This window comes from Micromys minutus, assembly GCF_963924665.1.
Source record: "Micromys minutus genome assembly, chromosome: 3".
Taxonomy (NCBI): Eukaryota; Metazoa; Chordata; class Mammalia; order Rodentia; family Muridae; genus Micromys; species Micromys minutus.
Genome location: NC_137972.1, coordinates 7,039,000 through 7,099,947, shown reverse-complemented (window position 1 = coordinate 7,099,947; position 60,948 = coordinate 7,039,000). Strand labels below are relative to the sequence as shown.

General features: G+C 36.4%; 1 protein-coding gene across 1 annotated transcript; it reads left to right on the top strand.

Annotated features, from left to right (window-relative positions):
- Positions 1-3,472: 3,472 nt before the first annotated feature.
- Positions 3,473-56,336, top strand: SLCO1B3 (solute carrier organic anion transporter family member 1B3; the record flags this gene model as incomplete). Its single annotated transcript, XM_080914181.1, has 14 exons — positions 3,473-3,556; positions 22,188-22,329; positions 25,375-25,507; positions 28,304-28,416; positions 30,372-30,518; positions 31,265-31,363; positions 33,734-33,976; positions 37,147-37,311; positions 38,217-38,412; positions 39,306-39,477; positions 45,215-45,396; positions 49,539-49,603; positions 54,055-54,172; positions 56,120-56,336. The coding sequence occupies 14 exons, from the start codon at positions 3,473-3,475 to the stop codon at positions 56,334-56,336; spliced, it is 2,076 nt and encodes a 691-aa protein (XP_080770307.1).
- Positions 56,337-60,948: the final 4,612 nt, after the last annotated feature.

Sequence of the window (60,948 nt, the reverse complement as noted above, 5' to 3'; positions counted from 1 at the left end):
ACATGAACTCATTCCACAGAACTCTTATCTTAAAAGATCTGGGTGTGGTGGTATGTTTGTAATCTCAGTACTTCCTGAGTGAGACAGGTGAGATCTCTGGGGCTCTCTAGCCAGCTACCCTAGTTTACTTAGTGACTTTCAGATGGCTAAAAGTCTCCTTTAAAAAAGAAATTTAAAAAGAAACCAAAAAACAACAGCTGAGATTGTCCTCTGACTTCCAAATGCATTCATGCACATGCTTGTGTGCACACATGCATATGTATATACACACACACACAAACACATGCACTTGCACACCCACATACATCTGCATATACTTGAACATGTACACAAACATACCTGTGTAAATATACACTTGCACATAGATGGATAGGCATGCACACATACACAAGAAAAGAAAAATAAACATAGTGTCTGATGTACTCAGGCAACCTTCTTTATTCATAGATTGTGTTTAAACACATTTCTTACGCGTGTTATTCATGCCACCAAGATTTCTGGTGCTTTGTGGCTGATAGCCACCATGGGCCAAATGCCAGAAAGCTTTGGAGGTCAGTGGAGGGCATAGGTGAATTCTCTCTGAAGGTTATAGGAGATGAGGCCATAATGTGTCACTGGAGTGTCAACATATGACCTGCTCTCGGTTGTTTTGTAAGTAGTCTGCACTTTCGTGGCCTTGTTGTTACCAAGATCACTCCTTAAAATATCCAAAGTCCAATTCAGGTTTTTTCATACAAAAATACCTAAGACCAAAACTGTGTGGTTGTGTGTGTGTGTGTGGTTGTGTGTGTGTGTGTGTGTGTGTGTGTGTGAGAGAGAGAGAGAGAAAGAGAGAGAGAGAGAGAGAGAGAAGAGTTTATGTATTTGAGTGTATGTATTAAATAACCATCAGGCTGTCTTGACTTAGTATCTTATATTCTTTCTTCTATGTTAAAGATGTGAACATATATTCAATAAGGTACTTTTCAACAGAAATATATCTGAAAGGTCACATATGTTTGTTAAACTGTTGTGACAGAAAGTGCCCAGGAATCTGCCCTGATGGCTTCTCTAGACGTGGTGTTTAGAAATTTACCAATTCTATGTTCTAATGAAATTTACAGATTGTCACTAGCATCCAACTGTATGTTTACTATATAGGAAACATACCATATCATAGGCACATCTAAAAGTCATGTTTCTCCATGTCTATAGATAATTTAGATGCACAAATATACTTCATGTTTACATGTCTAAATAACTGTGTGTTTTCTAAATTTTATGAAAAAATAAACTAAAGAAAAAAACTTGCTTGATTTCTTTTCTTTCTTTTTTTTTTTTTTTTTTTTTTTTAAGAATGGGGACTCAAGCTGGGCAGTGGTGGCACACACCTTATTTTTTGTTGTTTGCTTTTTGTTTTTTAAACTAGGATGTTTTAACTGTGTTATTAGATATTGGAGATGTATACTTGTGGTTGTTTCTTCTGATGGTGGACATACCGTGACCAAGCTTCTTCCAGTTCCCACTGCTAGGATTTCCAAGGCATTCCAAGCCTTTCTCCACAGTATCTGCATTTCACAGTAGATGCCTTAGCTCTATTTTTTCAATGTTTAATGTGTTCTTTTTCTGTATTCTTGTTCATTTCTTTATTACATATTAAGTACACTAGTTATACAGCAATAAGACAAATAAGTCAGGACTTCATTCATACGTCACGATATAGCACGTGAACTGACACATAATGCTACTGTGCAGGGGGTAGTGTGATGGAATTAAAGAATGGAGAAAGATGTGCCAACTCGGAACACTCTCCATTGTTGATGAGATTGCAAGCTGGTACAACCACTGTGGAAATCAGTCTGGAAGTTACTCAAAAAATTGGACATAGTACTATCTGAGGATGTAGCTCTACCATTCCAGGACATATATATCTTAAAGATGGTCCTACATATAACAAGGACACATGCTCCACTATGTTCATAGCAGCCTTCTTTATAGTAGCCAGAAACTGGAAAGAGCCCATCTGTCCTTTAACAGAGGAATGGATACATAAAATTCGGTACATTTACACAATGGAGTACTACTCAGCTATTAAAAACAAAGATGTTATAAAATTCTTAGGCAAATGGATGGAACTAGAAGCTCGCATCCTGAGTCAGGTAACTCAGTCACGAAAGAACACACATGGTATGCACTCATTCATAAGTGGATATCGGCCCCAAAGCTCGGAATACCCCAGATACAATCCACAGACCACATGAAGCTCAAAGAGAAGGAAGACCAAAATGTGGATGCTTCAGTCCTTCTTAGAAGGGGGAACACAATACTCAAGGGATGAAACACAGAGACAAAAGGCAGAGCAGAGACTGAAGCAAAGGTTGTCCAGACACTGCCCCACCTGGGGATCCATTCCATATACAGACCCCGAACCCAGATGCATACCTTAAAATTCCAGCATTCAGAGTTCAGAGGCAGGCAGATCTCTGAGTTTTAGGCTGACCTGGTCTACATAGCTAATTTTAGGATAATCAGGGATACACAAAGAAACCCTGTTTTGAAAAAAAAAATAAAAAAAACCACCAAATAAACCAAAAATAGGGATTGAGACACTTACCACATAGTTTCTCTTTATACAGATGACATGCAATACATGTATCAGGTAGAAGAGTATAGGTCCATGTAAATGCCATAGCGCTATTTGTATCATAAATGAAAATACCATATATTTTTAGTTATTGGGGAATATAATGATAAAGCATAGGGAAAGTTTCTGATTGTTTTTAATCTGTTGTGTTTTCAATCATATTTTATCTTGGAGAATAAATGACTTCTCAATGTAAGTCAAACGTGGCCAGTGTCTCTGAGGTGCCTGGAACATACTTTTCCAAACTTTCACTAAACATTAATACTATTGTCTTTTGCCTCAGATCTACCCCTCTCTGAAACCATTTTATACAGTTCTTGTTGTAAGTTATAGAATGTTTCTCTATTTTCTGTTAATTTTGAGTATCTCTTATATATAAGGTTCATTTTGGAACTTTATAAAATTAAAAAAAAATTAATGCACAGTTTCCTTTCTTAGGCCACATAGCCTAGACATGCAGAGTGATATCAAAATCCTAGTTCCTATCACTTAATTCTATTGTTCATTTCTAATACAAGTAACTGTTATTTAACTTACTGGTTTTACATCTCCTCTAATAAATTTACCAGTTTCAATTTAAAAATCTCCCCAAGGATGTTTAAAAAACATTGTGTTTTCTTTTTCAGTTTTGCGTACAGCATTTACCTAGTTCAGTGGTTGAGACCTAAGCCCTTAATAAATATCGGTGACAGAATGGTTGGGGTTGACATTGATATAGCTTTTCTCTTTTCTACTTTATATTATTAATGTAAAATAAATGGCACCTTTTCTCCCAGGGTAGGCATTCATTTCAAAGGAAGTATTTATCAACAGTGATTGCAGACCTTCCTATCACAACCAGTGTCAATCATGGACCAAAGTCAGCATTCAAGGAAAGCTGCAGAGGCCCAATCTTCAAGACCAGAAAGAACAAGGCACTGCAATGGATTCAGGGTAGGATGAGAGTCACGTTTCTGAACTAAAATAAGTAAAGAGGGAATTCAGTTAATTAAAACTGCATTGTGTTTCTGATTAAAATTTTCATGGAAGTATAAAACTTTAACAACATCGTCTGTATCTTGATTTAAGTGTTTTAAAATTTGGGTAAATTTCTTCTTTTGTGGTATTTCTGGTGCTCCAGCATTTATTGACATCGAAAAATTAGAAATAATTTGATATCTATAATGATGGTTGATGGCCCAATAGATAATTCTAAATGTTTAAAATAGATGTATGTGCTATGTAAAATATTCTTGGAATCAAACTAAAAATATAGGTTAGTTTCTAAAAGCCATTTTATAATCTCAAACTGTTATTTTTTCCTTAACATTTTCTTAGTGATTTAAAAAAATTCTGATAACAAACGAACATTGTCTGAGAGGAAATTGTCATTAATAAAAACACCTGGGAGAACAGCATAGTCAAAATTTTAATTCAGCCATTCCCTTCTTTTCTCATCTGAAAACACAATATTTTCCTTTGTACTGTCATAAAACTTATGGGTAGTTGATGGCACAGGCAACTCCATACACAGGAGAAAGGACCATAGTGACTTGAAGAATTCAAGTCAACAAAATGGAAACAACCTGATCCAAAACACCTTCCGCATAAATGAAAAACACTTGCACACAAGACAAAGCTTCAACACCTTGTAAAGGACAAGACATCAACTACAGTTGCCTTTCTCTAGCATTTTAAATTCTTTATCTAGAATGCAGACAGCACAGCTAATACTCAGAGGCAAGAATGTTGTAATAAAAACAGTCCCTTTTAACTTTGTCCAGAGAACATGAAATGTGTTTGTTTTTAGTGACTTCTGGCAAAGTCTGTTATGATGAAATATCTGAATAATGTTTAAACACAAAGGAAGCACAGAAAAAGTACTGGTCAACACAATGTAAAGTGAATTTATCTCTGGGCTATTATTCAGTGTTACAATGTATCTCTGTGCCATCATGCTGAGTTACAGTGTATCTCTGGGATATTATGCTTATTTATAATGTGTCTCTGGGGAATTATTCTATGTAATGGTAATTTCATTCCCATGTCTTATTGTGAAGTGATGTCTTTTGCAGAACTTTTGGAGAGCAGAGTCAGAGTAGGAGCTAAATATTTATGCAAAGCATGTTATCTAATCAGGAAGACAGAGGAAACACTAGAAATAATGATTAATGTTTGTTGTACACTTACCACATACCAGGTTCTACTCTACTATTTTATTTCTGCTTAGTAGACTTGATCCTTAGTAAAATTTTACCAGCCACATAGTATTATTTCCATTTTATAGATGAGGAAAGAAGCCTTATGTGCACCAAGAGAAAATCGGATTTCCTTACATCTTTTTAACTTGGGTTTCTATTGCTATTATAAAGACCAGGGCCAAAGAAAGTTGGGGAGGGAAAGGTTTATTTTATTTTATACTTCTTATTCTAGCACTGAGGCAGAATTTAGCAAGGCAAGAGCCTGGAGTTATAACTGAAGCAGAAACCATGGAAGAGTGTTACAGGCTTGCTTCCCATGTCTGGCACTAAGTCTCTCATTAATCAAAGGAATGTTCTACAGACTTTCTTATAAGTAATCTCATAGAAGCACTTTAGCAAATGAGGTTTCTATTTCTAGTCACTCTAAGTTTTGCCAAGTTGGTAAAAAATAAAAAAAATGTCATCTTAAGTCTCAAAAATTTTAATTGTCATGTTAGTTACTTTTCTGCTACTGTGAAGAGACACCATGATCAAGGCAACTCTTATGAAAGAAAGCATTTACTTGGAATCTTTCATCCAGTTTTATGAAGTTAGTTCATGGCCACCATAGAGGGAAAAAGACAGGCACAACACTGTAGTAGCATATGAAAACTTTATAGGCAACAGGCAGAGAGAAACACACACACACACACACACACACACACACACACACACACACACACACACACAGTGAGAGAGAGAGAGAGAGACAGAGACAGAGAGAAACAGAGACAAAGACAGACAGACAGAGAGAGAGAGTAACAGAGAGAGAGAGAGAGACAGAGAGAGAGAGAGAGAGAGAGAGAGAAAGAGAGAGAGAGAGAGAGAGAGAGAGAGAGAGAGAGAGAGAGAGAGAGAGAGAGAGAGAGAGAGAGAGAGAATACCTGACATGGGAATTTTAAACATCAAAACTCACTCCAAGTGACAAATCTACTCCAGCAAGGCCAAACCTACTCCAGCTGGGCTATACCTCCTAATCTCTCCCAAGCAGTGTCACTGACTAGTGTCCAAGCATTCAAATATAGGAGGCTATGGGGAACATTCTCATCTTAACAACCAGAGTTGGGGATCAAAGTCTGGTCTGAGGCAGTCTTATTCTACAGCCCAGCCTCTCAATTTTGCCCCATATTACAAAAGTAACTGGATTTACATAATTTTAATACCTAAGAGATTTTATAGAAAGTAAGACTTTATCAATGGACCATTTACTGTCATTTTCTCTATATATCTAAAATAATGTATCTTCATAGCAAGTCACTCAGCATGAATGACTCCTCAGGTTTGCACACAAGCCTATGCACATGGCCTACACTCGTGACTGTTGTCCAGACATCAAGTGAGTTCGAATGTCTAAGAATGAAGTATATAATGAAGTCACACAACAATATTCTTTGAGACACAGAAAGGACACATTTTTGCAAACCTTTGCCTTGAGCTAACTAGGTTGCAGAGAGCTTACCACTTGCTATCTCTGCTCTTGAGCTTTGTGTATGACTATACTATAATAGGCATTCTTCAATCTTACAAAAGTATTATATTGTCACCTCAAAACAACACAAGACAAAGGTGAAATCCTTTTTCTGGCTTTATTCCACAATTCATTTCTAGCATGAGTGAAGACTGAAAATATTGCCATGTTCTCTCCACAGCAATATGAAGTCTTCTCCCCTTTAGAAAAAAAAAGTAGTATTTCTTTTAAAAACTGATGCATGCCTTCGTGGAGAAAAGTTGAGGGGATGGGGGATGGGAATGTGGGGGAGAGGAAGGGGATAACATTTGAAATGTAAATACAGAGAGTACCCAATAAAATAATTAAAGAGAAGAAAGTATAAGGTTGCAGTACATAAAGTTGAGGAAATAAAAAAAGATCGATTATTGGCTAAACAACAGCAACAACAAAAAACCCAAAAATCTGTTTCAAGCACATGGACGTGATATGACTGATATGAATTGCTAGTTGATATCTGTGGTCTCTAAGGGAAGTGAGCCTTCTGTAAAATTAAACACACATATAATGGCATCAATAATTCTTCATATCTAAAAATTCTATTTGCTCTGCCACATTATCCGTTCTCCCAAACAAACTCAGTAGTCCTTCTGAGAGAATGTCATCTGACTGAATTCAGCCTTATCAGACGGCCTATTGTCAAAGAACCTGGACTGAGCTCAGGTTCTTTGGAGCATTCTTTTTAAAATTGATTTTATAGCACATTTGTTTGTAGTAGCTATTAGCAGTCTATTGATATTCCATTTAGCTATATGTGTATTAGGAGACGCCACAGTTGCTCTCACATATTAGAAATTATGAATAAAATTGCTGTTCATATTTGGACACAAAGTTTTGTATAGGTGCAGATTTTAATGCCCTTGACCAAATGTCAAAATGTAATTCTATGGTGAGAATATTTTATGAGAAATTGTCTAGCCACCTTCTAAAGTAGCTGCAATCATTTCTGTAATGTGATCCTATTCTCAGCAGGATGTGAACAAAATATCTATTTATCCCAGGTAGGGAACCAACATGCCAAAGTGCAGATACTTTCAAAGTCCCACTTGATGAGCCATGAGTTTTAATGAGGCTACTTACAGGAACATGGGTGAGGATTTACAGGATCGGAAGACAGCTGTACCACCCGGGCCCACTCCAGCGTGGGAGCTGGGAACACAGAGCAAACCTCACAGCCTGAAGGAAGCTCAGCTGGCTAAGGTACTTTCCAGGTAGTTGAGTGGGTCTGAGCCTTCTCCAGGTTGCTCAGTTGCTCTCTGCTTCTTACACTTTCAAATGATTGTGTCCTTAATATTCAGTCTGGAAGTCAGGTGCTGTCGGTTCCCTAAATATTCTTTCCTTTTACACTAGATTCTTCATTCTGTGTCTTCCGTCTCTCATATAAACTTTAAAATTATGTTGGTAATGTCTGTTGAATTCTTTGCTGGGTTCAATGGGCAGTTTACTAACTGTGCTTGTGGAGCGGAGAGGAACCGGAATGTTGACACTCAGTTTCTCTTGTACACGTACACAGAATAGCTACTGCAAGTCTTGTAAATGTTCTTCCATTTGAAGTTTGTCTTTTTCATCAGCCTTCACTAAATTTACATAAATCATTTAATCTTCAGGGATGATAATAAGAATAGTACATTGTTTTTGCTTTGTTTATCTCAACTGTCACTGTTGAGTGTGGATATTGTAGTAAAAACTAATTACTTGTGTATAAACTCTTCTTATGACTTCTTCCTGGTTACATTTATTTCTTTAGCAACCCTTTGAGATGTTTTGTAAGGATTATCATATAATCTGAATGTCATCTTCTTTCTCCTTCCTATTCTTGTAAATATTATTTCTTTTCTTGTTTTATTGCATTAGCCAGGATGTCCAGTTAATGGTTGACAGGGAGTAGTAAGAATGATCTCCTAGTTTTTATACTGGTGAAGCTTCTACTGTTTCATTTTAATGGGCATACAATTTTTTGGTGCATAATCTTTATCAAGTTAAATAATTTAGCTTTTATAACACTTTATTATTACATGTCTATGTGTGTGTGTGTGTGTGTGTGTGTGTGTGTGTGTGTGTGTGTGTGTATGTTTTATAGCCTGCTGATTGGAAGCGTTCATAGAGTCATCTCTCACAGCTGAGATAGTCTTTCATAATGGAGTTTAATTATTTTCCATAGCCTATTACATTTGCTATATTGAAATATTTTTGCATTATATCCATGATATTATGGTCTACCCTTCTTTATCTTACAATGCCTTTGTCAATTTTGGAAATGTGGGTAATGATGGCCTCATAGGATAAGAGGTGAGGTATTCCTAGAGTTTCTAAACTCATGAAGACTAGAAGGAATTAATACAATATTTTCCTTAACTATTCAGACAATTTAATGAAATCATCTGTACCTGTTTTTTTCTATGTGTCAAGTATATTAACAAGTAAATCCATTCTTTCACAGATATAGGCCTGTTCAGATTCCTGCTTTGTCTCATGTTCTGTGAAGACTGCATTCTTCAAAGAATAGGTTCATGTCACCTACATCTTTAAAATTGTAGGCAGAGTGTTCATAGTTTTGCATAGTATTTCTTTTAGTACTTTGAATGGCCATATAAATGTAGTAATAGCCCTTTTTTTCCAACATTAAATTGTATCCTATTCTTTAATTCACTGTTGACTCAGCTAGATTCTTACAAATTCTTACAAATCAGAATTTCAACAGAACTGGCTCCTGATTTTGTTGGTTTCTTCTATTAACCTCTTTATTTCCATTTCATTGATTTCTTTTTCAAGGTTGATTCTCATCTGCCATACTGGCTGGTTTTGTGTGTCAACTTGACACAAACTATAGTCATCAGAAAGAAAGGAGACTTGGTTGAGGAAATGTCTCCATGAGATCCAGCTGTAAAGCATTTTCTCAATTAGAAATCAGTGGGGAAAGACCCAGTTTTTGTGCCATTCTTGGGCTGGTGGTTCTGGTTTATTTATTTATTTATTTATTTTAATAAGGTAGGCTGAGAAATCCATGAGAACAAGCCAGGAAGCAGCACCCCTCTATGGTTTATGGATTAGCTCTGCCTTAAGGATCCTGTCCTGTTTGAGTTCCTATCCTGACTTCCTTTAATAATGAACAAATATGGAAGTACAAGTCAAATAAACCCTTTCCTCCCCTAGTTGTCCTTTGATCATGGTTTTTCATTGAAGAAATAGAAACTCTAACTAAGATAAACCCCTAGTTATATATAGGCAAAGGCGTTAAATAGGAGATCCTCCCTAAAAGTTTACTTAGAGGACAGAGTTTGTCTTACTGACTATATATCCAAACTAGCCTAAGTTTGTTTTTTCTCTTTTCTTTTCCTACACAGAAAAAGATTAAGGATACAAACAATTTGTCTAGGTGTGATAATTTTTGTGGGGAGGATAACTGCATTATTCTTTGGGGAGTATGCTGCTCTTTGCAGGTGGGGGTCCTGGGTTGCTAACAGGTTACTTGGTGCACTGTTCAGAGAGAAGCCTCTACACAGGTAAGTTTACTAGACTAGAAATGTGGTGTGCGTATAGCCCCAGCCAATAGCCTTAGATTATTAAGATGCTACCTATGCCAGTGCCAGGAAAACAGGATCTCTGTATGTATAACAATGGAACTGTTTCCCTAAACATAATAACCCCATCTTCTTTACGGTAACTCAGGATGAATTGAAAAACTTAATATGAAACATGAAGGTTTGGAATTTCTAGAGAAATGTGAGGAAATCCATCCAGAGATTGACATAGACAAGAACTTTCTGAAGAGTACTTCAGTAGCTGAGGTAGTAAGAACCAAAGACAATATTGGTATATGAGATTGCATGGATTGAAAAGGGTTCTGAATAGCAAAGGAATGAGTGAAGAAAAGCATATGTAACAAAAGAATAATAGTCCCATTATATTAAAAACTCAAAAAAATTAAACACCATAAACCAAAATCACTCAGAAAATAGGCAAACAAATTGAATGTCTCTCAGTAGAAGATATAAAAATAGCCATTAAATATATGAAAAAATACTTAATCTTCTACCTGAAAGGGAAAATTAGAATTTTATTAGATTCTACTTCACTCCAATCATAACAACAATCATCAAATAAAAGTGTGTGTGTGTGTGTGTGTGTGTGTGTGTGTGTGTGATGGTACACATGTAGAGGTGAGAGGAATACATGCAACAGTTGATTTTCTTTTCCCATCATGTAGATCCAAGAGATTGAACTCAGATCATCAGGTTTAACAGCAAGCATCTTTCCATGCTAAGCCATATTATCTGCCCCTATTTCTCACATCTTTGTGCTATATTTAAAATGTGTCTTGGCCTCCTGACACTGGGCTTGTTTGTGCCTTCCCGGGCACTCCCCACTTCACTGTTTTTTTCAAAGGCCCGATGATCAGCAGCAGCTTAACAGCCTTCAGGTAATATTAGTCATTCTGAGATTTCTGTCATTGTTGAAGATTGGTAGCCTCTTAGCCGGACCAGCTGTTTGGCATTAAGAAAGTTAATATAGATCTCAAAAGGTGATTTTCAGATGATATACAATCTAATACCGAGATATAAATCAGATATAAAATTATAGTCTTTAAAGATAGATAAAAAGGTGCTTTATTTGATAGACAAAATTGGAAGACTAGATGTTAAGGCTGTCTTACACTTTATAAATTGTAAAATATTAATAGCTGTATTTATCTTACAGTTGAGGGAAGAAACCTTTTTAGCTGGACAAAAAGGAGGAAATGTAGATTGTCCTGAAGCAATTTGTATTTTAATGTTAATTCCACTTCCCCAAGAAAGGCTGGCTTGTGTGACTCCAACTGAACCTTCCCATTTTAATTAGTAAAATAATGGAAATCCAGTGACTGGGTGGGGTAAGGGAGATGGAGAGGGCTGAGAGGTCTGAGGAGGTCAGAGGATGGAGGGTGAAGATCATGGCAACATGGAGTTTCCCAAGGACCAGCTAGACCCAAGTGATATTAATTGGCGTTAATTAGCTATGAACATTAAGGATTTTATAGGTCTAGTATCTATTATAGAAGGGCAGTTTATATCTTTGTCTACTTGATGTAATCTTGTTGTGTAGAGAGTTTGTGGATTGAGAGTTAAATAAATAAACCTGAATGAAAAGCTAACACAAAACGAAAGAAAGAAAGAAAGAAAGAAAGAAAGAAAAAAAGGAAGAAAGAAAGAAAGAAAGAAAAGCCTTCACCTGCTGCAGGTTCTAGTCCACGTGCTGTTTCTTTTTAGGGAAGAATTCTTTGAGCTCCTAAAGATGTACCTCAGATATTAAGGACTGCATCTATAAAAAATTCACAGGTGTGGGGCCTCAGTCACTTTTTTTCCTGGTTATTACATTACATTGACTTAGGTGGTGACAGGGCTCAGTCCCCATTGCACTGTTAGCCTCTGATTTTTTGCCCTCAGATGATTCTCTGATGAGTTTTCATGGTTTGGATTATTGTCCATGACCTTTTGAATCATTCTCAACAGTGAAGCTCAGCAGAGCAGCCATCTTATTGTAAGTATTGCTAATGTTTGTTGAGTAAATCAGTTGCAATCCAGATATAGCAATGGAGTCAATTAAAACTGCACAGGGAACTCAGGGAACGTGCAGTTGTCATTGGACTTCAAGCTCAGATCTTGGGCCAAGGTAAATAAATAAACCCTTTCCACAACTGCAGGTAAACATAGACTTTACCTTTTCTCTGTCCTTCCAGCCCTAGTTTAAGATCTAATGGACTGGAAAAGCAGAAAGGCGGAAAAGTGGTTAAGGACACGTGCTTCTCTTCCACTGGACCCAGGTTCAGTTCCAAGCATCTAGAAGTCTGTTTTCAACCATATGTAACTACTCATTCTAGAGGATCTATGGCCTCTTCTGGCCCTCATGGCCACTGCATGCATTTGGTGCCCAGACATGTGCAGGCAAAACACATAGGGTAAAATAAATGTTCAAAATTTGTTTTAAATCTAAAAGCAAAAACCTTTTTACTTCCGTTTAAGACCTCACACACAAAAATGTACCTCTGCTGCCTCCAATATATTTTTTTAAATTGGAGATTTCAATTATTTTTCTTTGCTACTTTGTAAACTTTTACCATTGTTTTTGAAAACTTAAGTTCCACATTATGAAAAGGGCTATAGTAACCATTTCAGAATGATATAATGGGCAGAATAGAACATATATCATTAATCTAAAGAAATTTATATCTATATAAATGTATCATATACCCTCATAATATCCTGGGCTATTGGGGATCTCTGTGCCCAGTAGGATTATATCTGTCATCTATTTCTTCTCATAAAATGAATTTAGTGTTTGACTGTGAAATTTGGGGTGTTGAATGCTTCTTTTAAGATGAAAATAATGGAAAATAAAAACAAAACCTTTTTTTTTCCTCTTAACTTTTAAATGCTTCCTATAAGTGGACCAAGACTTGTCTTTGGTTATAGCTCTTTCTACATTACTAAGATGCTTTCTGGATTCCTGGTAATATGCCCCAGTACTTACCAAGCAGACCTCTCATAGTCAGGGTTTAGATGAGAATGTTCTACCTTTAGTTAATAATCAGAAAATCATTCTGTCAACACACTAATCACTGATTAATGTGGATTGCTTTTATGGAACCTTGCTTGACTAAATTGACAGAATAGTTGTGTCTTTATGTCAGTGAACTTAAGGAGAGATTTTACATGTATGGGAGAAAAGATAAGTGTTGGGGAAAGATCAAACCTTTAAAACTGATGTAACAATTATTTCTTGGGTCACCAAGGATCATTTAAATATAAGTTTTCTTTTGTTAAGTTCTGAGAATGACATTTTTATATCATTCTTTTCCAGAACTCAAGTCCTATCTTTTCTGGACAGATGAGTTTAATACACATTTAAAGAAACACTTTTTTTTAAATGTGTGTACCTACAGAGGCCAGACTCTAGTCTCTTGGAACTAGAGGTCTGGTTGTTTTAAGTAGCCATGGGCATGCTGGAAACCAAATCTCATTCATTAGAAAGAGCAGCCAATGCTCTTCCGAGCAATTGCCTGAGTCCACGTGAATAATTTTGAACAGTGTGTTATTTACAATGAGTTACAATGGAGATTCAAGCAGTGGTGTTCAGTTAAAATATACTACAGAGGAATAATAAATGCCACAAACACAAACCTACATGAATATATGCATGATAAAGATGATGACATAATGAGAATAATTTGGAGGAAGCATTATCAGATGAACTCAGGGTGAAATAATCTTGGAGGAAAAGTAGATTGTGGAAGCAGACAAGAAAAGGAAATGTGGGGTTATATTTTAAAGAAAGTCACAGATAATGTATATATCAACAGGAGGTCCAATAAATGTGAAGCCAGATGAATTAAAAGTGTATAGTTTTAATTAAGAAAGCAGTTTGGATCCACTGATAAATGTAGTGCATCATTTATTTTAGAGAATGAAGAATAGTGAAAACTAAGACACAGACACTATCATTTTAAAGTAGGACAAATGGTGCTGGACATGATAGCACAAGTGTCTGGTCCCCCTGTATATATATACAGGGCAATTACTGGAGCCTAGTGATTTGGGGCTAGTGGATAACATAGGAAGATCTTGTTGGGGGAGGGGGAGGGGTTGAGGGCTCCATCCAAAGGGGGTAGAAACTCCACAGGAAGATCAACAGAGTCAACTAACTTGGACCCTTGGGATTCTCAGAGACTGAACCACTAACCAAAAACCATATACATCTGGACCTAGGCCTCCCTGCACATATGTAGCAGATCTGCATGTTGGTGTTCATATGGGTCCTGAACAACTGGAACAGGGGCTATCCCAAAAACTGTTGCTTGTATGTGGGATATGTTCTTTAGCTGGGCTGCCTTGACTGGATGTGCATAGCCTTTTGGGGACTTGCTGTACCAGGATGGAAGCGATATTCAGGGGGACCATTCACTTGCTCAAAGGAAACAGGGAAAGTGTATTGCTGAAGGACTTAGAGAGGGGGTGGCCAGGAGAAGGGCAGTGTTCAGGATGGAAAGTGAATAAGTAAAAATAAATAAATCAATAAAAATGTTTTTAAAAGAAAGAAAGAAAAACAAAAGAAAGGGAAAGATTATGCAAATGATCCTAAAGGAATAAGAAATAATCACATTTATGTCTGTAAAGAAATGATATAAAAATCCATGCAGTGTTTATTTACTGTTTATCAATATTAAAGGACAGAATAATGGCCTGGGATTGATAAATGGTCCTCTGTAAGAAAGAGTGCACCTAGCCACTGAACAGTATCTCCAGGCAGATTTTGTTTTATTTCCTTTTCTTTTCTTTTATTTTTTCGGCATTCATAAACATGTTTACTGAGTCTGGGGTATTTTAACTCTCCACTTGCCTCTCTCTGTCCCTCCCTTTCCAGTCTCCCTTATTCCATATGTACCTGCTAGAGATACTTCCCAAGGAAGGACTCTGTATCTATTCTTGGTTGATTCGCTTATTGAGCTTAGCACAGTGACCGCAAGGTTCAGCCACAAGATAGGATGTGGTAAGAGTTCCTTTCTTAAAACATATACAATAGTCTTATATATATATATATAGTTTTATGTAATATATGTACTTATGTATGCATGCATATATATAGGCATGTATATGTGTACACACACACACACACACACACACACACACACACACACACACACACATATATATATATATATATATATGCCCAATTTCTATATTCATCTTGAGCGTTCCCCATTTTTATTCTTCTGGTTATTTTCCAGTTTGGCTACTATAAATGATGGTGCAACAAACATGAGTTTTCCCTTTAAGACCTTGATTTATAAGATTTTAAAATACATACTGGAAAAGATTATTGGGCTGTCATTCTGTTTCTTTCTAGAGGACCTGCTGTAAGGTTTTCCTGAATGACATCACCATTATATATTCCTAACATCCAGCATCAATGTCTGTACATCTTTGGCAACAATTATCACTTCATGTTATGTATTCCACAATAAATTCCTAGAACAATATAGTCTATATAGTCTATTAAAAACAGAATCACAACCCGCAGATATAACTGGTGAGGAATGGGGCAATAACAAGAACATTTTAGAAAAACCAGAACCAGTTAGCTTCAGTGAAGAATTCTAGCAAACATGTAGTGGGGTAATTGAACACTTATTTCCAAACTTTATGAAACAATTCAAGACAAAGGAATACTTCCACACTCACTGTCACCAGCACTCCTCTGATACCAACATGAAATAATAACTCATGAGATTATGATCCAAAAGTCCTGAAGCCAAAGTGATTGCTGAAATGTAAGGAGGTAGAACTCATCAGCACACTGAGAGAACATGACAGAGCAACCAAGTTTCTATGAAAATTACTATAAAACACTGTGTAAAGTACACATGGAGGGACCCATGATTCCAGCCACATATGTAGTAGAGGGTGGTATTGTCTGGCATCTATAGGAGAAGCCCTTGGTCTTGTGAAAGCTCATTTCCCCAGTGTAGGAGAATTCCAGGGCAGTGAGGTGAGAGTGGGTGGGTGTGAGTGGGAGCATCCTCATAGAAACCAAGGGATGGGGAATGAGAGAGCAGGGAACTGGGAAAGGAAATAACATTGGAATGTAAATACATAAAATATCCAATAAGAATGTAAAAAAAATCAAAAGATAAATACAAGACTATAAAATGTTTAACAAAATTTTTTTTAAAAAGAGAGAAAGAAATACCTGCTCCCCCCCCCCAAAAAAAGTAAAACAACCAAGCAATTTATATAACGTAGGAAAGATAGAACCAACTCAACAAAATTGTTCTTTGACCTCTGCATGTGTTGTGATGCAAATGTCTCTGGGGTAAATGCCCAGAAGTGGAATGACTGGGTCTTCAGGTATTACTATGTCCATTTTTCTGAGGAACTGCCAGACTGATTTCCAGAGTGGTTGTTCCAGTTTACAACCCCACCAACAGTGGAGAAGTGTTCCTCTTTCTTCGCATCCTTGCCAGCATCTGCTGTCATCTGAATTTTTGATCTTAGCCATTCTGACTGGTGTGAGGTGGAATCTCAGGTTTGTTTTGATTTGCATTTCCCTGATGGCTAAGGATGTCGAGCACTTCCTTAGATGCTTCTCAGTCATTTGATATTCCTCAATTGAGAACTTTTTGTTTAGCTCTGTACCCCATTTTTAATAGGGTTGTTTGATTCTCTTGTGTCTAACTTCTTGAGTTCTTTGTATACCTTGGATATTAGGCCTCTATCAGATGTGGGGTTGGTAAAAATCTTTTCCCAATCTGTTGGCTGCCGTTTTGTTTTCTTGACAGTGTCCTTAGCCTTACAGAAACTTTGCAATCTCATTGAATTCTCTTTGTTGATATTTGACCTTAGAGCACGAGCCATTGGTGTTCTGTTCAGAAACTTTTCTCCTGTACCTATGTGTTCTAAGGTTTTCCCTACTTTCTCATCTAATAGTTTCAGTGTACCTGGTTTAATGTGAAGATCTTTGATCCACTTGTACTTTGTATAAGGAAATAAGAAAGGGTCCATTTTCATTCTTCAGCATGCTGAGTGCCAGTTGGAACAACACCATTTGTTGAAGAGTCTGTCCTTTTTCCATTGAATGTTTACAGCTCATTTGTCAAAAATCAAGTTACCATATATGTGAGGGCTCGTTTCAGGATCTTCTATTTTATTCTATTGATCCACATACCTATATCTTTACCAGTACCATGCAGTTTTTAACACAATTGCCTTGTAATATATCTTGAGGTCAGAGATGGTGATTCCCACAGATGTTTTCTTGTTGAGGATGGATTTCGATATTCTAGGCCTTTTGTTAGTCCAGATGAAATTGTACATTGCTCTTTCCAACTCAATGAAGAACTGTGTTGGAATATTGATGGGGATTGCATTGAATCTGTAGATTGCTTTTGGTAAGATGGCCATTTTTACAATATTGACCCTTCTAATCCATGAGCATGGGAGATCTTTCCATTTTCTGAGATCCTCCTCAATTTCCTTCTTTAGAGGTTAGAAGTTCTTGTTGTACAGGTCCTTCACTTCCTTAGTTAGAGTCACACCAAGGTATTTCATATTGTTTGTGACTATTGTGATGGGTATCTTTTCCTTAATTTCTTTCTCCGAATGTTTGTCCTTTGAGTAGAGGATGACTACTGATTTGTTTGAGTTAATTTTATATCCAGCCACTTTGCTAAACTTGTTCATATCATGTCTGTCTATATGTCTCTTTGTCTATCAATCTGTTTTTCTATCATCTGTCTATCTATCTATCTATCTATCTATCTATCTATCTATCTATCTATCTATCATCTATCTATCTATCTATCTATCTATCATCTATCTCTATCTCTTCTTTATTGAGTACATAATGGTTCTTGTACTCACAGGAAACACTAAGAGAACTGAAAATATAAATCATTCAGGTGTCTCTCCTCAGTGAAGGAAAAACAAATCAAATACCTGAATTACACTGATAAAACAGAGAACGGATTTTGTTAATGACATTATCTGTGGAAGTATAGTGGATGTGACTGACCTTTGTTGTAGAGGCAGACCTCACTGAAATTATGCAAAATAATTATCACAGACTCTTATATCTCTAGACTGTTGCTGATCTTTTGGAGAAATGCACTTTATAGCCTCCTGCCCTCTATGCTATGGATGAGAACACATCAGATTCTTGGCCTTTTAGATGAAGATCCTATGCTTATGGCACAAGTTCATTGTAAAATAGTTTCTATGTAGTCACATAGTAAGCTTTACTGAGCACCCAGAGTTGGAATGATTAGACTAATTATGGCTTAGAAATCTTTTCTCAGATTGTGTTGTGTTTCAAGGATGCTAACAATGGACCACTTGGCATTAGACTCCGTTAAGTCTGATTCAACTTAATATGAATGATCTGCACTGGGTTTTTATCTTATCCCTTATTTACACAAGGGAAAACAAGAAAGAAATAAAAACATTCTAATGTGAAAAGCACTAGATGTAGAGAAAGACAGAAAATAACATGAGGGAAAAAACCCACAACACAGAAATATTAGCAAAGTTGCAACAATCTGAGGTGATTCAAAGAGGTTTTAGAAAACATGTCAGCTTGCTTAGTAATTATTATCATATATCTATGAAAACAATTCTATATTAACACTTAAAAGAGGCTACTACACCACTACTTTGTAGATATATAGTGAATCTCTTAGTTATTATTTTTTAATTATCATGTTGTTATTATACATGTATGAGAAGATATACCCTCAAGTGTAAATTTTGACAGTGTTTTAACCACTGAGCCACCTCTCTAGCCTAAATTACTTTATATTAAAGTAAATACTGAGAGGAAATACTTTTTGTTGCAACATTGCTAATATTTCTGTGTTGTGGAGTTTTTTTTTTTTCCTTCATGTTATTTTCGGTCTTTCTCTACGTCCAGTGCTTTTTACATTGGAATGTCTTTATTTCTTTCTTGTTTCCCTTTGTGTAAATCACATACATTCTTAGGAATTAGCATTTTTATTTATATTACAATTTCATATCAAATGTATTTTAATGTGATAATAGGCTCAACTGTAAGTAAATTTCTGTTATTGCTGACACAAATCAATGGGTGGAGAAGGAGGAGGGAGTCAGTCTACATTTATAGGGCAGAGACAGGCCCCCACTTAGAGAAGGCACTCATTGATTTATCTGTAATTAAAACCATTTAAAAAATAAATAGCATTTATTAACATGTAACCATGAGATGGCACTTATGACAGTGGCACTCCATACACTGACTAAAAACAGAAGGATGTTCTGTACCTTTTGGTGTGTATATAGTGAGAAAAATGGAATAAAAACATACAGAAATTGACTTTGGGTAGCAGCTTATGACCCTTTGTACATTGTGGATGTCGTTTCTTATAGGTAAGTTCTCATTTTCTAAAACTAAAATCATTGCACAATCTCAGACATGTGGAATACCACAAGGCTTGAGGGCACCAAGTGTGAAGATGCACCTGGAACACACTCTTGTAAAATGTGTTCTCTCACTTTGGCTTCTTCAGAACAATCCACCGTAGATTCACTGTGACAAGCTCTGTCTCTTGAATTCAGTTCATTAGAGGGCACAATGAGGCCATCCTACTTTCTCTAGAACTGTCCCAAAGGAGGGGGTTCATGAAGTCATCCCTCATGAGCATGATTGATAATATCCTGAATCATGCAAATTGCTGACTGTCCAGTCCACCTGGTCAAGGTCTGGTCCAGGGTCTAGACTTTTTGAGAAGAACAGGCTCCAAGTTCAAAACAGAAAATATTTTTCTTCCATGAGCTTATTAAATTAGGCAGTGCCCAGCTCTTTTCTTTCCTGACCACTAAGAGGTACTCAAAAAGATGGGAAACAGGGAAGATAACAAGGCTTCTTTATCATTAGTAGTGGAAGGGGGTGTCACTGAACACACAGTACAACATCATGATGGAAGCTTTGAGGACAGACAAACATCAAAGAAATCTTCACGGTAACAATTCATTTATTTTTACACTGAGACATTTATAACTCAGGATTAAAACATAAAACTCTGTTCCAGGATTAGTAATTGACTTACTTGGAATAATACATGTTTCTATGTGGCTGCATTTGACTTTGTATGGATTTGTCATCCACACACAGTTTTATGTATCTCCCTCTTGTTTCTATCCATCAGACTTTGCATCTACCCACCATTCTCTCATTGTGCAAGTTTTGTAATAAGCTCCCATAAATTTTATTCATTTGAGGAAAATACTGATTTTTCTTTGACATTTGAAGGACAGTTTTGTGACTAGAGATTGTAATCAGCAGGTTTTATTACTTTTTCCTCTCACAACTTTAAATTTACTATTCTACCTATTTTAACCTGCATGCTCTGTTGAGAACTGTGAAAACCATGCAACTTATACAATAGCAGTTGATTTTGCCAACCAACAAGAGCTCAAGGCACAAATCATGGTCCCAACAAAGCCAGGGTCAGATGATGGTTCTTTTTCTGGATGTACGACTGGAGTTCCTCTTACAGCATCCTTCCATGACAGGACAAAGGGATCATGCGATGTGCTTTCTCTTATCATCAGGCTAGTCACCCCAATGTGAAGGTTTAACTCTGATGAACCAAGAACCTCTCATTAGCCCCTGTACTATGTGTGAGTATAGTTTCAACACAAGTATTTGGGGAGACACAAACTCACATTCCATAATGGGGCCTCATTTTAATATTAGAACAAATGGAATTTGCTTATTGTTGTGGATATGGGCTAGATAAGATAAATCAAAGGGGGGAAAAAGATGAATCAACAGTTTTTTTTTAAAGAATAAATCACTCAATATGATGATAACCTGTTCATCTGTGGAGATTAACTGAGAATGACACCCCATCACTTAACATATTCACCAGCTGTTGAAACTGTTTGGGAAGCAAAAGGAGTTGTGGCCTTGTTGGAGGAGGTGTGTCATTGGGAATGAGCTTTGAGGTTTCAGAAGGCCCATGGCATTCCCAGGGTTATTCTTTCTTTCTTTCTTTCTTTCTTTCTTTCTTTCTTTCTTTCTTTCTTTCTTTCTTCCTTCCTTCCTTCTCTCTCTCTCTCTTTCTTTCTTTCTTTCTTTCTTCCTTCCTTCCTTCCTTCTCTCTCTCTTCTTTTTTTCTTTCTTTCTTTCTTCCTTTCCTCCCTCCCTCCTTCCTTCTTCTTTTTTTCTTCCTTCCTTCTTCCTTCTTTTCTTCCTCCCTCACTCCTTTTCTTCCTTCCTTCCTTCCTCCCTCCCTCCCTCCCTCCCCCTCTCTTTCTCTCTCTCTCCCTTTCTTTCTCCCTGTCTTTTATTTTTTAGACCTCCTGGTTGTATGAACATATACACACTCAAGTCTAGGTCTTGCACCATACCTGCTTACCTCAGGCCAGGCATCCCACCATGATGGTGTTGGCTTAACCTCTAAAATTTTAAACAAGGCGCCAATTAAATCTTCTTCCTTATAACATGGTTTGGTCATGGTATCTCCTCATGGTAATACAAAAGTAGCTAAGACAAAACTTTAGATCAAAAATTAGTCATTTTGTTGATATCAAAAGCTGATTACAGTCTCTGAAACAACCCATGATGTTATTCCTTTGGTAACAAGGGCCCTCTTGTGACTGCTGCCATGGCAATGGGCACATTCCCAACATGCAACTACCTGACTTTACCTGCACACCTCACCTGTGCGTGTTGGTGTGCATGATTATGTCACTGCTCAAATAAAAGGCAGAAAGAGACCCCAACCCTCTCACCCTTCCTTCTTTCCTTCTTCTTCTTCATCTACTCTTCCCTGCTTCCCCCCAATAAACCTATTCTCATGTAGCTGTGCTGATCTGTCCAGATACATGCTGCCTTCTAAAACAACACATTTATATTGTTGTATTGTGTATGACACCTCCATAAACTTCTCAGATTTAAACTTTAATCTGGGTTTTCAAAAACATTGCCTCTGAAAATATCCTGCCAATTCCTAGAGTTGAATATTGCTGAACCAAAAGTTAGGGTAAAGCAATTGCCAGATGAACTTATCCACATAGAAATAAATTCATAATCTAATTGTGTTAACTTTACTGCTTTAATGATTACCGAGTTAGAAAGTTATACTTTATCTGTACAACCAGAACATTAAAGGTTAGGTAATATCTATTGCTACAGGGGAAAGACTCATATTCTGATAATTCAAAACAACAGCAACAACAACAACCAAACTCCAACAAATAGTATCTTGTAGAAAAGCAGTTGAATTTTATAAATAGTATACACTTCATTGGCTAACATTCTCCTCCTGCCTTTGTTTGCTTTTTCTTAGATATTTTTGGTAGCTCTCTCATTCAGCTACATATGCAAGTCACTGGGTGGAGTCATTATGAAAAGTTCCATCACTCAAATAGAAAGAAGATTTGACATACCATCTTCCATTTCTGGGTTGATTGATGGAGGCTTTGAAATTGGTAAGGTTTCTTTTTATTTTAACCACCAGACTTACAGAGAAAAGACAGTCAGTCAAATACTGTACCCATGCTTCTCACCCAGAGGTAACTGTCCTTTCTGAGAAATAAGCAATATCATTTTATTGTCCCATCTTGGGAAGCAGTGTTGCTGATGCCTAGGAGTTAAAGTCAGTGACATTACTGAATATGCTACAAAGTGGTCACTAGCCACTCTGCAAAGAGGGTTTTGAAAGATTGGTTTTACACACATGCATTGCTTCAAACTAACCTTTTGGAGACTCATCTCTCCTGCTCTCAAAACCAGAAGTGAAGAAAAGTTAAGGAGCTCTAGTACCTTTGATTTAAGGAGTAATGAAGAGCTTTGGAATGACCTTGGCTGGATCACTGCTCTATAACTCCGTAAGAGATTGCTCTACAACACTGCAGATGTTACTCTGTTGCCTTCACTTCTGTTTTCACAACTTCTTCCATGATACCCAAGCTCCATTAGGGATTCTCTTCTACCCTCACGAAGCAAAAAAAATTATTGCATTTGCTTCTTCTTTATTTTTCCCTTTAATATTTTGGAAACTCTCACAACCATGTCTATCATATGGATTTTAAACATTTCTTAAAATTTGAGGGTTATTTTCCTTAAAACTTAATTTAGGACATATTTAAGCCAGTATTTTTTTATAAATAATTACATAAGTATTATCAATTTGTCCTCCTTCATGAATTCTAAAACTCTTTCTGATGCAATTTTACATCATATATATGTATGTGTATGTCTGTGTGTGTGTGTGTGTGTGTGTGTGTGTATTACACTTTCCTGTCTCAAAACAAACAAACAAACAAACAAACAATCAAACAAAGGGAATTTATAATTTATATGTGTCTAGGTTGTGAGGCTAGAAGTGGATACCCTAGAGTTGCAGTTACAGGCAGTAGTGAACTTCCCAGTATAAATTACAGGATCCCAAACACAGGCCCTGCACATGAACACCAAATGCTCTTGGGAACTCAGATATCTCTCCAGCCACAACTTCATTTTCCCCATAGAAGCATCTACAGTTTCACATTTATAATGATATTGATTTTCAATGTGCCTTTAAAACATGTTTCTTTGCCTACATGATTCTTAAATTCATGATTCCAAATTTATTTTTATTTTTTTAGTATACTTCCAACAATTATTCATTTATAAGAAGTGAATGAGTCCCTGATTGTTGAAGAGTATTTCTAGATGCTTATGGCTTGAGGATTTAAAGGCTTGAGGCTTTTATCTCTGAGCCTTGATAACTAAAGTCTCATTGCTGAAATCTCTGTAACTATCTCTATCTATCCATCCATCCATCTGTCTGTCTGTCATTCTATCTATCTATCTATCTATCTATCTATCTATCTATCTATCTATCTATCTATCTATCTATCTATCATCTATCATCTATCATGTCTATCTATGCATCTATCCATCTGTATGATAGAGGCTCATTGTTCTCAGCTATGAGCACTGAAAAACCAGCAATAGACAGGTTGGCTTCACACTGCAAACTATTGGCACCAACACCCTTGGGAGGCTCTTTATGTCTTCTTTCCCACCTGTTCCTTGTTTTATCTATGACTGCTGCAATCTTATATAATTAAGTTGTATACATTTTTTTGATCGTATACTTTGAAAGACTCTGTTTCCCCAAATCTCTCCTCTTTCCAGTTAATTCTTCTTTAACTTTTACTTCATTTTAAATTTTTTGGCTAGTCCTTCTTTGTAATTCTGTGTCATATCATCCCTTTTAATGTTCAGCAACTCTTTATAACTATCTGTTTGTTGTGTAAGAGATGAGAATTGACACCTCTATATGGAGTTTTCCCTTTCCCTGGATAACTTACAACCAATGTGATTTATAAGTAGTTGTTTCATTGAAAATTTACCAATGCTCTTACTTAATTGACTTTCTCCTGAGCTGTAATAGCATCTCTGTCCCCCTACTTGTTCTTATTTCTAATGTGTTTTAACGCTTGTTATAATCTCATTTGTATTTGTATTTTAGGATACTTTTGGCTGGGAATACCATAACAAGTACATATTGCAGATTTTTTTAAAGACAGAAATGTCTAAAGACTGCATTAATTGATCAATGACTTTTATTCCTATTAGGAAGTGTTTTCTCTAATTTTCTCATCTCAGTACAATCTACTCAACTTGAAATTTCCCAAAAAATGTGCTTCAACCATATTGTCTAACAATTATTTACAAAACATATTTTATAGACTGGTGCAAAAATTAATACATTTTTCTTTTGCAGCCAAAAATGCTGAGGTTGGTTCCACAAGTAAAAGTTGATACTAAGAACAAAACAAGGGATTGGGAAAATTTCCCAATGATTAAGTGTGTTTATTGCTGTTTATGAGGACCTAAGTTTGATTTCAAGCACCTAAACGGCTCACAACCACTTGTAATTCCAGGTCCAAAGGATCCCACTGACTCTTTAGCTCCCATACTATATATATGTGTGTGTCTGTGTGTGTGTGTGTGTGTGTGTGTGTGTGTGTGTGTATGTGTGTATGTGTGTTGTGTGCGTGTGTGTTTGTGTGTGTGTGTGTGTTGTGTGTGTGTGTGTGTGCGTGTCTATGTGGGTGTGTGTGTGGATGTGTGTGTTTAAGAAAGAAAACTCAATAAACCTACTATATAAAATAAAAGAAAATAATAATGCTTTTACATATTTTTTGGTTTGGTTTGGTATTTGGTGTTTGGTTTTTTGAGACTGAATTTCCCTGTATAATAGCTCTGGCCATCCTGGACTTGCTTTGTAGACCAGGCTCACCTTGAACAGATGGAGATCTACCTACCTCTGCTTCCAGAGGGCTAAGATTAGTGCTGTGCACCATGTCTGACTTGCTTCTGCTTATTCTTAATACCATGTTTTCCTATGGTCAATTTAATTAAGTTGAGTTTCCTCTTGTCAGTCAACCTGAGAAAAGTACCAATTGCTTTTTGTATTTATACACAATGACTGTCTTTATTTGCTGTTATGAATCAAACTGACATAACTGGTTTTGTTATAGGAAATTTATTAGTTATTGTATTTGTGAGTTACTTTGGATCCAAACTACACAGACCAAAGCTGATTGGAACTGGTTGTTTCGTCATGGGCATTGGGAGTATTCTGACTGCATTGCCACATTTCTTCATGGGATAGTAAGTATTGCATAGCCAAAGCTCAAAGTAGAAAAGTTCTGTCTTCTACAGAAGTTATCAACTATAGCTAGGTCCCAGTAAGAGGTGGTGCCTGGAGATAATCCATGATATTCATGTAGGAATTATAACTGGCTTGATTATGTGTTAAGACAGGAGAGTTCTCAGCTCTGAATGTGACTAAAGAGAGAACAATGTGTGTGGAGACACCAGGACCCCCCCCCCCTCACACACACACAAATATTTAACCTTTGCAACACTTGACATATACACTTGCCACTATATGAGTATGGCATTCTTTTTAAAATTTACAGTTCAAGAAATTTTCCCCATCATGATTTTTATAATTTTATGTTCTTTCAACTTATTTCTCTCTATGAAGCCTCTTCACTAGTCTCAGACTTTACTGTCATGGCTAGTACCAAAATTCCTGCATCTCCCTATCTTCAGTCATTCTCTGTAATGATTCATATAAAGTACATGTTTTAAATCCCGCCATCTTTCACACCAAGAAACTATTTCAAAAACTCAGGGTCTAAGTACTTATGAACCATGTCTACATTTCCAGTGGGAGTTCACAAGGTTTTCACATTCATGCATCATAAACTGAGCTCAGCATTTCTGCCCATATCTGTTCATTTTTATATCGATTCATTCAGCAGTGGTTCTTACTGCTAGAAAGGAATTCAGACCAAAGTCAAGGACTCTAACCTAAACTGTAGATTTACTAAGGCACAGAAAACAGCTCTCCCAAAGATCTTATTCATTCCACATGCTTATTTCAATGTGGATACCTATGCCCTTATCTTACTGAAGCCAATAACCTGGAGGTCTGAAGATTTTGACCTCGGTTTTAATTCTATTGATTTTTCAAGGATTTATTTCTTATTTTATTAGTATGAGTGTTTGTTTGTGTGTGTGTGTGTGTGTGTGTGTGTGTGTGTGTGTGTGTGTACTTATGTGCACACATGCATTCAGAGCCTATGGAAGATATAACAAAGCATTAGATCTGATAGAATGGAGTTATAGTTAGTGAGTCTCCTGACATGGGTGCTGGGAATTGAACTGGAACCTTAGGAAGAACAGCCAAGACTACTGTTGAGATATCCCTCCAGCTTCTCACCTGTATTCTAATTGATATTCAATATAAAAACATATTTTAAAATGCAAATCTCACTTTCCTATGTTTGTTTATGCTCTCAGTTCTCAAGAACATATTTTCAAACTTTATATTCCAGTTATTAGTGAACCAGAAAACTCTTTGATGTTATTTGGACCACCATTTATTATAAGATAGACTTGAGTACTATAATATATATAGGAACAAAATTATCCTGCAATTACATCATCAAGGTATAAATATATTTGTGAGTGGGTGTAGATATTGTGGCAGAGATGCAAAGTTTGTTAGTATAAGTCATAATCAAAATATTGAAAGATCTTGGCTATGGGTTAATCATATCTCAACTCACTTGTGCGTGTGTGCTGCTCACTAACTGGGTGTTTGTCTTAGACTCACTTTCCACTATTCCCCATAGTTGACAAGCAATTGATGAAGTTGCAGTCCTCTACATGTGCAAATGCTTTATTTTTACATGCACTGGCCCTACAGCCTTGTACACTGTAGTCTGGAGTCCACCTCAAACCCCTGCTCATCACTAAGATTCATGGCAGTTTCTATACAAAGCAAAGTCTAAAATATTCATCCATTCCCAACCCTAGAGCACAGCTAATGATCTAGTTCTTTCTTTTTAAATGCTTCTCATAGAAAAGCCTCTAACTTCATTTATTATATTAATTTCAAGATATATGAAACTGTGCCTAAGTTCGCTGAATTTGTATGATAAATTTTATAAGAACATGTAAGGTCAAAACAGGTTAAAATAAGCCACACCTTAATGTTTGATTGGCAGGACTAGTTAAAGCTCATTTGTGTTTGCATTTGTTGTTTCAAAATTTAAAAGAAATCTCTTTTTGGCATGATAATGCTTAGATGTTATGACTCTTTATGAAATAATCACACACATGGACCTCATTCTCACAGTAAGAACTGTTGATTTTCACTTTAATAATGTAAAATTCAGAGTAGAACTGGTTTTCCCAGAGGGAATGAAAGTCCCTATAAACAAAATCTCATGCATTTTGTTACAGTTTTAAAGTAATGTAGAGACCTGGCATGCACTTGGTGGGCCAGCATAGAATATAGGTATCTCTCAGGTTTCTGTATATGTCCTTATTCTGATTCTATTGCCTTTGTCATCATTAAATTCTTCTTTCTCAAGCTGAGGTGGATAAGAATTAATTGAAGTTTAAGAGAGTCAGACATTAGCTCATGTGTGCATGTCCATCCGTAAAAGAAAGTCAGATGACCTGGTAGAAAACGTAGAAAAAATAGTATGCTTTAAAGATTGATTTGAAAACATAATTCTCTAGCTTATTGAATATAACTCATCAGGAAGTTTATATTATATATTATTGTCATTGTAAAAAAACGATCACATTTGGATTGCAGTGCACAAAATAGGAAGGGGAAACTTGGATTTTTCCCATCATAAAGAGAGTATCATCTGTCACGATAAGATGATCAGCCACCTTGCCTGAGTGACACTGAATGACCTGACTTACCAGGCCATTTCACCATTTTACTGACCTTCACTCTTTGTCCTAAAACTGTGGCTTGAAAATTATCAGGGGATTCTCATTGACATAGAGAAAAGAGAGATATGATCAATAGTTTTTGAGAAAAGTGAAAATACTTGTCTAATAAGCAAAATGCTAAGTGTAGTGATGTCGTTATAGTTACAGGTATGCAGCCGAAAACGACATCAGCTCTCTAGACAACTCCACATTTACCTGTGTAATCAATCAAAATACATCACTCACTGGAACTTCACCTGAGATAGTGGAGAAAGGTAAGAATTAACAGTAACAGTGACAGATATTTGAAAGTTTGGATATACATCTATTCAAATTACTGTAAAAGGTATCAGGAGAAATTAATTTAAAATCATAATACATTTGACCCTGACATATAGACATAATCATAGCATCAACATGATCAGAATGAGCCTTTAGACATAGCTGAGGAGGAGCTAAGGACTGTTTAAATTAGAATTTTGAAAGAACATTTGCAGGTAAAATTATAGATTAAAAATTGACTATGTGCATGTTCGAAATTCCAGCACAAGGGGGTTGAAGCAGAAGGATTGAGGCTTTGAGTCCAGCCTGAGCCATATAGTATGAACCTGTCTCAACAAACAACATAAGCAAGCAAGAATGTATTGAATAAACAAGGGAGGGGTACTTTTGAAAAAAAATAATTACTGGAATTGAAAATTTAAAAAATCTATTCTAATAAGAAAATGTAGATTGAACACTCCTGATAATCTCATTATATCAGCCACAGGAAGACTAAAGTGTCAAAAAGAAGAAGTTAATTCTATTTCAAGTGTACTTTTGAGTGTATAAATTTATCACTGTTTCTGGCAGTTTTTTTAAACATTTATTAAACAAAAGAACACTTACCCAATTTTTTGAAATTGTTATTGTGCACCCTCAAGGAAATAATCAATAAGGACATAATTATAATTATAACCAAGATATCTCTTTGTAAAAGAAAAAACATTTATTTTACAATTATAAACATAAAATCATGGTCCATAAAGATGGTTCAGCAGTTAAGAGCACTGGCTCAATTCCCAACTGTCATAATCAAGTGTAAATCCAGTTTCTGGGGATCCAATACTTTCCTATGGCCTCTGCTTGTGTTACACATATATGTAGGCCAAACATTCACACACACACACACACACACACACACACACACACAAAATGAAATATATATATATATATATATATATATATATATATATATATATATATAATACTATTATTCCTCAAAACATTGTTAAAATCCTGACACAAAATAAAACAAAGGGAAAATAAACAAGGGTATTGTTTTAGCACAGTGCTGGCAGTGAAGCTAATACATAAAAATCATATTTAATTTTATATTGTACCAATCCCAAGCACTATTGATGATGCCAGGAAGTGCTTACTGGCAGGAGCCAGATATAGATGCCTCATCAGAGGCTTTGCCAGAGTTATATAGATACGGTTGAGGATGCTTTATCTAACCATTGGACTGAATACGGGGACCACAATCAAAGAGGTAGAGAAAGGACTGAAGTAGATGACAGGGTTTGCAACCCCACTGGAAGAACAATACAACCTTATCAACCAACCAAACTCTCCACAACTCCCATGGACTAAAATACTAACCAATGAGCACACATGGAGAGACCCATGGCCCCATATGCATATGCAGCAGAGGATAGAATTGTCTTGCATCAGTGGGAGAAGAGGCCTATGGCCCAGTGAAGGTGTGTTTTCCCAGCGTAGGGGAATGCCAAGGTACTGGGGTGAAGAGTGTAATTGGGAGAGGAGAAACCTCATGGAAGCAAGTGGAGGGGAAGGGGGAATGGGAGTTGATGGGGAAGGAGATAACATTTAAAATGTAAATACAGAGAGTATCAAATAAAAAATCTGCTTCTAAAAAAAGTGAAAAGAAAATATCTATATATTATATGTATGTGTAAAATATAGAATATGAATAACATCAAATGATTTTCTTTGTGTAGAGAGATTTCAAATCATATTTAGTTTGTTTTTTTTTAATTTTCCCCTCTTTGTGTATTTGTCTGCTCCCACTTTCCAGATTGAATAGAAATCACTTAAAATTTAAAAAGAAATCACAGCTAAGTGCGTGTTACAGCATCCCAGGAACAACTAGTAGTCTCATTGGTGGAATTTGTGATATCAGTGCTGGAATAGACATTTAAAGTAAAACTTTTTCTTGTCCACACAGATTGTGAAAAGGGGTCCAAGTCGTACATGTGGATTTATGTCTTGATGGGGAACATGCTTCGTGGGGTAGGGGAAACACCAATAGTGCCCCTGGGAATTTCCTACATTGATGACTTTGCTAAAGAAGGGTACTCTTCTATGTACTTAGGTAAAGTACAAAACATATTAAGGTCACTGCTTCAGTTTTCTGGGTCTGAAGTTGAAATGGTAGTACTGCTAAACTAATCATTTTACAGCTTCATATTTGTTTATATTATATGTATATGGATGTCTTGGCTGCGTTTATACCTGTGCTCCATATATATGCAGTGTCCAAGTCAGTCATAAGAGCATCTTGTGCTCTTATGCTACATTTAACCACTGACAAAAATCTATGCATATAGTTTTATGCAAAGATGCTTTTAAAATTTAGACACTTATCTCTGTTTTTTTAAAATAAAGTTGTTGAATTAAGAACAAAAAAGATTCCTAGAAAAATGTTATTTCAAGAAATTCATTGTGTAACATTACATTTTAAAATGTACTGTATAAAAATAATATATTTACAAGTTCAAGGTGGATGAAATTCCAGCACATAGAAGGGAGGTAGGCACGAAGTCCCATCTGTAGCTAGGAGCAGTGAGAATTTGATAGATGCTGGAAGAAGGTGACTAAGGTTTTTCTAACAGAAAGGTCTCTGATGGGCTGATCATGGTGTTGTGACAGCCATACACAAGAGCATACAAACTATAGTTGATCAGATTTACAAAACCAAGAAGGTACAAAATTACCTGGGTAAGAAAGTAGTATGTCTGTGTCTAGGACTAGGTGAATATCATCGACATTTTCTGAGTGAAGACAAAAATATATCTAATTGCACTGTGTTTCTGATGGAGTGGTTTTGAATATTTGCAGGTACTCTGCACACTGTAGCAATGATTGGACCAATCATTGGCTTCACCATGGCATCTGTGTCTGCTAAGATATATGTAGATGTTGGATATGTAGACCTGAGTAAGTAGAACCAGAAAAGTGACCAGAAGGCTGTCTTTCAAATTCCAACTACCATGCCTCCAGGTTACTGGTATAACTCTTTCAATAGTTGCTTCATTGTTTTGTTTTAGAAATTTTAAATGATGAGAATGTGTTCATAATTTTAATAAAATAAATTTCATCTCTTGCATCAAGCTTCTATAAGCAAGTATAAAATGGGACATTTGGGGACAATCTTATTTTAGATGACCAGATATAAAAAAGTGGCTAAAGAGCCAAATCAGCTGCCCTTTCATTTGGTGGTAGATTGGATTTAGAAATGCAGGAATTAAAGATAGAAGCTTCTGGAAGATGCTATGAGGTTGAAGGGTTTGAGGATGGTTGAATGTGTTGAGCATCTCCATCAGGTTTCTTAGTTTGGATGCTTTGTCTGGACCGAACCTAATGGGTGGAGGGTTTGGCATATGATTGCCTTTAATTAGAAGATAAAGGGATGCAGAATAGGTGATCCTTCTGGCTACTCCCTTCTTTCAAAGCAAGCATTCTTTCGTACTTCAAGGAAACTGGTCAAAGTGTAGAACCGGTCTCATCTTCAAGCCCTTTCCCCAATAAATACTGCATGTTTCATCTCCCCCATCCAAAGTCCATACAAATTACGTGGAGCTTCAGCTCATGCTTGTAGACCAATCTCACATGTTGGATATTCATCTTGCATCTTCAAGGTGTCATTTATTCTTCTTCCACCAGATTCATCCCTGCTTATCTTCAACCCTCCTTCTTCATCCTCACTTTACCACCAAGCACTCTCCAGTCTCTGCACCCCTTTGCACATATGATGTCCTTATGTCTTCAAGACACTGTGTAGCTGGTTTTGTTTTCCTATTTCTTGTCATAGATAATTATCTTGAAAAAATGTCTGAATTTGGAAGACATCTCAGTTCCCCTTTCCCATCCACTTCTCAGAGGTAAACTGTTCTCATTGGCCCATGAAACAAAGTCAGATAACTTTTCAAAAACAATTTTTCTCACCTTTTCTATTTTTAGGTATCTAAATTGACACCCAAATCTCAACATGGCAAATACAGGACTCACAGTATTACTCTAACATGTGTCATTTCCTATCGTCTTTCTATTTATGAATCTTTTAACCTTAATTATATAATTGACTGAATCATCATAACCTTTCTTCAACTTAATTTGACAACAGCCCGGCCTTATCTTTCACCATGTTTCCAGAATAATTAGAGTGCAGCACTCTGATTAATGCTTACAAACCTAGAGTGACTTCAGACCAGAGGTGCCTTGGTAGTGCTAACAATGTTCAGTGAGTTTGGATGTGTCTCTTTATGAGCACTTAGGAAGATTTTGAGAAGATCTAGAGTTATATCTTTTCTGAGTGCTAGGCTGAGTACTCTGAGTGCTTGGCTGAGTACTCTGATGTACCTAGTGCAAAGCCTTTCTCATTGTTCTTGCTACAGCATCTTCATTAACCAAAAGAGTGTTCAGGGTTCCCAACAATTAATCATTCAGCTTTCACAGATTATATCATTTTTAGGATTTGCTCACCATTTAATGATTATGAACTGTCATTTGTCATTCACAGGAGTGTGAATTGATAGCTGGCATTAATATATCATTCTTCTTCACACTGCAGAGGAAAATCCAGTTGAAATAAGAAGGGAAACAAGTGCCTAAAGTTGAAAATCCCCATTTTCTGGGTTCCTTTTAAACTCAGACTTTCCTTGTATTCCTTCTTCATCACTACTTTTCTCTGTAGTCAACAGGGCTGTATATTCAGCAACTAGAAGAGACAGATTGGAGCCCCCCCTTTTTTTAGAAACAATATTAATCTCCCCTCCAATGCTACCCTGACTTCAGGAGTGTGTACCAACAGCCATTTTCAGATAACAGTGAATATGCCTTGCCTTGGCTTTCAAGTTATCTTGAAATCTTATGTCCTAGGAGCCCAAAAACTTCTCAGGCACTTCTAGACACCTCCCTCTTTATGAGGATGCTGGTGATTCTATCCCAGGTCTTCATGCTTAATGGAAACTGTTTATGAGCACTGATCTATCTCTCTAGCCCCCTTTCCTCCATATTAAAGGCCATAAATCGAATCCTATTATTTTTGAATGTGTAGTGTTGGCAATTCTGAAGTTACAATGGAGTGTGTATATAATATATGTGGCTGGTTCTTGACAACAGAAATTGTAAGGTGTCATAAAAGGATTGATCTGCTCTACTTCTAAGTTGAAAACCACTAGCAAAGAAAATTGCATTTTAGGATTGATGAAATATAGGTGGGTTTCTTTATCTATGTAGGCCAGCAGTCTTATTAACACTGACTTTCAGAATGATTTCTGAAAGTCCTGTTCTAATCATTCATTCCAGGCAGTATCCGAATCACTCCTCAGGATGCTCGTTGGGTTGGTGCATGGTGGCTCAACTTCATTTTCAATGGAGTATTGTGCATTATTTCTTCTATACCCTTCTTTTTTCTACCCAAAATTCCAAAGAGATCACAGAAGCAAAGAAAAGATTCAGCATCTATTTCTGTACTCAAAACAGATGAAGAAAAGAATCACACAACTAATTTAACAAAGCAAGACAAACAAGCTCCTGCCAATGTGAATGGTAAGATAGTCAATGTGCAGAAGTTAATCCCACTGAATTCTAAGAATATTTCAAAACAAGATGCCAAATTATCTATTTAACTTTCTTCTAAATTTTTCTTAACTCTTTTACATTTTTCACTAAAAGGTATATTCCCTGTCTTTGCTAATTGCTTATTGTCATGAAGCGATACCATGAACAAGGCAACTTATAAAAGAAAACACTGCATTTGGAAGCACATATTTAGAAAGAGTTAGAGACCAGGAATCATCATGATAGGCAGGGTGGCAGCAGGCAGTTAGGCATTGGGTAGGGCAGTAGGTAACAACTTACACCTTGATCCACAAGCATGAGACGGGACTGAGGGGACAGTACTGCTAACTGGGAATGGTCTGAACTTTGGAAACCTAAAAGTTTACCCTCAGTGATACCTCTTTCACCAAGACCACCAACTATGAGCTAAGTATTTGAACATAAGCCCACCGAAGCCATTCTTTTTCCAACTACCATGTTCCATGATTATGTACAAATAACAGGATTAGATTTGTGGCTTTTAGTATGGAGAAAACAAGGCTAGGGAGATGGCTCAGTGCTCAGTATCAGTTTCTTTATAGACACCAGGACCTGGGATAGAACCACCAGCATCTACATCATGTGCAAAGTGTGGCTAGATCTGCCTGAGAATTTCTTGGGCTCCTAGGTCATCATGCAAAACCCAGAATCATTGTAAATCAGTGAAAGATTTTTACCTCAGAGGAATAAGGTGGGGAGTAATAGAGAAGAACAGTCACTCATTTTCCTCCTCTGGACTCTATGAGCATTGAGCAGATAATAGTCATCTTCAACTCTGTGCAAGTATACACACACATACACATGCAAACACACATCTCATGTGCAGTCACACATAGCACATATACATACAAAATGATAAAAGGAACAAAACATTCACAAAAATTATAATTATTATTAAAAATGTTTGTATGTCTTTCAAATGTCTTATTCTTTTTTGTGGCATTAGGGATCAAATTTCAGGGTTTTGCACATACTAGTTATATGTTCTACAATTAAACTATATACATAGTCTACTCACTTCAAACATTAGTATAGAGCATCAGTGATAGTTTTAAGCTTTATAGTAATTCATTCATTCATTCTACAAATGATACTAACTCATGGTGATGAGGCACTTGTCTTCTTCCAAGAAGCTATGATTCATTCCAGTGAGTTCCTTGCTATTGATAAGCATATGTAATGTGCTAATGTTAAACTTGCTTACTCTTTTACCTGGGTAAAAGAGAAGCAATTACCAGAAATGGTTCACTCTAGGTATTTAGGGTAGGGTTATTTTTCTTGATAATCATATTAAATAAAACTACCTGCTAAAATATTTGAAAGTGAGCTGAATACATTATGATAGTCAAAGTAGTTGGTGGTCACAATTCCAGTAGCATTATTTCCTATTTGGTGGCGTTATTATTTCAAATATAAGTTCTAAGGATCAATGCAGATACATAGAAAAGCCATGGCCCAAAAGTGATTCATCAACAACTATAAAAATTAGTTGAGATGGGAATGCTTTGTCAATAGTTTTCAGATTAGAGGGAGGAATCGAGTGCAGGGGAGAAGGGAGCTAATGAGAACAAAGTGTATCGAAACACACTGATGACAATGCTATGATGAAAGCCATTTATTTGAATTCTAAGCTGTGGTTTTAAATTAAAATGGGAATGGGCACCAGAGTGAATTGATGAAAACCAAATTGACGACAATTACCATGGGTCTGGGGACCATGAGTTCAAGGCCAGTCTATAAGACCAAGGTAAAACCTGTCTCCAAACACCACCACCAAAAAGTAAATCAGTGCAATAATTTGTGATGGTTTGTGTTTATGGGGAATTTAATAGACTCCAGAATCACCAGGCATTACAAGAGCATGCGGGGGTGTTGGAAAGATAGCTTAGTGATTATAAGAGCAAGCCTTTGGACACGTCTGTGAGAAATTGTTGAGATTAACTTAACTTAAATAGTAAGATCCCAAATGAATATGAGTAATAACCATTTGATTTTCTGGAATTTTAAACTGAATAAAAAGGAGAAAGCAAGCTGAGTACAAATAAAAAATCTTCTTCCTGGCTGTTCAGCCATTATCATGACTTCTCTATAGTGATGCTGTGTACCCTGAAACCGACAGACACAATACCCCCTTCCCAGAATTGTTTTTGTCACAACAACACCACAACTAACTGCATCAAAAATATAACCCCTTGAAAACATTTCAGGTTTTCTTCTGAGCCAACGGGCAAGTTCCCTGTTTCAGTGAATATTAAAATTGGATGCACAAGACATTTCTCTTTTCGTTTGTTTGATTTCTTCATTTGCTTAGTTTCTTCACTCTATCACCCCAACCCAAGGACAATCCCATGCTGGAGCCAACTATGTTGTTTGGTTTATAATCAAGGATATTTCAGTTTTCAACAAGATTAGTACTATGATATTGGACATGAAAAGATAACTTCAGTGCGTTGATAGGCACCAAAAATCATGGTATTGTTCTGTTTTTATTCCTGCAACTAGTTGTATTTGCTGAAGCAATGTTTTAGGCAGATGGCTGATATATTTGCTGAGGCAGTGTTTCATATAAAAGCTGTATTCTAAAAAAAAATAAAATGTTAGAATCCTCATGGTAAATTCACACTTATAATTTTTGAACATTAGAGTTCTTAATCCTATGGTCATCAATTATTTAAATATTCACTTAATAAATTGCTTAATTAACATGAAAATTACATTATTAAATGCTAGTAAGAAACATCACATACAGAATTCGTGTTTCATGTTTCAGCATACTTCCTGGTATCTGATTTAAAACCAAGTATTTGCTGAATGTACAGGTAAATAGATTGAATGGGGTAAAAAAAACCAAGATTGTGAAGAACTGCCAAATATTTGTTGAAAAAAGCAAGTAACAAAACAGAAAGGACAAAAAACAACTATGACCACAAGTAACCAAATACATAATATAATTATGGAAAATATTTAATATATATTAATGAATCTGTTTATAGCAAGATTTCAGAGTGCACTCTGTTCTATGCATTATGTAATTTAAAATCAACATTTAATAAGCAGATTAGGATGAAAGAAATCTTTAAGTTGTTTAACAGTGTTTTCCTCACTCTTGTTATTTTAAGGTTTTCTATGGTCTCTGAAAAGCATCCTTACCAATGACCTATATGTTATATTCTTGATACTGACATTGCTACAAATCAGCAGCTTCATTGGCTCCTTCAGTTACCTGTTCAAGTTTATAGAGCAACAGTTTGGCCAGTCGGCATCTCAGGCCAACATTCTGTTAGGTAAGACATGGTTTGCTTCACAGATGATCTATAAACTGAGCACATGAATACTCCATGATCTGTTTAAAGGGGCAAATTTTTATTGTTGATATTAGTGACAGAGTGACCAGAGGCACAGGGAAGGGTCCAGAGCAGAAAGAGAAAGAAGGAGGTCAGCCAATGAGCTGGAGGAAGTTTATGGGGGGGGGGTCAGAAACGCTCAGACAAGCATGAAATTGGTGATGTTAAATAGGTACCTGTAATACAGAGGGAGCCTGGAGACCAGCATGAGCTCCGGCATGCTAATGAAAATACCTTCTTTCTGCCAGTGATAAGGGCAATGACTGCTTTGGTAGAGAGGAACTGCAAGTTTCTAAAGAATACTGGTGTTTAATCTAATCAGCAGAAATCTTCCTATAATCCAGGTTGAGGACTTTTCTTGGATATTTGGCTGGCCTTTTGGAGTTTGTTGGAATAGAATTCCCTTTGGACCTGACAGGTGGTACCCCTCAGAGGATGTACCCTGGATAGTTGCACCCACATACACCTCACCCATGAAGACACACACATACCATACATACGCATACATTTAAAGTAAATAATAAGAAACTTAAAAAAAGATTTTAGAGTGGAAGGCTTGGTGCATTATTATTGTTTTATGGGGTCAGGTTTCCCTCATAAAATATATCTATTCAATGGCAAAGTCTGACGTCTGTTACTAGGAAGCCAGGTCCTTCTTTTTGGCAAGAGACATTATTTCTGTCATTTCCACACTGAGCATGGCCTTCCATTACCATTCTGGCCATCCATTTCTAGTTTAGAAGCAATAGAATTGAAGGGTTGATACAGGCACAGCATATTTCATATGTCAAGATAACAGAGAAGTTTCTTTTTACTTAATTACAATGTTTTCCTCTTATTTCCAGGAATTATAACTATACCTACTATGGCATCTGGAATGTTTTTAGGAGGATATATCATTAAAAAATTCAAAATGACCCTGGTTGGAATCACCAAGTTTGTATTTTTCACCACCTTAATGGCCTATGTGTTTCAGATATTCTATTTTCTTCTAATCTGTGAAAGCAAGCCATTTGCTGGCCTAACCTTGACCTACGATGGGTTTGTATAATATATTATTTTACCAACCGAATGATGTGTTACCTCCAATCAGAATCCTATGTGAGAGAAGAGTAGGCTGAAAACAAGTTTCCCCAAAATGTTCAGTTAGTAAGGATCATGATTTATAAATCTCCTAAACAATCACTGTTTAAGATCTCCCGGGAACAGTTTTTATTTCTCATTTAAAGAAAAACAAGGTGCTGATAATCACATTATTTTTAGAGTACTCTCAATGTGCAACTGAATTTCGGTCATGGTCATCTCTGTTCCTTCTGGACAGAAAAGACCTTTTTCAAAACCAGCAAGGCCCAGATATTACCTCACTGACTCTCATGACTTAAATTTGACATTTTAGATTCCAAAACTCTTCGTCTTACCCACAGTGATCTTGGCAAGGTTGTGAGTGTGTATGTAGGCAACTTTTCACAGCCATGGCTGAATAAGCTTTATCTAGCATTCATGTAGACAAATACCTGTACAAGAGACCAGCTCCTTTCTCTGAACTTGGTTTTCATTCTCTGTAAACTGACCCTGCTACACTCCATTGTAATTAGATATCCTGATAACCCCAGGTGTAATCTACCCTTTCTTTTCTACTCTTATCACACAATATAAGTCTTCCTGGCACTTCATTTTTCTAAAGCTGTGCAGACCCTTATCATCTGACTATAGCTAGAAATTGAACAAGGCTCTCACATCTATAACATGCACAGGTCTCTAATTAGTTTTCTCCAGTATCAGAGTTTTCTGACTCATGCATGACCCTTTTTCTTCTTCTCCCTTCTCTTTCCTTCCTTTTTCTTCTTTTCCCTTCCCTTCCCTTCCTTCCACACTTCCTTGTTCCACCATCTCTGTCTCTCTTTGACATATCTCTATCTACCATATATCTCCAGAATGAACCCAGTGGACTCTCACATAGATGTGCCACTTTCTTACTGCAACTCCAACTGCAGTTGTGATAAAAATCAATGGGAGCCCATCTGTGGGAAAGATGGAGTGACTTACATTTCACCTTGTCTGGCAGGATGCAAATCATTTCGTCCTGATAAGAAACCGAATAATACAGTGAGTATCAGTTTTCATTTCCTCACTTCTTGTTCATATTCTCACAATCAATTTCACGCTTGCTTATCACATTTTTGTAGAGCTAAAGTCTCCAGTAAAGATAGAAAAATAGGTTTCTATATAATTTACAGTTGTTGACACTGGGAGGTTAGCAAAAGTTTGTATGAAATTTTGCTTGAAACCATCAAATTTTTCTGTCCCTGAATTCAATTTGAAGATTACTTCACTTCCATTTTTTCATTTTTTGAGAGTTAGAATATTGCCCTTTGGATCTGCCACCAGGAACAGTGGAGATCCAGGGACACAGGCAAGGTACATGGGAGAGATGGGAACCAATCACTGACAACAAGACCATGTATAACAGACAACAAGATGGCAAGGGGAAAGTGGAAAACCAAGACAACCTGGCAACACCAGAACCCAGCTCTCTCATCACAGCAAACAGCAGAATGCCAAACACTCCAGAAAAAGAAGACTCAGACTCAAAATCCTACCTCAAGATGATGATAGAGATCCTTAAACAAGAACAGGAGGAAAAGCATAAAGAAATAGAAGCTTTTAAAGAGGAAACAAGAAAAACACTCAAAGAAATCAAAGAACTAGAGGAAAGAAGAGTCAAATAGATGAAGGAATTGAAGAAGGAATTTAAAATGGAAACGGAAACAATAAAGAAAACACTAAAAGAGACAACCCTGGACGTAGAAAACCTAAAAAACAAATGAGTAGTCACAGATGCAAGCATCTCCAACAGACTACAAGAGATAGAAGAGAGAATCTCGGGGCCCGAAGACAACATGGAAAACATAGACAAAACAGTCAGAGAAGATGCAAAAACCAAAAAGTTCCTAACCCAAAATATCCAGGAGATCCAGGACATGATGAGAAGACAAAACCTAAGGATAATAGGAATAGAAGAGGGAGAAGAATATCAACTAAGAGGCACAGTAAATATCCTCAACAAAATTGTAGAAGAAAACTCCCCTACCCTTAAGAATGAGATGACCATGAAGATAAAATAAGCCTACCAAACGCCAAATAGAGTAGAACAGAAAAAAATTCCTCCCGACACATAATAGTCTAAACTCCAAGTACCCAAAGCAAAGAAAGAATACTAAAAGCAGCAAGGGAAAAGGCTCATGTAATATATAAAGGCAGACCAATCAGAATCACACCAACTTCTCAACAGAGACTATGAAAGCTAGAAAATCCTAGACAGACATCATCCAGACCCTAAGAGAACACAAGTGTCAGCCCAAGCTGCTATAACCAGCAAATCTCTCAATCACCATAGATGGAGAGACCAAGATATTCCAAGACAAAACTAAATTTACACAATATCTGACCACAAACCCAGCACTACAATGAATTATAAATGGAAAACCCAATACAAAGAGGGAAACTACATCCTAGTAAAAACAAGAAAACTCCTAAGCAAGAAAACCAAAAGAAAAATTCACAGGCACAATTCTACCTCTAAAAGCAAAAATTACAGGAAACAGCAACCACCATTCTTTAATATCTGTTAATATAAATGGACTTAATTACCCAATAAAAAGATATAGGCTATCAGACTGGATACAAAAACAGAATCCAGCATTTTGCTGCATACAGGAAACCCTTCTCAGAGACAAAGACAGACACTATCTCAGAGTAAAAGGTTGGAAAAAACCTTCCAAGCAAACAGCCCCAAGAAGTAATCAGGAGTGACCATTCTAATATCGAATAAAGTAGATTTTCAACCAAAAGTTATCAAAAAAGATAAGAAAGGACACTTTTTACTCATTACAGGGAAATTTTGTCAGGAGAATATTGCCCTTTGGAACCAGGATGTAGTTAGGGTTTTGAAAACTTTTATAATACAAGCGTCTACCTGTCATAATGGATAATTATACATCAAATGCTGAGATCAATATATTTTCAGAGTTTTGTTTTTAATTTCTGTTTTGAAATTTTTATTGGTAATTTTATTTATTTATTTATTTATTTATTTATTTATTTATCTTAAAATTTTTATTCCCCTTCCCAGTTTCCCCTCCACAACTACTCTATACCCTCTCCCCTATTCCCCTGCCTTTATGAGTGTGCCCGGTGCCCTCCCACCCTCTACCCACTCCTGTCTCAGTTCCCTAGGATTCCCCTACACTGTATAATCGAGCCTCCATAGAACCAAAGGGCTCCCCTCCCAGTGATGCCCAATAAGGAAATCCTCTTCTACATATTCAGGAGCCTTGAGTCTCTTCATGTGTACTCTTTGGTAATTTAGTCCCTGCATTTTTTGGGGGATGTGGTTGGTTGATATTGTTGTTCTTCCACAGACCCCTTCAGCTCCTTCAGACATTGCCTTAACTTCTCTATTGGGGTATCCCCACCCTGCTCAGTCCTATGATTGGCTGTGTATTGCTCAAAATCTGGCAAGGACTCTCAGGGAATAGCTGTACCAGGCTCCTGTCAGCAAGCACTTCTTGGCCTCAGCAATAATTGTCTGAGTTTGGTATCTGCAGATGGGATGGATCCCCACTAAGGGTGGGGCAGTCTCTGGCCTTCCCTTCAGTCTCTATTCTGTTCTTTGTCTCAGAATTTCCTTTTGACAGGAGGAATTCTGGATTGATAATTTTGAGGTGGGTGAGTGGTTTCATCCCTAAACTGGGGTCGTGTTTATCCATTGGTTATGGTCTCTACATGTCCTATCTTCCCTTTGGCATTTCAGCTAATGTTCTCCCTGTTGGGCTCTGGGAAACTCTTGCATCCCTGGAATCTGGGACTTTCTAGTGGCTACACCAGCTCCCTCTCCCCAACTGCTACTCTCCTACTTTCGAATTCCTGACCCTCTGTTCTTCTCCCCATCTCCACCCATATGTGAACTGGTTCCCCTTTTTCACTTCCCCTCTTCTCTCCCTCCCATGATCATTTTCTTCTGCATTATTAGTAAGACCTTAGCATCCACACTTTGCTATGGTCTTTTTCTCCCTGGTTTTATATGGTCTCTGAATTGTATTATGAGTATTATGAGCTTCTTGTTTTGGCTAATATCTACTTATCAATAAGTACATACCATGTGTAGGATTTTTTTGTTTTTTGTTTTTGTTTTTGGTGACTGGGTTACCTCACTCAGGATGATATTTTCCATCTATTTGTCTGCGAATTTCATGAATTCATTATTTTTTCATAGCAAATGAGTATTCTGTTGTGTAAATGTATCACATTTTCTACATCAATTCTTCTGTTGAGGCACATCTGGGTTGTTTCCAGATTCTGGCTATTATAAATAAGGCTGCTATGAACATTGTAGAGCATGTGTCCTTGTTATATGTTGGAGCATTTTTTGTGTAAATGCAAAGAAATGTTATAGCTGTGTCCTTAGGTAGAACTATCTCCAATTTTCTGAGGAATCACCAGACTTTTTTCCACAGTGGCTTTAGCAACTTCCAATCACACTAGTAATGGAGAATTAGTTCTCTTTCTCCAGATCTTTGCCAGCTTCTGCAGTCACCTGAATTCTTGATCTTAGCCATTGTAACTGGAGCAAGGTGGTTTTTATTTGCATTTCCCTGATGACTAAGGATGTTGAACATTTCTTTAAGTGCTTCTCAGCCATTCGATATTCCTCACTTGAGCATTCTGTTTAGCTCTGTGCCACATTTTTAATATAGCTATTTGGTTCTCTGGAATCTAAGTTCTTGAGTTCTTTGTATATTTAGGAGTTTAGCCCTCTATGAGATATTGGGTTGGTAAAGATCTTTTCACAATCTGGGGGGTTGTCATTTTGTCCCTTTGCCTTATAGAAGCTTCTCAACTTTATGAGATCCCTTTTGTCAATTCTTGATCTTAGAGTATGAGCCATTAGTGTTCTATTCAGGAAAATTTCCTCAGTGCCTATGTGTTCAAGGTCCTTTCTCACTTTCTCTTCTATTAGATTCATCACATCTGGTTTTATGAGAAGGTTCTTGACTCACATGAACTTGAGCTTTGTACAGGAAATACGAATGTGTCAGCTTCCATTTTTCCAAACACCATCTGCCAGTGTTTGCTGAAAATACTACCCCCCCCCCACCCATTGGATAGATTTGGCTTCTTTGTCAAAGATCAGGTGACCATAGGTGTGTGGGTTCATTTCTGGGTCTTCAATTCTATTTCATTGATTTACCTGCCTGTCTCTGTTCCTATACCAAGCAGTCTTGTTTTTTATCACTGTTGCTCTGTAGCAGAGCTTGAGGTCAAGGATAGTGATTCCCACAAAAGTTCTTTTATTTTTGAGAAGGGTTTTTGATATCCTGTTTTTGTTACTCCAGATAAATTTGAAAATTGCGCTTTCTATGTCTGTGAAGAATTTATTTTGAATTTTGATGAAGATTGCATTGAATCTGTATAAAGATGAATCTTAAATCATCATATAGACAAATCTTACAATTTTTATAGACTTTTGTGAATCTAACTCTGTGTTCCCTGAACTTTTGACTCTTCAAGAAACAGTCCTGACTTCATGCTTGCTGACTGTCCAATCTTTACATGTTTTCAAATTCCCCAAAGCTAGCTCCTTACTCAGATAATCTAGCATCTTTTTCACATATGCCTCTTATATGCCAAAACATGACATCTTCTTTTTCATCTAAAATACACCTTTCTTTGCTAACTGTGAGCTATTATTAGTCACCTGCTGACTCCGAAGGATAGAAGTTACTTATGGTGTTGTACATATCGTTAATCTATTTAATATCTCACACACTTGAGAAATATCCTTTCCCTTGTTCCTCGTACAAGCATTGGGTATACAAACAGTTACTGTTTTATGGCTTTTAGATAGAATCTCTATAATTGGTTTGTCTCTGAACTCAGGATACTTCTACCTCATTTTCTTAAGTCCTGGAATTATAGATGTGCAATACCAAATGGGAAATGCTTTCCACTGCAGCTTGTGTAGCTCAACTCATTTGTATAGATGGTTCTCATTTCAGATTTCATTATTATAAAACTGTCAAATACCTTCATTCTCTGGACAATTTTTTCCAAAGGCACGTGGCTGACACAGAGCAGAAATTTTTTTAAATAAAGTAAGGATGTAAAAGTACTATAAAAAGAAAAGTGAGAAGATAATTATGAAAAAAACTTGTATGAGTGAAGAACTTATGAATAATTTCAGACACTATTTTATTCAATTATTTTATAATATTGAAATTGATTAGGAATTAGGAGCAAATTTTATTTTCTTGCCCAGAAATAAATACAGATAAAATTTTGTCTTTCAATTATTAAACAATAATGCTTTTAGAAGTTTTAAAGGGCTGGAGAGATGCCTCAGTGGTTAAGAGCACTGACTGATCTTCCAGAGATCCTGAGTTCAATTCCCAGCAACCACACGGTGGCTCTCAACCATCTGTAATGGGATCCGATGCCCTCTTCGGGTGTGTCTGAAGACAGCTACAGTGTAATCACATACATGAAATAAAAAAAGAATCTTAAAAAAAAAAACGGCTTTAATTTTCATGCCTAAAAATGCAGAGAATCAGTAGTCTGTGTGTAATGTCAGCTCAGTGTTTCTGAAGCATGGGTTTGTGTTTGCTTGGTTTGGGTTAGGATTTTTTGAAATAAAATAAATCATTTTAGAAAAAAAAAAGAAGTTTTAAAAACAGTAAACACATTTGCTAGAATGGAAGAACCTTTTAAAAATATAAGAGGATATATTTATAGCAATTTCATGTTTTGCAAACACATTCTATAACATTTCAAAACTGTCTTTTAGGAATTCTATGACTGCAGTTGTATCAACAACTCTGGCTTCCAGAAGGGAAATTACTCAGCACGTTTGGGTGAATGCCCAAGAGACAAATGCAAAACCAAATATTACTTTTATATAACTTTTCAAGTCATTATGTCTTTTTTCACTGCAATGGGAAGCACTTCTTTTATCTTGATTCTGATAAAGTGAGTATATTTTTTACTATGTGTATGTATGTGCATTTCTGTATGGAGTGCGTGTGTGGGCAACCATTTAGAACTCAGATAGTTATCTCTGAAATCAGTCTTCAAGCTCCTTCTACATCCACTGTGGAAGCAAGATCATCTGTCTCTTAACTTTCAAGGATCTGCTGGTCACTCGTCAGATCACAAATGAGAAGACAGATGAATTCTGGGGACCTACACATAGGTCTTTACATTCCTAAGGCAAGAAATTTACTGACTGAGACTTCTCCTCATCCTATGTATAAATTGTTAAGACATTTTTATTACTTGTGTATGAATTTATTTATTGACTTCTATTGTCTTCCACTTGGGACCTAAGCTTATATCTTCTCCCAATTTAATTTTATAAGAGGATATATTTTCATGATTATTTCATTAGTCAAATACTATAAATAATAATTTTACATATGCTTCTTTCATTAGAAAATATATATTCTGTGAAGTCTCCGCTTGATAGACACTTAAAATATAGAATTATTTGGAATTTTCTCAATTGTAAGCATCTCTATTTAAGTTTAGAAAAAGTTTTATGCTCAGTTCATTCTGCCCTAGGAATCGTTTATTGATATTAATGAAAGAAACACATTTGGAAGCCTGACAAGCTTAAACTTCAGTCACTAGTAATATTTCTAGAATGTGGAGATGGCTTATCAATTAACAGTGCCTACTGCTTATTCAGAAGGCCTGAGTTCAATTCTCTGTTCCCACCTCAAGTGTCTTACCAATAACTCCAGCTCCCAAATGTCTGACAGCATCTTCTAAGCTCTGAGGGCATATACAGACACACAGAAAGACACACACACACACACACACACACACACACACACACACACGCACACACACAATCACAGATATAAATTAACAAAAATAAATTATATTAAAATTTTAAAATGGCAATAATATTTCAAAAGTTTTAATTTGCCCACAGAATAACTTTTGATCTAATCTTTTGTAATAGAGTGTAGGCTTAAGAAATAAATATATAAAAAGAGTGGAGTTCTTCAGCTTTTAGCCAAATATTTGTGTAAGATTTATGCTAAAAGAATATTCTAAGGTAAGTTAATAGATAAGTTCTTGTGGACATACATTCCACAGTATGACAGCAAAGACCATCATGAATCAATTTATTATTAAAATGAGCACCTGGAAATTCTAAAACAATCCTAACGTAAGAAAAGTCTTGCTATGAGGAACAGGAACATAGGTGAAGGCAGGATAGGAGCTATGGTTATCTCAAAGGCACATCTAAAAAAAAAAGGTTGTTCAATCTCATGATCTAAAAAAAAATGTGGCTAGATGAAGATTTTAGGAGAGAATTGGATTCATGCTTTAAACCATGACACCAGAACAAAAGCTAAGGAATTTGGAAATAAAACAGAGTCAGTTGTCTGGGAGAGCTGAAAAGACCGAGGGACAAGTGCAGTGAGGGGCCAGGAAGAGAGCAGTTCCTAGAAGCCCCATTTCACTAATTTATCCACAGTCATATTTAAAACCATAAGCACATAACACTTGTATGTTGATCTTCAAAAATGTATTATTGTGAGTATGATAACCTGGGCTTATACTTTTGAACTCTGTGTTGATTAACACTCTCCAAAGGCCAAGAGACTGGAGAAAAGGTTGTAATTGTCATTTAAGTGAGGATAGTAGCTACACTTGTTTAAATTCTATTCTGACCAAATATGATATTAAGGTGTTTCCCATGATCAGTTTGTCCTATTAAATGTAAAATGTTGCCTATTTATAAAGAGAACATTTCTCATTTATGAAAGATTCCTAAGTTGTTCAAAATCTACTTAAAATTCATAGACTTATGATAAACAAAAATATTAAACTCAAATGCCCAAGAAAGGGATGTTTTATAACTTCGATGTGGATCAGCCAGGAAATAAAAAGAGCTTTATCTTTCACAGACAGTACGTCTGGCATCACATGCCTGAATTACCTGTTCGATTGGGTTCTCAGGTGTCACTTAAAAATCATCCCTTGATACAATGTATCATGAAAGAAGATAATGAAGGATGAGTTTAAATTTAACTTATTACTCCAAGCAGATCTTGCTAAGTTAGAAAACACATCTAATGCTTGGGGTTCTTTTTTTAATTATTATTTGGAGGTATGTACACTATATTGAGGTACTCCACATGACAGGCAAGGTAGGAATTACACTCACTGATAAGTACAGTATGCTATAATGTGTGCACCAATGTGCATACATGTAAGCACACTGGTGATAGCATGCAGCCAGAGTACAGGAATGTGGCTAGGGCTGAGTGTCCATGCCTATGAACAAGGCTGTCTATATCTATGTCTGCATACATGTGACTATCTGTGCACAGCATTCCATCACTGCTTTTGTCCCGAAAAGTTGTTGGAGGTGTCCAGCCCACTCTGAAGCAAACATCAGTCCCTTCAAGAAGCTCTCTCCATTACCATGTAAGCTAAGGACTCTCCTGGGGTGAAAATGCACATGGATTACACAACTGAGTTACCTGTAGTGTTTCTAGTGCAAAACCCAAATATACTCTATAAACAATAACATCATTGAAGTACAGGAACTCAAGCAGGGACAAAACACCATCTCTTCCTTTTCCAAATCTCCCTCGATAAGTCTGATGTTCGAGAAAGATTTCAGTGACCAAGCCAAGTTCTACTTCCTGCTGACTTCCTTCATCTTACTTACAAAATAAATAAAACACAATGAAAAACAAAAAGACCCATCCCCCAGAATTATAAGCACAGCTTTCTGTCTCATGAGTGCAGTGTGCTCCTTGCTGAGCTAGTACCATCCTTTACCAATCATTCTGCATTTACTGTCTCCTAATATATACCCATGATGTTTTTAAATTCCCATTTGATTGTATTAGCTCCCTTAAAAACTTTATTCATTTATTTATGAGTCAGGGATCCACTATGTTGCCAAGGATGGTCATACACTATACCACTCATGTGATCTTCCTGTCTTATCCTCCATAATCCCTGAGGCTGAGACGGAGCAACCAGCATTCTCATGCACGGTTTAAAGTCCTCAGTAATTGGTATCTCTCCAGCAAGGGTTAAGGATCAGTCATATTTCAAGGAAACTGTAGTTCAAAGCACTAATACCTATTGGATCCTCACAAAGAATGAGGTGAAGAACTGTTTTCTCTTGTTGAGAGAGGTGAAGTGCTTTCTTCCACCTGGGAAAATGATGTGTCTACTTAGCCCTCTGAACAAATAAACATCAAGTAGTTTAAGGCAATGTAAAATATGACATCAGTTTAGTATTTCAGTAAAAGCATTTAAGCAGGAGTAATATCCCACTCACCCATTTTCCACATGACTTCACTCTCATCAATATGGATGAGGTTTTTTTTTTTTTCAGAAATAAGAGTGTCACCAGCTCACTAAATTCAGAAACATCAAAATATTTTTATAATTATTTCATAAGTACATTAATATGTTTTATAATACATTTAGATCCAAGAATGTATTTCTTTTTATAAATATCTCTTTTTGAAGATTTATGTTTGGTTTCTGTGTACATATGCTTGTATGTATGAGCATGCCTGTGTGAGAGGTACCTGCAGAGGCCAGAAGAGTGTGTTTTATCCCCTGCAGCTAAAGTCACTAGAGGTTGTGTTATGTGCTGTGCTGTGCTGTGTTGTGCTGTGTGGGTGCTGGGAACTGAACTGAAAGCTGGTCCTTTACTGAAACAGTAAGGACTCTTAGTGCCACCTCACTTCTTCAACCTGGAATGAGTGTATTTCTCATAAAACATAAAATGTATCCAGGCTCGGTAATTCACATCTGTAAGCTCAGCACTTTAGGAGGCTTAAGTAAGAGGATTGCTAAGAGTCCAGGGTCAGCCCGGGCTAAATGGTTTCAACTTTGTGCACCCTCTTGAAATCATAGCATGATAAGTCCTTATTACTCAGCAACTTGTCTCTTCTTAAGCTGTGGATGATATATTTAAAATACATGGGCTATTCTCATGAGGGTTTTTATCCAACCATAAAGAAAAATAACATCAGCAAATATTTTAAGTTTAAACTCAACTTATCATTTTGAATGCATTTAAATTTGATTTATTTATTTATTTATTTGCTTTTATTTTATTGCAGGATTGTCCAGCCTGAATTGAAATCACTTGCAATGGGTTTTCATTCATTGGTTATACGAACACTAGGTATGGTACACACATCAAATTCAGGAAACAAATATTCATGCCAAGCTGAAAAGCAGAGTGTAAATGCGTTTTAATTCTAAGGAAAGTTTACAGGTTTAAGAACTATTTCTATTTTAGCGAATGAGAGCAGATGATGATATAAGAAACCAGAGTGATATGAAAGAGAATTTGATAGGTAATTGCAAAGTTGGAGATAGACAAAGGAATTGTCTTGTCTGTACTATTAGTATGACACAGAGATCGGCTGTTCACTGCAATGACAGGTGCTTTTTTCAGTCTGGCTGGCGAAGGATCATCTCCGTACATGGCATTTCTAGGTAATGCCTCCTGTGTGTTGAGAGTGTTGGGAATTTGGTCAGTTTGAGACTGCACAGAACACAACCGAAGCTGACAGGCATTTTTTTTTTTTTTTTTTTTACTGTCTGGTACTGTAAGATCCAGAGCCTTTATGAGCAACTAAGCATGTGAAAGGGGAAGGAGAACTCACACTCCAGAATCTATCACCTTAGATGAAGACAACATTTTAATTAAAACGAAACTCAAGAAATTGTGACTTTTATGTCAAGATTAGGTTCCTAAATCTCAAATTTCTAAATATTCAGAGGACATAGGTATTTAGGGAAGCATCTCCCTCACTTATAACCAATTACTCCTAAATATGTGTTGTTAATCACAAATGCTCATATAACCATTGTAGGATTTGTATACATTAAATGTTTATATGTGAAGAAATATAAAAAAAGTAAAATTATATACCTAGAAATAGGGCAGAGAGCTAATCTGAGTCAAGCACTGATGAAAAGATTTTGAAGTTCAGCAAAGGAGTTGGGGGTATATCCTAGGAATCTTTTCAAGCTAAGGAACATAGCCTTCACTGGCAACAGTGGATAAGAAATGATTCAGGAAGTGTGTGGAAGACACAGCCTTGGATACTCAAAAAAGAAAAAGAAGAGTTACAAGAAAGAGAGAAGTAGTGAGAAGGAGAAGGAAGAGAAGAGGAGGAAAAGGGGGAGAAGTAAGGCCTCTTTGGTGTTCACTGTCTATCTCCTGGATGGAAGGTTCTTTATATACCAGAAGCCCCCTACTTCCAAAACCCACATGATTTTACATACCTATCTGCCTCCAAAACCCATGTGCAGTGTACTTCCCAATCTTTCTGATAGGCAAAGGAGAAGCTAAGAAAATAAAAAAACGTTTCTGTAGCATCATAAAACATAAAGAAAAAGGCAATTTGTCATCGTATTTAGGAATTATGGCTTCTTCGAAACTAAATGTTTCAATAGGAAAAACATACACCAAGCACAAAACTACTAATTCAAGGCAACTCTCTTCTACACAACATGATGGAACACTGTGAGACATCTCTCAGTACATGGAACTGAGTAAGTTACCTGGAATAAGCTACTGTAAACAGTAAAACCCTAGCAATGACCAAAGCTGAGTTTCTTTTTTTTTTTTTTTTCTTTTTTTAAAGAGCAACTTCTCTTTCTTTTTTTTTAAACAACTTTATTTTACAAAACAGAGATAAATGTACAGATTTTAAACATTTTTTGCTTAAAATTACACATTTTTGTCAGTACTTTTTTTCTGATTTTAACATAGTTTTTACATAAAACTATATGAATATATTTTTTAGTCAGTACTTGATTTTTTTCAAGGTTTGCTAGTATGCCTTGAAAACTTAATAGTTACAATGAGCATAAAGTACATGGAAAACAAAATGTAACATGGAAATACTTAAAGTTTTCTTGTTTTGTAAATATTTTTTTGTTTTGTTTTGTTTTCTTTATTTCTTGGACTTCATACAGTCTGTGAGCTGTTTCTGGGGGAGTGCAAGCCTCTGGGGTTAGCATCCCACTATCAGTGACTGCATATTATGCCTGTTCTTTTGTGACTAGGTTATCTCACTCAGGATGATATTCTCTAGATGCAGCCATTTTCTTAAGAATTTGGTTAAGTCATTGTTTCTGGTGGCTAAGTAGTATTCCATTGTGTATATGTACCACAATTTTTGTATCCATTCGTCTTCTGAAGGACATCTGGGTTCCTTCTAGCTTCTGGCTATTATAAATAGAGCCGCTATGAACACTGTGGTGCATATATCTTTGTTGTGTATTAAACTGTCTCTAGGGTATATGCCCAGAAGTGGAATAGCTGGGTCTTCAGGTAGTACTATATCCAATTTTCTGAGGTATTGCCAGACTGATTTCCAGAGTGGTTGTATTAGTTTGCAACCCCACCAACAGTGGAGAAGTGTTCCTCTTTCTCCGCAGCCTCTCCAGCATCTGCTGTCATCTGAGTTTTGGATCTTGGCCAATCTGACTGGTTTGAGGTGAAATCTCAGGGTTGTTTTGATTTGCATTTCCCTGATGGCTAAGGATGTCGAGCACTTCCTCAGATGTTTCTCGGCCATTCGGTGTTCCTCAACTGAAAACGTTTTGTTTAGCTCTGTACCCCATTTTTTAATAGGGTTATTTGATTCTCTGGTGTCTAGCTTTTTGAGTTCCTTGTACACCTTGGATATTAGGCCTCTATCTTATGTGGTGTTGGTAAAGATCTTTTCCCATTCTGTTGGTTGCCGTTTTGTTTTCTTGATGATGTCCTTAGCCTTACAGAAACTTTGCAATCTCATTAAGTCCCATTTGTTAATCTTTGACCTTAGAGCTTGAGCTTTGGTGTTTTGTTCAGGAAATTTTCTCCTGTGCCTATGTGTTCTAAGGTTTTCCCTACTTTCTCATCTAATAGTTTCAGTGTATCTGGTTTAATGTGGAGATCTTTGATCCACTTACACTTGAGCTTTGTACAAGGAGATAAGAAAGGGTCTATTTTCATTCTTTTGCATGCTGAGTGCCAGTTGGACCAGCACCATTTGTTGAATAGACTGTCCTTTTTCCATTGAATGTTTACTGCTCCTTTGTCAAAAATCAGGTGACCATATACATGAGGGCTCATTTCTGGATCTTCTATTCTATTCCATTGATCCACATGCCTATTTCTGTACCAGTACCATCATAGCTGAGTTTGTTATCTAAAACATTCAATTTGTTTTGTTGCACCAGTAACAGCACACAGAAAATATACATTGCAGATGTACATGTTTTATTTTGCAAGTGATGGCCCTGGTTTCTTTTTGAAACATGGACATTCTAACTTATTTTCTCAGACAAGTTTCCTTTGGAAACATTGGCCTACACTATCAGTCCACTGTCAACCTATTGCTCTCAGACAGCTGGAAATGGGAACGGGGCTGTGGCAGCTCAGTGGCTTTCATGTCCTGCTCTTATAGAGTTCAAAGTTCAGTTCTCATCATCATTTGATTTGCTCATCAAAATACATCAGAATTCTAACCAAATTGCTCCCGAATGTGACCTTTACTAGCATACTCTATGAATCTGTGGTCAGTTTAAAAACCAAGTCAATTTCACAGTTGATTGAAACAGGAGCAAGAAGCAGTTGCATCTTTACACGATGCATCAGCTCTGGAGAAGTCCTGAACTGTACTTTTGCATACTATACAAAAGGCCCTTTACTGAAGGTTGGGCCCATGACTAAGGCCATGCAATCAGAACACAAAAATAGAATTTACCAACAAGGGCCCTAAAGTTGAACTGCTCAGGTTACTCCAAAAGATATTTAAACAAGTACAAAATCAGTGGAAAGAAAATGGTGAATCATGGAGTCAGATGGCACAAAAAGGAACTATTCTTAACCTAGAGACCACCTGGTATAAGAGTTCTATCTTTAGATTTCCTTTTTTCCATCTTTGAAAAATTTGATTGTATTTTTAACAGTAACTTTTATTCATGTGTAAGTCTACATGCATGATTTTCTGTATATATACCAGCTGCCTGCAGAGCCTCCAAGAAGAACAAATCATATTCTCTGGAACTGGAATTGCAGGCAGTGAACTTCTGGATATGGATGCTGGAACGTATTTTCTGTTGCTTTCAAAAGCAGCAAGCACTCTAAACCGTTGAATCTTCTCTCCTGCCCCTGTTTTGACTTTGGCTCAAATACTTGGACACACTTCTGCCTTAGTGGGATTAGGAAAGTCCTTTTATTCACTTGTCACAAAGCTCCAAGTCTACTTTAATTATCTAGAAACTTATGGTGAATTAAAAAAAAAAAACTGACCTATAGATATGCCACTAATAGACTTTGACTAATTTGTATTGTAAGAACATAGTTTACAGGCATGCAGAATTCCTTGCTCATTATGTGTTAGGGATGGAGACAGACAAAAGATGTGTATGGTATTACACACCCAAAGATGGTACAATCTTTGAAAAAATCTATTGATATTAATTCTTGCATATATTCAAGCAGAAACAAATACATTTTCCTAGAAAGTTTTCAGATTTTCATTCTTCACTATGTTTCAATATAATATTACACCTAGGTTTATTTTAAATGCGTGTCTTAGGTTGATAGCTTTTCCTTTCCTGTTGTAGGAGGAATTCTAGCTCCAATATACTATGGGACACTCATTGACAGAACATGTATTAGGTGGTCTGTCACCAGCTGTGGAGCACGTGGGGCATGTAGGGCATATAACTCCAAACTGTTTGGGTAAGTTGTCATAAATGTACTTCATTCATCGCTTTTATCTTTTGACTATAATGATTGCTAAATTATTTGATTTTCCTTTTATAATTTTTAAATGTATATGAGTACATTTGTCTACATGTATGTGTGTGCTCCACTTGTGTGTAGTGTCCATAGAGGTCACATGGACACTTTAGACCTGGATTTACCACCATGTGAGTGCTGGGGACATAAGCCAGGTTCTTTGCTGCAGCAGTTGGTGTTCTTGATCTCTCAGCAATCTCTTTAGCCTCACATAGATTACTTTCAATAAAATAATTATTTAGTAATTAATGTTGCATTAATGAATTCTTTATATTTGCAATTATATCAGGCAATCTCATTTTAACACTAGTAGAAACAATAGTAAATGTATGTGTATATTTTTACATTAAATACAAAAACATGAAGGTTCAAAGATAGTAATATGTTCAAAGTCATACAACTAAGAGCAAAACAGACAGACTTTTTGCTCAATAATAGTTTTATTTACCAAAACTCTGCCCACACCCAATGCATTATTGTCGCTGCTTTCTGAAGCAGAACATGATGGCCAAATGAGGGTCTGATCATAAAGTAGGAAAAGGAGGAAACTCAGTGTTCTGTTCATGGGGAGAGAAGACAAATGAATGGTAATTTAAAATGGCAAGTGTAAGTGATATTCTTTAGAAAAGTTTATTAGAAGTTTAAATATTGATTAATTATAAAATATATGTTACTCAAAATAGTTTATCTTTTGGTGTTTTTTTTTTTTTTTTTTTTTTTTTTTTGAGACAGACTTTCTCTGTGTAGCCTTGGCTGTCCTGGAACTCTTTCTGTAGATCACAGAAATCCATCTACCTCTGTCTGGTGTCCAAGTGCTGGGCTGGAATTAAAGGCATGCACTACAGTGGTCTGGCTTCAAAGTAGAGTCTTAGAAAACAATCTGAGAAGTACAAATATGTTTGGATCATGACCCAAACCCTCAAACTGTAACAGAAAATGTTAGAGTACTTTTAAACTCTCTATAATAAAAATTATTTTAAACAACACCCAAAACCAAAATAATAATAGAAGAAACTGGACATATGATATAGTTAGAAGGATGTTATTGACATCTATCTAGATCCCTCAAAAATTAAAATGCAATTGAACAGTATAATGGATGGGGGGGGGGAACCACAGAGACTTCCATTGCTATGCATAGGAAATGGCACAGGTGGGAAGATGGTCAACCTTTTCTAATTCTAGGCTGTACACCACTGTTATCTGTCTTCCCAACCATTTTCACTACACACCGCAATTAAGAATTCTTGCTACAAATCCTTACCACTGGTGTTGGTGTCACGGTCCTGTTGTTGCCTTGGTCCTTGTGGGTGGTGCTATGGTGGAGTTAGTTAATGGTGTTGTTAGTAGTTATGCTCGGATCCTGATAATCTTAATACCCTGACATATCCAAGATTGAGTTGGAAGACTGTCAATTATCTTCAGGCCATGATTATTATTTTTATTTTTTTTTAATGTGACTTCTGTTTTGTTTTTCTTTTCTCTGAAAGTTGGATGTAAATATTACTGTAAAGGGGATACTACAATGAATCACCATGTTATAAGGCACATGGTGACTTTCTATAGTAGTATGTCTGAGTCTCAGTATCAATGGACCTGGGTGAAGGGACTGTGAACCCCTGATGTATTTGTGCCTTCTCTTTTCATTGAGTTTAATGAGTTCGCTTGGGGAAAAAGATCTGGATATTCCTCTCTTTTACCAGAAAGCTAGAGTTAGTCAGAATTTAATATTTGTATCTTGACACTTTATTATCCAATGTATAATATTTGATGTTTTAAATATAAGTTCACCTTTTTAAAAAAAATTTAGGTCTGCATAACAAACATACATGCTGTAAGAGGTACCACAAAATATAAAATAATATTTGTCTCTCATTTTTTTTCTAGAATCTTCTATGTGGGTATGAACTTATCTCTAAAAACTCCAGCACTTTTATTATATGTTGTATTAATTTATGTAATGAAGAAAAAATATAAAATAAGTGATAACAAGACATTTGAAAATGGAAGTAAATTCACAGATGGAAGAAACCCAGAATCTGTAAATAAAAATGAATACTATTGTGTACCTACTAATGAAGAAAACAGTGAAACAACTCTTTAAGGAAAGAGAAACCTACATCTATTGCTGTGTTTTCAAACACCCTCATGGTTCTTTCATTGACTGTTTTCACACTTTACATATGACAAAGAATCAACAATCTTGTGCATTTATAATAAAACAAACTACATATCAAAAGAAACAAAAACATCCTTGTTAGGGTATAGTTGTGCATTTGAAGAAAAGAGTTGAATATGTGTGATCTGTAAAAATTTAATGAATGAAAGTTGGTCAGTTTTCAATAGAAAAACAAGTATTCACTTCAGCATTTATAACTCAATAAAATAAGTAAGGAGGCTAGGATGAACAAAGGGAGAAAGGAATGTGAAAAAATTGGTGTCTTTAAATTAGTGTCTTCAAAGCTCAAAATTTGCATTTGCTTCATGCCTACCAAAAGCCTTTGTAATGGGTGGCTTCATGATGTGGCATATTCTGGGATCCATGTTCAGTCATATATTATACAAAATTATTAATTTAAAATTGTGTTTAATGATACATGCATTTTTTTACACATGCTGTATTAAACATTGAGAATGAAACTGCAACATTTAGAAAAATTATAAGCTATAATTATCAAAAGCTTAGCTGAGAATGCATTTTTAACAGCTATGCAAATGGATTGAACAAACACACATTGCCTGAAGAAAGCTAAATCCATTGAAAAAATAAGACTTCACTCCACCTTTCAGTTCTCTGAAATAAGTGTGTACCAAACAGTGGGTGTTAGATGACATCAACATTCAAAACTACCAGTGCTTTGTCTTTTGTTTTGGATATGAGACATATCTGTCTATCTTTACATCATCTATACTCTATATCTCCTCTCTCTCTCTCTCTCTCTCTCTCTCTCTCTCTCTCTCTGTCTGTCTATCTGTCTAAAATGTCTAAAATTAAGATAGGATGAATGAGACAAATGTCTCTGAGACAAATGTCTCTGGATATTGTATTTTCTGGTGAAATCACATCTAGTGTAGTAAATGGTAGAAGTTGAAATTGCTTTATTGTCACATGTGAAAATATTTTGTTTGCACTAAAATAACCTATTGAAATACCTTTCTATTACTATAATAAAATATACTGACAAAAAAGTAACTCAGAGGAGAAAATTATTTATTTTGGCTTGCATTTCTAGATATATGGGGTTCACCCTGTTTGGAAAGACATGTCAATAGGTACAGAAGGCATGGTGATAACAGCAGGAAAATGGCTAGTCACCTTTCATCTTCCATGGGCTTTGCTGATGCTGGTCTTCACTGACAACACCGCAGAATTGGTTTGCCTTGTCCTTTTCACTGACTTCATAGAGAGAAAGGCACCAAAGAACTTCTTGTGATATGCTGGCCGCTTCTTGCCACTTCTGTGGATTCAGGTCAACTGGCAGAGCCTAACAGTTTCTTTTGGATCAAAATGTTATATCTGATTCCTTAATGGTGTTTGCAAGTGGATTGAACTACTGCTGATTTTTGTGAACTGAACCTGCTGATATTCTGGCAATGAAGATTGGAATCGCTCCAAAGAACTATTCATAATCAGGTTCACATTCCCATTTTCTTTATTAAACTTTCCGTTTTACAACCTCTGGTGGGTGGTGGACTAGAAGGATGGTAAAAGCATTTAAGAAACCCGATTAAAGTAAAGTAGATTTTTATAAATCTATGCCCACAAAAGGTAGTATAGCAAACTCATTCAATGTGAGTCCTTGTTAGTAGGTGAGAACTGATGTGGAAGTTACATATAGTAATCTTCCCTTCCATTATGGAACCAAACAAAGATTTTATTGATAATACACAAAAAAATCTGAGGGAAACGTCACAGGCTATGTCAGGGAGCATAATCTTTTTCTGTGAGCAGAGGGACAACATTATTAATTTTTTAAAGCTCAAGAATTTTAATAGAATTTAAAAGAAAAACTCATGGTAGCTTAGCTATAAATCTCAATGGCTTCCTGGAAAAGGCTAATGGAGAGGAGGAGGAGAGAAAAGCTTATGTTTGTAAGTAGTTACATGGGAATCAGAGTGAAGAGATATCAGGTAGCTTCCAGATGTTGTGCTACTTTGGTTTCTGCCACTGTAACAAACATTGATCAAAAGCAACTTGAGGGAAAATAGTTTATTTCAGTTGACATCTGTAGAACATCATTGAGGAAAGTCAGAGTCAAAACTCCAGGCAGAAACTTAACAGTGTTCATGAAGAAAAATAATTGGATTGTGCTCTCTCTGGCTTGCTCAGTGTGTTTTCTTGAGTATCTCAGGACCACCTGCTTAGATAAAGCACAAATCTCAATGGGCTTAGCCCTCCACTTCAATCCATAAACAAAAGAATAGACTATAGACTTGCCTATAGTCCAATCTAATGGGGTTATTTTCTGAATTAAAATTCTATCTTCCAGATAAATCTAGTTTGTGTCAAGTTTACAAAACTCTAACCAGGACAGGATGGTCATCTAACTCAGGTTAGATTTTCACCTGAGTTTCCAATGTCCCTTCTGCCCACCACAGCATATGTGCTTCTGCTCCAGTTTTTATGGTCTTGGGAAACCACTGGTGAATTATGTAGAGAGTGTAATGTTACCTAGAAGAGTGACCCTGAAAGACCAGGATAAATTCTGATGACCCCCTAACAGGTAAAGTAGAAGATTCCTAGCAGGTAGAGTAGAGCCAAAAATGTAGGATAGCCAGTTCAATGTCTCTGTTTCAGGAACTAGCTGATCATAAAGAATTTATGAGCTTAAGGTCAGGGTGACTCTGTTTCAGAAACTGATTGATCATAAAAACATAAAAGTTAAAAACAATCTTGAGATACCGGATATTCCCCCTTGCGATTCTTCACTGGTAATTTTTACCTTATAGGCAATCATGAGAAACCAGGTATTTTCCTTACTATTTTTCACTGGTATTTTTAGTATTTTCCAATGATATACTCCCTCCCAATTTGGTTGTGTGTATGTTTTTTTTTATTGTTGTTGTTGTTTTTTTTTTTTTTCCATTTACAAACTTTCTCTTCCAGTCACTTGGGGTCAGACTCCTCTACCCCTGTGTGGGATATGAGTCTCAACCCCAGTGCACTGGTTCATTAAAAATCTTCATGTAATTGTAGCAAGGACGGTCTCTTGTGAGTTCTTGGGGGGGTCATGTTTTCCGAGACTTGACTGAGGGTCTACCCTATGTGGGGGTCTTTCAACCCCATCAACATAACTGTGGGAAGTTATCAACCTGCCTGTACTAAGACTTTGGGTGATATGGCTCCTATTAGGTTGCCATGTACTGTACTTTCCACCCATGTTCCACTAATTAAGACAACTAAGCTCACTGGTTCACTAGGACAGACAGTGGAATTGCTGTTTTAGTCTGTCACTGATTTCTAGTCAGGGTTTAATAGACATATGTCCAAGCTCTTCAGGAAAAGTTACTCATATGTAATGTCTGTAAGGATCTAATGGCAGATGACATCAAAGATTTATGATTAAGTATGGAAGAGATCACATGATGAGGCAGAAAATTAGAGCTACCAAGGGGCCAGAATTGCTGTTTTTCTAAAATTCCACCCTCCTCAGGTAGAATCTAGTTAGTGGAAATTAACAAAAGAAGCAGCAACCTTAATGACTAATGACTTTGATAAGGTTTCACCTCTCAACATTATCCCCTTGAAAATCAAGCTACCAGCTCATAACATCAACCTAGGTAATCTCCATCCAAATGCAGTATTCTTAACTAGGCAATTGTGTATATCTAAATCTAAAAATTTGAGTTAGGGATTTGCCACATTAGCTTGGTTTGTTGCCAAGGTCAAAAATTGTTACAATGTACATTTTATCTATTTTCCTATTGTAGTATGTAGATGAAACATTCTGGCTGAATCCAGAAGTCTCTTTTTATTACATATGTGTAATGAATATTAAAATGTCATTGCCTTTTTATAAAATTTGAAGATTGATTTTAAGTACATGAGAATAAGCTGTGATGTCAAAAGAACCCCTCCATTTTATGCTGGACATTTATCTTGGCATCCACTAGCCATTTGTCTCTGACTGTTGTCCTGCTAGAAGTAATCAATAAATTTTTTCATTATAATTGGATAGAATCTTTGGTCTTTTTTCCAGGGGTTATGAGCTCCATAACATTTGGAGGCCACAGCAAGACTTCCAGGATACCCCAGACTCAGGGACAGAGGTCCAGGATATGAACTGGTGGACTTGTAAGTTCAGGGAGTTGGAGACACTGGTGCCATAAATTAAAGGTCACTAGTAGGGAGGAGACCCCTAAAGAAGAAACACTGTGCATACTCGTAGGTCATAGGTAATGCAGATTAGATCATCCAAAATTTGCAAATTTGAAGCAAAACAAATGTAATGATTGCTGGCCAATGTGCTTCTGAAGTTAGAGAGATTGGTGAGTTATTCTGTTCTGTTTTGGAGTCCAGACATTTAGAAAGACAGAGTGGAGATCTGACAGGCAGAGGGACACCCTACTGCTCTTCTGGTTTTGTTTTGTGAGTGAATGTGGCCATCAAATGTCTAAGTTTTGCTGATCATTTCTGATTGTCTTGTTACCTTGTCCCTGCCCGTTGTTCTCTGTTTTCTGTGGGAGTTGTATGTTCACAATGGGATTCAGCACGA